Source organism: Hibiscus syriacus, unplaced genomic scaffold, assembly GCF_006381635.1.
Source record: "Hibiscus syriacus cultivar Baekdansim isolate YM2019G1 unplaced genomic scaffold, ASM638163v2 tig00110893_pilon, whole genome shotgun sequence".
NCBI classification, from domain to species: Eukaryota; Viridiplantae; Streptophyta; class Magnoliopsida; order Malvales; family Malvaceae; genus Hibiscus; species Hibiscus syriacus.
In genome coordinates, this window is record NW_024062901.1 from 1,438,623 (window position 1) to 1,510,711 (window position 72,089).

Sequence of the window (72,089 nt, forward strand, 5' to 3'; positions counted from 1 at the left end):
GTCCCAAAGAACCTAGGTAAACTGTCCATATGTTCCTTAGAACATAGGTATACTGTCCATATGTCTCGAAAGACATAGGTAAAACCCTCGACTCTTGGCATGCCAACTATACCTATAGCTCTCGTATCATATACTATGGGCATTTATTTATACATTTCGTATCACTTGTTCTTTCTCTTCTGTCACATACCACATGTATGTGTAACTATATATCTCATATCATACCACATGTATTATATATATATATACATGTATTCATGTAAATCATTTCATGTAATTCATATCACATATATCATATGTGCATATAAGCTTATAGCTTCTTTCACATATACATGTAGTCACATAGCTTTCTTTCATGTAACCATGCATGTCATGTCAAATAACATATATCATATGTTGCATTTTCACTTAAGCATATAATTCATATAACATAGCATCCATCTATTTCTATGTATTAATGCATACATGGTAATCACATAACAATTTAGAAGTTACTTCTTACCATAGTAACTCCATCACTGGCTCATCACAAGCCAATGTTAATTCAATAAAATAAGTACAAAATAAATTGCACTCACCTTAGCTTTGCTTTGATTCGATTCTAATTCCTCAATTGTCCTGAAACGGATCACTTTCTATCTCTACATAACAATACACAGATTCATATCAATATTCCAATTGATATATTCTAAACTGTCACTTCTTAGGCTAAGAGAAAAGCCCATTTCCTCTTTCAATGAAGGTATGCATTCGATGTTTTTATTTTAAAAGGATGCATCGATGCATTAGCTATGCATCGATGCATCAAAGGCATTCGATGTTCTTTCTTTTAAAGGAATGCATCGATGCACTTATGAATGTGCATCGATGCACCTTGTCCAGAAATTGCATTTCAAGCCCGAAATTCATCAATTCTTCATTCAATTCTTCTATTTTAATCCCCTATTATGACTTTAAACTCAACTATTATTATTGAAACCAACTTATGTCCATATAAATCATATTCATCTTCCATATTTCATCAAGATTCTTAAAATTAAGAATCTTACTAAACTTTCAAATTTGTTATAAATCTTTTCTAACTTCATAAATCTCTTATTCTTCTTGATGACAAGTCAAATTCCATCTTAAAAATCTCTTATTAACTCTTTTCCAAAATTTCCTTTAAAAACCCATTTTCTTTAATCTTTCATAACTTCTTTATCTTTCAATCTTAAGATAACCTAAGCTTTCCTTAAGCTTAGTTATTATCTAATGATCAAAACCCAACCATAAATTTAGCAAATAACCAACTAACAAAGAAACTCACCTTTGCAAGCTGGCTCTTCACGTTTGAGAGAAGATGAAGATGAAGAAGATAAGTCTAAAACTTATCTCTTCAATCATACCTCTCATATATTATAATACCCATTTATTAATATTTAATATTATCTTTGTTCAATGACCATTTTGCCCTTCATCTACTTTAATAATTACTAACAACTTTTAGGAATTATTACCAAATAAATCATCAAATTATTCCATTCTTCTACTTAATTCATCAAATTCTTAAACTTTACAATTTACCCACTAACCCCTAGTTTGGGATGTTACAGTCCCGTTAACGGAATAACACTGGGGTGACATAATTAGAGTCAAACATAAACATCAGTACTAAAACTGACAAAATTAAAAGTCATTAACATTTTCGATCCCACACTTAAAGGTCAGTGATATTTGAAGTAGTTTACCCTTTTCTTTAATACTCCAAACTCAACTAATATAATCTCTAAGTTGTGTATAAATTTATCAAAATAGAAATAAATGAGTTAAAATACACGAATGGTTTCTCGAATATAGGATATTATTTTGTTAAGTCTATCAACTATTAAAAGTTATAAAATAGTAATTCGATTATAGGGTATTGGTTTGTTGAGTCTATTAACTATTAAAAGTTTATGAAAAAATGTCACATGACTATTTATATATTCTAAACTCGTCTTTTTCTTTTAAAATTTTGATAGCTGTCTAAGTTGGACATTAACCTACTAACTGTGATATGATAAAATATGATATCAAAATTTTAAATGATCATTATATCCTAGACAACAAATAACGCTTAACTCATATTGGCGTCAACTTTTTAACAAAATGACGAATTTAGAACATATGAATAATTGATGAATTATTTTATAACTTTTAATAATCATAAGGCTCAACAAAGAAATACTCTATAGTCAGAAGCATTTGCGTACTTTACCGAAAAATATTATATTGAAAATCACGACTCAGAACGTCGAAACAAAAATATCTTACCTTCATTTAGTGGCCAAAATATTTCTCTAGTGTACATTATTACTAATGTAATTAAAGTTAACAATGAGAAACCATCCACCCAGAACCCATTCCCTACCATCTTATCTCTTTGGAAAGTTAAGAAACTAGTCAACATTAGTTCCAATTCCCCCTCCTTAATGATAGATTATATCAGTTGAGGTCCAACCCATCACTTCGGTCATTTGTGTCCATGGGAGCTACTAGCTGTTTTTTAGGTTAAAATTTAGGATTTTATTATTTGGTTTTAATTTAAATAATTTAATATTTTTATTTATGTAATTTTATGAGTTGATTATGTCAAATACTTTCGTAAAATTGATAAAATAGAATTGATCTATAATGATGTAAGCACGTGATGTATATCAATTTGAATCGATCAAACTAAATGCTTAAGCTACTGTCATGTTATTACTTTAGTATTAATTACCAACAGTGTTATCAACTTAGACATACTAATAATATTATAAAAATAAAAAATCAAATTACACCAAATTAAAACGAAGAGTTACATTCTAAAATCAACATAGTTGAGGGACTGAAACCATATATAGACCATATTTTTAACAATATAGCGGGTAGTGAAATACGGATTGAACGGCGCGATGCGATGGAGGAAGTTAATTAACATTAACTGACGAATAACATAAAGACCACGTGGCGCGAGACCACCCATTTCAAAAAGAAGGGCAATACCGTAATTACAATTTTCCACAATGCGCGACGCTCCCTTTCCCGATTCGGCTGTCCACGGTGATTCTTCAGGTATAATCTCCGGATTTGACTGTTCCATCAAGTAGCGCAGATCTCCGGTTGGATCTTTTTTTTTCTTTCCATTTTAACCCTTGAATTAAACTCAAATTATCTTTTTTATCCTTCGTTTTCAACTTTATTCGACGCGTAAAGTCATAGCAAATTGGATTACGCTTCAGTTTTTCGCTCAAGTCTGTGGCTCTGTGCCCTTCCTCTCTGATGTTTTTTTATATAAATATTTACTTAAATTTAAATTTAAGATCAAAGAGTAATTTAAATTTAGTTCATTAAGTATTGACAAGTGGATTTTGTTTTTAATTTTCTTGTCATTTTGATATCTGAATTCAGAAATTATCCGTTGGAGATATTTTACTGCTTAATACTGATTACTGCTAACGTTTAGAAATCCATAAATTTTGGATTCTTACGTTAAAATGCGCCTGTTTTATCGTTTTTTTCCCGAATCAGGCTGTTGTTTTTAAATTATTATTAGATTTTATTCGGTTTGGATTTTGCAGAGCTCGAGTTTTAAGGTGGAAGTACGATTAAGGATTCGGATCAGAGCATAATGGAGGGAAAACGACGTTGTTTTGGTACTAAACTTGATACTCGTTAGCTCTTTTAACCGAACCGCCATTTTCGTTCTGAGGCAAAAGAAGAAAAGAAGTAGAAATGAGAAAGTGATTGACAAGAATTTTTATTTGTTTATGATTATAAAGTCGAAGATTTTCTTTGCTTGGCATTTAAGCATAGTTGGTGACCACTGGGGAAAGGTTTCTGCTCCGTCAATAATTAAAAATAAATATTTTTGTTGTTGAAAGATTAGGGTAGGGAATGGAGCTTTTCATCTTAACTACCAGCCTCAGTCGTCGTAGGTTCAGAGCACGGGACTAGAAGCGGGCGAGTCTGGAAGGAGTATGAAAGATGTAGGACAGGATCCGATGCATTCAGCACCAAGCACTCCTCTGCATTGGCCTCTGGAATTTGGGAGGCTGCAGAGAGCAATACTTGAACTTTGGCAAACTTGCAATGTTTCTCTGGTTCACAGAACATACTTCTTCCTTCTCTTCAAAGGTGATCCAACTGATTCCATTTACATGGAGGTAGAGCTTCGGAGACTCACCTTCCTCAAGGAAACATTTTCCGGAGGAAATTAAGCCATAGAAGAGGGTCGCACTCTCACACTGGCTTCAAGGTTCTTTCTCCCTCGCTTGCAACTTTTCTTAGTCGAAACCGGACCTTATATCACATTATTACTACAGCATATATACATACTTATATAATATTTCTCAGTTTCAAAACTCTGATAGAATATTCTTCTCATTTTCAATATCGAATGCTGGATACTGCGCGTTGCATATCCATAAATCATGCTTTAGTGCTGTCTTAGTATTTATTATACTCGAAATGATGGTAATTCGGATTTTGGAGGAACCAACCAACCATTAATGAAAATCTAGGAAAAAATGTTTGTTTCGTGTTACTTTCCTGACATGTTATATGTTATAAAAACTTTTACCAATCTGTTCATATGTCTACACAGTGTGAGAAGACTTCGCCGCGAGAGACAAACCTTGAGCAAGCTGTTGAGTAAAAGATTTACGGAAGACGAGCGAGAGAAACTGTATCGGAAATGGGGCATCGAGTTGAACTCGAAGCAGAGAAGGCTCCAGCTGGTGAATCAGTTGTGGAGCAATAACAAGGATATGAGCCATGTAAAGGACAGTGCCACCATTGTTGCGAAACTGATTAGGTTCGTAGAGCAAGGAAAGGCCCTGAAGGAAATGTTCGGGCTTAGCTTTACTCCTCCCCGCCCAAGGCGAAGAACCTGTGGCTGGAAAAACAGCATGGCATCCCTTTTGTGAAAGCTTTTGTTCATGCATTTATGCCTTCCTTCTATTATAACACAGGTTTAGAGAGGCAATTTCTCGAAAATCATAGGCTACGTAGCATTGTTTTTATGATTGAAATATATTTCGTTCAACAGATTGTGAATTTGTGATGACCTTTCATGTAGTGCTGTAAAATGGGGGTCCGAATATAAACTCTAATTTGACAAAAAAATTCAATTTAAATTTAATATTTTGTGAATTTATATTATTATTATTATATATATACATTTTTGTAGACAAATAATATTTAATTTTTGCACTGTTAATATTAATACCAAGTACCCAATAGTATTAGATTTGATGGTGCTATATGCCTATTAAAAGTGTTGAACTTTTCATTATTAATTTGCTATTGGCATGTTCAGATTATTTCCATGCGCTTTATTATTGAGGGAGGGTTGTCTAGAGCACAAAATTAAAAACAATAGTAGAGTTTAGGAATTTGGGTTAATTTCCTTGAAGTGTTTAGTGCATATTACTGAAAACAAGGGTCATAACCATTTTTTAGGTAAAATAATTAAATATTATTTTAAAAAACAATTATGACTTTAATTTGGAAAATTGGTCTATTTTGGATTTGATTTGGAATAAATTGGATAAAGTTGTCATCGACCTTTGAGTTAGTTAGGTCGAATACCTAAAAGCGTCTTTTTAAAAACAATTTTAAGAAAAATCATTTTTTTAGAAAAAAACTGGTTTATGTTTACCAAAGATTCGATTAAAAATAGGTTCGGGAGTCGATTACGTGTGGGGAAGGGTAAACACCCCCACAACGCCTAAAATTGGTAGTGTGTCGCTTACACATCGCCGTAAATGGTGGAAATTACGAGTCGAATATAAAGTTAAAATGTGATCCATTTATCGAACATTGATTAATTTGCTTCAAATTGACTAATTAGAGAAAATTCTTTAACTCGAAAAGAAATCTCGAAATTAGCAATCCTCCATCGGGAAAGCTAACTCGACTATTTCTTATCTATAAAAAATATTCCCTAGTCATTGATTTTTAAAATGTGAATCGAATATAAATGAAAAAAATGACATTTATATTTAAAAAATAAATTAATTAACTAAAAATAAATCGAATATAAAATGTAGAATTAAGATCAACAATTTGCATGAAATAAAATAAATTATTATTTAGACATTCATTGAAATATTCGAATTAAAGTGCAATGAATTAATAATGAACAAAATACAATTAATTTCTTTCAAGTTTGTATTTGATTCGAATGTCATATTCGATTACATCACTTCGATAAAGTAGTGCTTTCCAACCCCATTCTACAAATACCATTCTCGAAACATATTCGAACAATATTTAAATAAAGAAATATAATGGAAACAAATATAAATAAAATGTGGGAAATAAAATATTTATAACAAATAAAGTTAAACATATTTATTTACATATGATATAAATAAATACATAACATAAAAATATGTGCATACATAAGGGATTGACGTAAACACAAATCAATATTACAATCACCAAATAAAATGATCAAAAAGTAAATATTTATAATTACAAGGACTAACATGGTAATAATAACAATTTAGAGGGCTAAAACAGCACAAAATAGAAACCTAAGGATTAAATTAGTAAAAACAAAATCTTAAAAGGTTAAACAGTAAAAACATGAAATTAAAGGACTAAAATATCAAAAACAGAAACTTGAAGGCCCAAAACAGTAATTACATACACTTAAAGGACTAAAGACTGAAAACAAGAAAATAAGGGACTACAAAAGTAAAAAATAGAAAGTTAAAGGATCAAAATTTAATTACAAATAAAACAAAGCCCATATTGCAAATATTAAACAATATAGGTACTAAAACTAAAAATAACCCATAAATCATGTAAAAGACTAAAATAAAATTACACAAAAACATGGAGGACTAAGTAATAATTAAACCAAATACATAACAGTGACCAAAATGAAAGATCTACAAATGTGGTAACTAATGTCAAACATAAACAAATATGGTAAAATAAACTAGGGACTTAAATATAAATGCTGAAATGTAAGTGCTCGAAATCAAAGATAATTGAACTTCATTAATTAGTTGAAAAGTAAGGTTACAAAGATACAAGGACCTACATAGTAAATTACTCAAATACGAAAACATGCTAGGTGAGTTTACAAAGATATAGGGACAAAGAGTGTGATTATCCCATAACTCAAAAAAAGGAGAACCCCGTTAAACTGTGTCACATTAAAGAGCTTATAAACCCCAAAATAGGGCCAAAATTATCATCTCTCTCATTTCCCCATTTCTCTTCCTCTTTGCCAAACAGAGAACCCAACTCTCTCTCAGACTCCTCACCTCCCTTAGATCCAAACGGCCAAACCAGCTCCGGCCACCGTGGTTTGGTGGCTGAAAATATCAAACCCCTTAATTGAAGACCTCCCCTTAGCCTACTAGAAACCTAAAAGCCCCCCTTTGTTCACTCATAAACCCGTTCGAATAAAAAAAACACAACCCTCACCCCTTTAAAACCTAGATTTACAATGGATAAGGATGTACCTCCAAGAAAGAAGGGTTTTTCTCTGACGAGGTGGATTCTCCGATCTCAAAGGGTAAGAGCCTCCTTCTCATTTCTATTTTCTTTTTTTTTCTTTTGGTTCGAACTGGTATATTTTTCTCTTTTTTTTTAACATTTTCTCTCTTTCTTTTCTGGCTATCACTAAACTCCCTCCAACAGTTTCAAGGGAAACGATCTCAAAGATGGTTGTTTTATTTCAAGGGAAACATACTCAAAGATGATAAATTTTGTTTTCAAAGAAATAAACTCAAAGATTTTTCTCAAAAGAAACTGTCTCAAGAGAGACAAAATTTTGTTTCCAAGGAAACAATCTCAAAGGTTGGTTTTTCATTAGAAACTTTCTCAAGAGAGACAAAATTTGTTTTTAAAGAAATAGACTCACAGATGATTTTGTTAAGAGAAACATACTCAAAGATTTTTTCAAAAGAAACAGACTCAAAGATTTGTTTCGAGAGAAATTGTCTCAAAAGAGACAAAATTCATTTTAAGAGAAAAAGATTCAAAGATTGTCGATGGAAATAATCTCAAAGGTGTTCGTTTTGTTTCAAAGGAAACAATTTCAGGATTTGTGTTTAAAGGGGAAACTATCTCACGCGAGACGAATCGATTTTGAAAATCTCAAGTGAGATTAATTTTGTTTCAAGTAAAATAACTTTGAAATTTGTATTCTTAAGGAAAATGTCTCAAAAGTGACGAAATTTGTTTTGAAATAAACAACAATCTCAAGTGAGATTAATTTTTTTTAAGTGAAACAAATTAGAAATTTATATATTAAAGGTTGTTTCCTCAATTCGGTCATCGTGAAGATCACGACATGCCTCTCCTTCTTGATTTGGCATTTTAATCGGAGGCGAACAAAATGACAAAACTAGTATTGTCAATTGCTAAACTCTTTAGAACACTTTTGTTTCAGTTCTCTGAAATCTTCTATTTGTTCAAGCTTCATAAACTCCTCTAGTCAAGGTTGTGCAGAAATATCGGTCTACAAATGAGATTTTTGAGTGCTCGGATGAAGTTAACTATAATAATATGTGTTCCTCAACTCCCTTAGTCCATATTCACCGAAACTCTTTATTTATTAAATTTGATTTTACTCGCCATTGTTTGGATAGTTGAATTCAGCTTTATTGTACATATATTTTATAAATACCTTTGTTTGACTAGCTGAAGGATTTATGTCGTCACAAAGTCTTCGACTTGACAACCATAGTGGAGCATACACCGGATTGCCAAGTACCCAATCAATTTCATGGTTTGAATGTAATATATTCATAAAGTGAGGGCTTTCGAGTTTCCTCTATAACCAATTGCTTTAGCGGAATAGTTCAGCTTTATTGTATACATATATATATATACATAATATTATAGGTATATGGATTCTATTTCTTAAGCTTGCTGAGGAGAACCTGTTATAGTCCCAGTGTTTGTTGAAAGTCATAAAATCTCATCGTTAGAATTCAATTCCCAATTAACTGACCTAAACTAGATTCGCCTACTTGACCATTCCATCTGAGAATATCATGATCATCATTGAACGTCATCAATAAAAGTAGAAACCAATTAGTTTTGCAATTTCATGTGCTAGTTGCCCCATTTTGTCCACTCATAACATATACCTGAATGCCAAAATGATTGATTGTACATGCGAGGCAAGATTTAGCTTGGTTTCTTCAAGAGATTGGTATGAACTCTGGTGTATATTTATATTAGGATCAAGGGGTCCTTGTTTTGCAGGGGTTCAATCTTGTCATTTGTCAAAGATTTATAACATCAATTATTAAAAAGCTTTTAATTAAAATGATATTCAAAGAATTCAAGATTAAAATTTGCTCATTGTTCATTTCCAAAGAATAAAACATTTTATTGAAAATATTCGAACGTCAAGTGACTTACAAACATTTAAACATTGATAGAAAAACACGTTCAAACAAGATGACATGCATGTGAATGCAATAAAACTCCTGATGGATGCCCCCAGTCGACTCCTGATCAGAATGCCCTACTATTAATTGAAAATCAATGTCTCTGAATCAATCAGATCTTGGATCTTGCGCTTCAATGCCCCACAGTTCTCAGTGGTGTGCCCTGAGCTCCCAATGTGATAGCTGCATATAGCATTTATGTCATGGCCCTCAGGATATGGGGCCTCTCTTGGTCTGGATTGAACTGGAGTCACCAGATTCATCTCAACTAGCGTTGGGAGCAACTCCTCATATATCATTGGAATTGTACTGATGTGAGTCTTTTCACAGAACGCCTTATGAGGTTTGGTTCCCAGACTAGCTAGATAAGATCTCTCATTGTTAATCTCAGCTCTTTCCTCATTGTTGGTATGGCTAGTGCCTCTTATCCGGTCATTCTTGACTGCTCTTTCGATCATTTCTCCATATATGACGATGTAAGAGAAACTCTTGGTGGAAGCTCTTATCATGTAGTTGATATATGGAGATTTCAATGTGTAAATGAATATAGTGATGAAATCTATTTCAGTCATCGGTGGATGTACTTGAGATGCAACATCCCTCCAACGTTGAGCATATTGTCGTAAGCTCTCATCACTCCTCATCTCCATATTCTGCAGCGTTGTTCGATCCGGGGCCATATCAGCCACGTGTTTGTATTGGTCCAGAAAGGCACGAGCCAAATCTTTCCAAGAACGGATCTGAGTACGACTCAGTTGATTATACCACTTAGAAGCGGATCCAATCAAACTATCTTGGAAGCAGTGGATCAACATCTGATCGTTGTTGGTGTATCCAGTCATCATTCGAACAAACATCGTGAGATGTGCATTAGGACAACTGGCTCCATTGCATTTTTCAAACTCGGGCATCTTGAATTTGGGTGGAAACACCAAGTGAGGAACTAAAACTAATTCATTTTTATCCATTCCGTTGTGAGAGCTTTGTCATCTCATTCCTTGGAATGTCTCTCTGCACCACTGTTTCAAATTCTATGGGATCTCATTGTTGGCTCTTTTCGTCTCATCAGAATTTGGAATTTTGTGATTAGTAAAATTGTCCCGAGAATATAACACAATTGCTTGATTTTTAGTGGCAGAGAAGCTTGCTGGGCGGCTTGGAATCTTGTCGGGAAAAATGATTATCAGTGAATTAGCCTGGGCTATAACACATTTAATGGCTTCTTTGGTCGAGGAAATTTCCTCTTTGCCTCTTTCCTGGTTGAGCCCACTAAATGTAACATCCCAAACTACGGGTTAGTGACTAAATTATAAAATTTTAGAATTTGTTGATTAAAGTAGAATAATTGAATAGTTCAATGATTTATGTGGAGATATTTCCTGAAAGTTGTTAGTAATTATCAAAGGAATTAAAGGGCAAAATGGTCATTTGACATGAAAGATATTTTTCTCCTCTTTATTAAGAGATAAACACGTGGGGGAGAGTAAGATGAAAACTTTCTTATTCTTCATTTTCTTTCTTCTTCTCAAACGTGAAGCATCCCAAACAAAGGTGAGTTTTCTTATTTATTGGTTATTTGTTGATTTTAAGTATGAGTTTTGACCCTTAGATGATAATTAAGCTTAAGGAAAGCTTAACTTGTCTTAAAATCAAAAGATGAAGAAGTTATGAAAGATTAAAGAAAATGGGTTTTTAAGAGAATTTCTGGAAAAGAGTTGATAAGTTGAATTTAAAACTAAATTTGACTTGTCATCAAGAGATATAAAGTGATAGAATTGAATTTAAAACATCTTGAAAATTTGGTATGATTATTGATTTTCATATGAAAGATGGAATTTTAAGGTTAAAGGTGTATTGAATAAGTAGAAATTAGTTTAAGTATATGTACTTGAGTTAAGAATAGAAAAGGAAATGAAACATGAAGAATTGAAGTTGAAATAGTGAATTTTCGTGCATTAACAGTGATTTCTGGGCAAAATTTTACAGATTATACAGAGGGTACAGATACCCTATGGGGGGTATCGATTCCCCCTAAAGGAAATATGAAATTTTGGTTCATTAAACTAGCTTAAGTTATTAACATCAAGTTTAAGGTTTAGACTTCTGATAATTGTTTTGAAAATTATATTTATGTAGATATTGAGCCTAAACAAGTTCCGGAACAATCAAAGAATTAGGATTGAATCAAAGCAAGGCTAAGGTGAGTGCAATTTAATTTGTACTTAGTTTACTGAACAAACATTGGCTTGCGATGAGCCAGTGACGAAGTTATTGTGGTAAGAAGTGACTTATAAAATGTTATTCGATTTATGATTGATATGATGCTTATGTGGCATGAGTGTATGTGATATATATTATTGCATGTGTTACATGAATTGTGTGAATACATGTCAGTGTGATAAGCAATGTGAACTGGTATAAATAGTGTATGTGATTACACAAGTTAAATGATATAAACATGTGATATAAGATATAAGCTAAAGAATTATATGATATGAGATAAGACAGACATATGTGGTTATATGAGACATGATATGAAAAATAGGAGAAAAGGAATATGTGATATGTGAAAGTGAATCCTATGAAAATGTGTTACGTGCAAGTGAACCATATGATTAAATGTGATATGTAAAAGTGAACCATATATATATATATATATATATGAATATGATAAATGATATAAGTTATGTGACATGATCTATATGATTACATGAATATGTAATATGTGATACATGTTATATGATATGAGATAGATATTTACACATACATGTGGTATGTGATAGAAGAGAAGAAATATGTGATTACATGAAATGTGATAAAGAGTATGTGAAAGAATGATGTGATATGAATATGTGAATATGTGAACTGTTATAAATGATAATGTCCATTTTATGTGATATGAGAGCTACGGGTATAGTTGGCATGCCAAGAGTCGAGGGTTTACCTATGTTCTTCGGGACATATGAACAATTTACCTATGTCTTTCGAGACATGTGGACAATTTACTTATGTTCTAAGGAACATATGGACATTTTACCTAGGTTCTTCGGGACCAATGGACAGTTACCGAGGTTCTATATGACCTCTAGATAGGTCCTTCGGGACATTTATACGAGCTGTGGTGACAACATAGTGGTGCACAACCTCAATGTACTCACATACATTAAGTTCTCAACAGTGTACATGGGCTAATAAAGAGATTTAATAGGTATACTGAACATTATATGTGTATGTGATTTGTTATATGGAATAGATCACATGATTTATGTAAGGGTGTATTGATTGGTTAGTGTATGAAATGTTATGTATAAGGGTGTTAAGTTATAAAGATTAATGATAATGAATGTGAAATGTTAAACGTGTTGATAAGGATATATGTACATGTGGGTATATGTTACAGAAATGATATATGCTTTTATATGATATGATCGTAATAATTGTTCATGCATTTGATATGAATTATATGATGTTAAGTGCATTTCTTTATGAAATGTTTTATGGTTTTTATTATATGTTTTATATGCCTCTCTAAGTCATCGACTTAGCGTGTGATTGTTTCACACGTAGGTTTGGAAAGCGAAAAGAGAAGTAAAGAGGAATAAGACATGTCAGTTCTCCTTACCAAAGATCAGATCAGAAATGTAGATTGAATTAGATGTATTTTGTTAGAAAGAATTTAGTTGGCATGTAATAAAAAAATATTTGTATTGGATACACTCTGATCGAGTTTTGGAATGTTTTAAACGTATATATGTAAATGGTAAATGTATAATGATGAACGTTTTAAATTTTATGAGTTTTATATATGTTTTACGGAAGTACTGTAGCAGTATTGTAGCAGGGTATCGATTCTGGAAAATTTTAACATTCGAGTACTGTTCCTGATACTGTTTATTACTGTTCATGGTAATGTTAATTATTGTTCATGGTACTGTTCATACCGTATTTTTCTGTTCATGAAAACATATTTTTTCAAATTGGTTTTAAAGAACATGATTCAACAATATATGATCATATTATCTTAATATAAGTCCAATTGATCAGTTATTTTGTAAAAGTAAAGGTTTTGAAATGCCAATGTGATATCTCAGACTCGTATCCGGGTCGTGTACGGATTGGGGTGTTACACTAAGTTTTGCTACCACTTGGTTCACTAGTTTTTTTTTGTCTTTCTGTGCCTGCTCAATTTTCGCTTCCCACTCTGTTTGCATTCTTTGCATACTTTCTTCTAGTTCTTTCTTTAGTTGCTCAAATTTAGCTTTCATTCTCAGTACTGTGTGAATACAGTTTCAGATTTAGAACCACTTCTTCAAATTTCCCCACAAGATATGATTCATGCGTGTAAAAATGCTTAAATGAAAGTCATGCAAAATGCAATGATGCAAATACAAAAATGTTGATCCCAACGATGAATATTGTAGAAAATTTCCACCAGAGATAAAAAACCATTACATTACAAGACAATCCACTTTACAGACATGCCTTCGTTTAGGTGTTGAGTCTAAAGTGGATCAATGTTTCGTCTCAAATCTTCGTCCTCGAAAATGATGCCCCTCAAGCGTTTTGTAGCTTAACTCAGTTAATACCCCTGCGGTGCTGAAATCATTGTATCACTCCTTGATGACTAGCGATGAAATGATTATAAATGAGAATCTAATGTTGGATTACTCTTTGGCTCAATGGATCATCGTTTCAGTCTCGATTGTTGCACGACCTTCGAGCAAGTCTCATTCTTATACTATGAACTTCTTTAAGCCCTCGATGCATGTTTGTTTATGCGATTGCTTGATTGAAATTTTTTATCTCTTCTTTGCGGTGCTGAAATCATTGTATCACTCCTTGATGACTAGCGATGAAATGATTATAAATGAGAATCTAATGCTGGATTACTCTTTGACTCAATGGATCATCGTTTCAGTCTCGATTGTTGCACGACCTTCGAGCAAGTCTCATTCTTGTACTATGAACTTCTTTAAGCCCTCGATGCATGTTTGTTTATGCGATTGCTTGATTGAAATTTTTTATCTCTTCTTGTGAAAATTTTTCTCTCGAATATCCCCTTGCGTATCAATACTTTTCGCATTATGTCATTTGATGAAATACAAAGCAAAGAAGAACGAACAAATGACACAAACAAACAAAATAAACAATTTAATGTACACAAACGAAAAAAAAGAAATTAGTTAGTACATGTAAAATAATTTATACGGATAAAAATGTTATTCAGAGATGAATATAACACCTACCCCGTCATGATATCTACCCGAACATACTTTCAATATATAGCAATCCTACTCTGACATGCTTTCTACCCATAATGATCTATTTGCAAGAAATTGGTTCTAACCGCATGATATCTAGTTCGCATGCTTTTATTCAAAAAGAAAACAAATTCTACGAACTTAAAGCAAAAGATAAGGGTTTAGAAATGCTCCTCCTTTGTGTACACTTAGTTTGGGTACCTACTGACGGACAAAGGTTTAGTATAACTATATCTAGGGTGACCGTTTTACGGTTCACTATATGCATGGCTTCAGCTCTATGTGGAAAGGGTACTCGAATTATCCTTGATGTCGGTGCCCCCTTGGGCTGCCAAACCCTCGATCCTCACCCATTACAGGTTTCAAACAGAACGAGTTCAATTCGAGTGGATTCACTGCCTTATACCCATACGAGGAATAAATCCCTACGAAGGCATAATGTATGTATCCCATGGGTTATTTGCTAAAACTCATACGACGAATAAATTCTTACAAGAGTAAAGCAATCACCCTGACTAATTTGGATCGAAGCTCATGTCTAGAGCTTATGTTATGCAAATGTATTTGATGTGTTTTAGGAGGAACGTACCTACCTTTGACTCAAAAGGAAAAGAGAAAAAAACTCGACAAAAACTTTGACAAATGTGAAAGCAAAAATTCAAATGTTAGTATAACAAAAAAAGAAGCAATTAAAAACTTTAATAAACGGATCATAAGTTAACTAAAGACTCGAACTCATAATTTCCACCACAACAACAATGTGTAAGCGACTTACAGCTTTACTCTCTCAAAAAAAGTCCCCAGCAAAGTCGCCAACCTGTCATAACCATTTTTTTAGGAAAATAATTAAATATATTTTAAAAAACAGTTATGACTTTATTTGGAAAATTGGTCTATTGGATTTGATTTGGAATAAATTGGATAGTCGTCATCGACCTTGGGTTAGGTAGGTCGAATACCTAAAAACGTCTTTTTAAAACAATTTAAGAAAAAAACATTTTTAGACAAAAAACTGGTGTGCGATTACCAAAGATTCGATTAAAAACAAGTTCGGGAGTCGATTACGTGTGGGGAAGGGTAAGCACCCCCACAACGCCCAAAATTGGTATTGTGTCGCTTACACATCGTCGTAAATAGTGGAAATTACGAGTCAAATATAAAGTTAAAATGTTATCCATTTATCGAACATTGATTAATTTACTTCAAATTGACTAATTTGAGAAAAATCTTTAACTCGAAAAGAAATCTTGAAATTAATAATCCTCCATCGGGAAAGCTAACTCGACTATTTCTTATCAATAAAAAATATTCCCTCATCATTGATTTTAAAAATATGAATCGAATATAAATGGGAAAAAACGACGTTTACATTTAAAAAATAAATTAATTAACTAAAAATAAATCGAATATAAAATGTACAATTAAGATCAACAATTTGCATGAAATGAAATAAATTATTATTTAAACATTCATTGCAATATTCAAATTAAAGTGAAATGAATTAATAATGAGCAAAATACAATTAACTTATTTCAAGTTTGTATTTGATTCGAATGTCATATTGGATTACATCACTTCGATAAAGTGGTGCTTTCCACGCCCATTCTACAAATACCATTCTCGAAACATATTCGAACAATATTTAAATAAAGAAATACAATGGAAACAAATATAAATAAAATATGCAAAATAAATATTTATAACAAATAAGTTAAACATATTTATTTACATATAATACAAATAAATACATAACATAAATATGTACATACCTAAGGGATTGACATAAACACAAATCAATATTACAATCAACATGTAAATATTTATAATTACAAGGACTAACATGGTAATAATAACAATTTAAAGGGCTAAAACAGCACAAAATAGAAACCTAAGGACGAAATTAGTAAAAACATAATCTTAAAAGGTTAAACAGTAAAAACTTGAAATTAAAGGACTAAAATATCAAAAATAGAAACTTGAAGGCCCAAAACAGTAATTACATACACTTAAGGACTAAATAGTGAAAATAAAAATAAGGGACTACAAAAGAAAAAATAGAAAATTAAAGGACTAAAAATTAATTACAAATAAAACAAAGCCCAGATTGCAAATATTAAACAATACAGGTACTAAAACTAAAAATAACCCATAAATCATGTAAAAGACTAAAATGAAATTACACAGAGACATGGAGGACTAAGTAATAATTAAACCAAATACATAGCAGTGACCAAAATGAAAGATCTACAAATGTGGTAACTAATGTCAAACATAAACAAATATGGTAAAATAAACTAAGGACTTAAATATAAATGCTAAAATGTAAGTGCTCGAAATCAAAGATGATGGAACTTCATTAATTAGTTTAAAAGTAAGGTTACAAAGATACAAGAACCTACACATTAAATTACCCCAAATACAAAAACATGCTAGGTGAGTTTACAAAGACATAGGGACCAAGAGTGTGATTATCCCATAACTAAAAAAAATGGATAACCCCCGGTAAACGGTGTTGCATTGAAGAGCTTATAAACCCCAAAATAGGGCCAAAGTTATCATCTCTCCCTCATTTCCCTATTTTTCTTCCTCTTTGCCAAACAGAGAACCCAACTTTCTCTCAAACTCCTCACCTCCCTTAGATCCAAACGGCCAAACCAGCTCCGGTTACCGTGGTTTGGTGGCCGAAAATATCAAACCCATTCGTTGAAGACCTCCCCTTAACCCACTAGAAACCTAAAAGCCCCCCTTTGTTCACTCATAAACCCGTTTGAATAAAAACAAAACACAACCTCACTCCTTTAAAACATAGATTTACGATGGATAAGGATGTACCTCCAAGAAAGAAAGGTTTTTCTTTGACGAGGTAGATTCTTCGGTCTCAAAGGGTAAGAGCCTCCTTCTCCTTTCTATTTTCTTTTTTTTCTTTTGGTTCGAACTGGTATCTTTTTCTCTGTTTTTTAACACTTTCTCTCTATTTTTTCTGGTTATCACCGAATCCCCTCCAATGGTTTTCTTTTCTGTTTTTTTCTCTCTACCCCCGAGTCCTCCCTTTCTCTCTTGCATGCCTCCTTTATTTGTTCCCCCGTTTTTTGCTTATTGTTGACAGATTTGATAGATTTGGTGTAGGGTAATAATAATATCCTATATTTTAGGATAAGATTTGAGAGATTTTCTATGTTTTTCATTGTTGTTGATTGATTGGTGCAGTTTCCGGTCATTGTAGATGACATCAGCGGCTCGGGATAGCTTGGCGGCCGCTCATGCGCGCGGGGACACGAGATGTGGAGAGCACGAGCGGCTTCGGAAGCTGTAAAGTCAGAGACGGCGACTGTCTGGTTGGTTGCTGGTCCGATTCGAGTCTTGGGTCAGATTCAGGTCGGTTCGGGTCCCCGGGTCTGTAATTTGCTGGGTATCAATTGGGTCACTGTTGGCTTGAAATCTAGGTCTGGGTACTGGGCCTCGAGTATGGGCTGCTTTGTAATGGCCTGCATACAAAATGTAGTTATTTGTATTAATATAATAATAATAATAATAAATAATAATAAATAATAATTAAATAGTAATATAAAAGATCCGTACAAAAACATGTGTTTGCACAAGGATAGATCCATGTCTATATTGTATTGAGCAAGGACTGCTAATTCAATCTGTAAGGCATTACGGTAAATGCTAGGGGCGCTAGCATTTCAAGGGAGGTGAGGGTAGGCTGTTTGATATTATTAGGTCTGGGTAGAATTTTTTAGGGTAAATTATGCATTAAGCACTTAAACTATTAGTTTTTGTCTATTTTAATAGTTGAAATTTTAATTTTTTCAAAATCATACCTAAAGTTAGATTTTGTTTCATTTTAGTACAACCGTTAAAAATTTTAGTTTTTATTTGACTTTAGTAGCCGTTCAAAATTTAACATTAAATTTAAAATTTTGGAAGGTTAGGTACTAAAACGGGCCAAATCTTATAATTTAGGTATTAAACGAGTTAAGTTTTTAACAACGAGATACTAAAATGAAATAGAAACTAAAATTTGAATATGATTTAAAAAAATAAACGTTTAGGTACTAAAAAAGATCAAAATTGATAGTATAGACACTAAATGTATAGTTTAACCTATTTTTTAAAGACATAATGATCTTTTGATAATCTGAAAATAAATTTTAATTTTTTTTAAATGAGTCTCCTAACAGAAATTTTCTACATAACTAGTACTCGACATTGTTTAAATAATATCAAATTATTTAACACTTCGACTAATCTTTATCGGTAAAAATAAATTTTAAATGATTCTTGTTATATTCCATTATTTTTTTATTTTTTTTTAAATTATCTAATTCAAACTATCTGAAAATAAAAAAGAAAATAGATGGAATCAATATATCAAATCGATTTTTTTTATCACCCGACTCACTCAATGTATACACTACAATAGCCTTAGATCATCGCTTCCATTGCAAACCTGAAGACTGAGTGGGAAGAACCTATCACTGTCAACCTGAGAGAGAAAAGAAAAGGCTACCGAAATGAGTGCAGCCACGACAGCGGCGTATTTAGCTCGTAGAGCAGTGCAAAAGGAGAGGGTTCGGATCCTTTACCGCCGTGCCCTGAAAGACACCCTCAACTGGGCCGTCCATCGCCACCTCTTCTATCAAGATGCAATTATTTCTTCAATCTAATTTTCCTCCCTCTTATTTTCTTTGTTTCATTTAATTGAATCTTCGATTTTAACTTTATTTGATGCATTTTAGGCCTCTGACCTTCGCGAGAAATTCGAGTTTCACAAGCAAGTGGTTTGTTTTCCAGATTTCTCAGTCACATCTCACATTTTTTTCTTTTTTTTATATATAAATAGTGTTTTTTTCCTATGATGATAATTTGAGCTCATTGGCATCCAGCATTGCACTCATTAAGGACTCATGTAAATGGTGATTGCTGTAGTCGTTCACTTTGTATCTTTGGTGATGTTGGATTTGTATAATTTGGTGGGTTTTTTGCAGAAAGATCTTGACACGATTGACAAAATGATAGCTGCAGGTGAAGCAACTTATAACAAGTGGCGGCATCCTGATATCGGTGAGTAGTGTAATGGTTAATACGGTGGTTTTACAAAGAGAGTTTTGGTGAATTAATGGGGATACCAAATCGTTCCATTTTCCTCTGATGCTTAGACTTGTTTAAAAGAGATAGGATATTGACAGTTTATGTCATCTCAATAATTATTTTGTGGAATAAACTTTCAAATGCAGTTTTGGATTCATACGATTCTTTGAACTTTTAAAACAATTGAGAGGAAACTAGTTCAAATTCCTGAAAAATGGGATAAATCCTGAACCCATATTAACTGTGACAACCGTGCAACATGAGAACCAGTGCTTGCAGATGTTGGTTAAGAGAAATGCTACCTAACTATTTCCATCACTTTGCCTCTTATTGCTTGGTGGAATCTATTTTCCACATGCATTCTTGTGTTTTATCACCAATGGTTCGTTATCGATTGGGTCTTGCTCATGTTATGACGTGATTGAATTGTCTGACTATAGGTAGGTCTCTTATGAGGTTCTTATTTTCCAGTTTTAAACCTATTATGCTGTTTGAAGCTCACATATAATATCAATTTGCAGTTCCATGGGCGCCTGGCGGTCCCAAGTTTACTCGGAATCCTGTTCCGCCATCTCGGGTAATTATTGCCATCTCCGGTAGTTTGACCGGTTAGTTTGAGATTGCTCCTCTCACATCCCGTGCTATTCTCACATTTTACTTCTTCATGTCATGCATTCACAATGATTATCGACCCATTATACTGCAGAGCAAAAGAAAAGTAGCAAGAAAAACCTTTTTTGTTTTTCATTCTTCCATGCATTTTTATAATTACTTCTTTCTGCAATTGGGTTTTATCTTAATCTTGATCTACTGACATTATTTATATTGCTCGAGCAAGGTGGGGTGAAGGAAAATGGGAAATCATCTTGCTCTTTAATGTGCTTGCAACCTCCCAATAAATGTGGTGCTGTGTTTTATTTTGTTGCTTAGTTGACCTATATCTTTTGGGTGTTGTCAGCTACTATTACGAATTGTTTTTTATTCATTCTTGATGCAGATTGAGATTGTGTATGATTATGGTCGAGAAGACAATGAGTAAAACATACACCTTTCCTTTCCCAAGAAATAAAGGTTAGTCATATGCTGCTCCCTTTTTTGTTGGGAAGTATGCTTTTGTTAAATATACTTGCATCATCCATTATATAATTCCCGATATTTGTTTGTCTCAAATGAACTGGCTACTGGTTGGCACCAATTTTCTTAAAAGGTTTAGTTGTTAAAATCTCTAGGATTCATGTAGGAAATGCCTATTTATGTCAAAGAGAGTTGTCTCCACCTGTATAGGTTGGAAGTGATAGATGTATTTATGGCATTGTATTTTTACATGTTGGTTCCAATCCTCACCCAACACACAATCACATAGTAGGTAGTAGTGATGAAAAGACTAAAGACTACCCTTGTCCACGCGTTTTATTGCTTTTTTTTTATTTGTTGAACTTGAATTTTTCCGGTTGACGTAGGTCTAGAAGATCCTTTAATGTAACCAAGGATCAAAGGCAACTATACTTTGCATGCGTTAAAAGAGCTGAAGCTAGAATAACATTCATGTTTGTGCGCCTTCGTGGTTACTGCTGTGTGTTATAAGAACATTGCTCAGCTTTATATATTCTTGATTTGTTACATTATAATTTAAATTATTCATATTGATGTTTATTAATTGGTAAATGTGTTATTTTGGTCCAAAAATTATAAAAAAAAATACTCTTTGCCTCCCCTAAATTATCCCTAACGAGGGAGATGGCATTGAAGCCACGCTGCCACTTTTCCATTCACTCCTTGAAATGCGAGTAGTTATAGATGAGACTGGCACAAAACCCAATCTTCGATTGTCAGAGATATGTCATCCATCGGAAAAATGTCATGAGCCTGCGACCATCGTGGCTTCATCTGCTTCCACACATTACCCCCTCAAAGTAGTATAGGTAGGGCTGTAAATGAGACGAGACAGATCGCGAGTTACTCGAGATCGACTCGATCTTGGCTCGATAAATATTCGGATCGAATTGACTCGACTCGAGCTCGAACTCGACTCGAGTTCTTAACGAGCCGAAACGAGCTACTCGATATTCGACTCGAAAAGCTCGTGAGCAGCTCGAAAAAATATTATATTATAATTTTATATTTTTTAAAATTACATTATTAAAAATATATTAAAAATACATTATTGATGAATAAATATTCTTGAATTGAAAATGGTTAAAAATTATTTTTGAATAAATATTCTTATATTTATTTTAAATTGATAAAAAAATTATTTCTCTATTGACAAATATTTAATATATTTCTAATGAAAATATTTGTAATAACTAATTTTTTAAATTGTTGTTATATTTTGAGGTTTTGGGTTCAAATATCATAAATATCAAGGGTTTGAGCATTTAATATCAAGATACTATATTGTACTTACCTCATAATTAATTATGTGATAAGGTGTAGGGTTTAGGATTTAGAGTTTATTTCATAGGATTTAAGGTTTATGTAATAGGATTTAAGGTTTAAAGTTTAGGGTTTAGGGTATATGTGTTAAGGTTTAGGGTTTATGTATTAGGGTTTAAGTTATGCCATGATGTAACATACAAATTATGCAAAATGATGTTATGTGGCTCATAAATAAATTATTCACATACTTATACATAAACATATCAACATGCAAAATAAATATACACAACTAAATAAAGAAAACAATCCTAAACAGAGACTAAATTAAGAAAAATCTAATTGTGAGGACTAATTTAAGCTAAAATTTAAATAATTGAGGGACTGTTTTGTACAAAACGCATAAATTTAGAGAGCCTAAAGCTAATTTACCCCTAAGGATCAAATTCGAGTTTGAGTTCGAGCTTTAATCGAATTCGAGCTTGAATCGAGCTTGTATCGAGCTCAAAATCGAGCTCAAAATCGAGCTTCAATCGAGCTCGAGTCTCGAGCTTCAATCGAGCTCTTGAATTTTTTTTGAGTTCGAGCCTTTTCGAGTTCGAGTCGAGTTTTAATATTATCTTTCGAGTTCGAGTCGAGTTTGAAAATTTTAGGCTCGCTAATTTTCGAGTCGAGTCGAACCTACATTTAAAATTTTCGAGTTCGAGTCGAGCTCGACTCGGCTCATTTACACCCGTAGTATCAGGGGAAGGTGCTTATGTTTCCAAACCAATATCCAGCCCAAAAACGCGACAAATTCTGGATTTCATTCAATCATTACAATCTGCTAACACTTTATTCAACTAAATTTCAGCCACCTCTTGGGGAAGAAGAATAATGGGAATATCATGAAAGTGCGTTTGGTTCATGGAATATGACATTACCCTCAGAATGAGATTATCGGAATGTTACATTATCTGATACATTATTGGAAATGTAACATTACTGTGTTTAGTATGTTTGGCATGAATGTATAATTACAGTGTTTGGTTGAAGGAATATGAGATTACTAGAACATGTATTTTACCAAATTGTCTTTGTTCTATATGTGTTAATAAGTGGAATTCTAAATATTTAAATAAAAATATTTATATAAAAAATTATCAAAAATATATTATTTTATTATTTTAAATTTATATACTTTTTAATAAAATTTATATGTAATTTTTTTATAAAATTTAAAAGATAAATGAGTAGAATAAAAGAGTAAATATATCATGTATTATTTTAATTATAAATAATATTATTTTTTACATTATTTATCTAAAAATATATTAAAATTTTACATCAATATTTAACTAAATAAGTATATAAAATTTTAATAGATGAATTATTTTACTCCTACCAAAATGTAAGATGATGTTTACTTATTTTACTGAATTCTCTGTAAATAAACTTTATTTATCATATTTGTATTAGAAAAATAAACTTGTTGATTCTTATAACATTGACCAAAACAATAACCTTCTAAAATATGAATGCCAACAGGACAAAAAAAATAAAAGAAAAGGCAAAATTCAATTACCTTAGCTTGGTGTAGACATCAGAAACTCCATAATACAAGGCAAACTCTGTTAACAATCATTTCCATGATCCATATAATTATAAATTTCTTTGTTGGAATCGTTGAACCTTCATTGCAACTTCCAAGACAAGGTCATAAGCAATTGTTTCTGCAACATAACCATACTAAAAAAGAATGCAATTAATATCACAAAACCATTGCAGAATTAATTCATTTTTTAGATTAAACAACTAAATGTTAAACAATAGTACCAAATTGAAAGCAAACAAATGGACCAAACCTTCTTTCTTCAAACTATGAGCTACAAACATCAATACAATTAATTAAGGAACTACGATTTAAAAGTTTAAGCTAATCAAGACTAGTTCACCTTGAGATGACTATTATCATCTGAAGTTGAGTAGTGTATATACAGCTGAAGCTTGCCTACAGGTTCATGTTCTGGCTCATGGTAAATAGACCACCAGCGCATCTTGTCTGTCTACATTCAACTTTCATATGAACATTATTAAATAAAATAAAATTACAAATTAAGTAGAACTAATTGTCGGTATTTTGGAACAATACCAAATCTTCAGCAGCAGCAGCCACTTGTACAAGGACACGACCCAAATGCTTCCCCTTGGAGTCTTGAACTTCAACAATTAGTTCATCTCCCAAACTATCTGGGAAGCTACATGAGGTATCGGTTCCTATCTTGTCAGTAACAGCCTTAGAGAAATTTAGAGAAAGCAAGAGAGTTAAGGAATAGTTACATACAAGAGATGTGTTTTGTAACATCTTCCATACCGGGTTAGTGATTAAATTACGAGATTTAAAAATTCAGTGACCAAATTGGATAAATTGGAAAGTTCAAAGAATTGATTGAAATGTTTGGTGTAGGATCAATTAGAAAAGAATGTGGAATTAAAGGGGCAAATGAGTCTTTTGACAAGGAAAACAATTAAATATTAGTTGATGAGATTTTATAACCACGTGGAAGTTAGTAGAGAAGGCAAAAGTTTCCAGATTTTTCTTCTTCTTCTTCACCGTGAAGACAAAACTAAAGGTGAATTTTCTTGTTAATCAAATTTTTGATGAATTTAAGGTTGCTTATTGATCATTAGATGATAACTAAGCTTAAGGAAAGCTTAGGTTATCTTAAAACCATAAGATGATGGGGTTAGGAATGATTAAAGAAAGGAAGTAGAAAAGTAAAATTTTGGATTAGAGTTCATAATAAGAATTAAAGTGGGATTTGACTTGTCATCAAGCTAATTAAAGGATATGAAGTGTCAGAATTCGATTTAAAACATGTTGGAATTTGAGTGAAATTCTTAAATTTTATATGGAGAATTGGATTTCTAAGTTTTAAAGGTATCGAATGGATAATAATTAGTTTAAGTAAGTCCATGCAAGTTAGGGATGTAAAAGGAGGTGAATTATAAAGTGTTGAGAGGATTATAAAGAGATTTTCGTGCTAAAATGACATTTCTGGGCTATGTGCATCGTGCACATTCAATTTGCACCGATGCGTCAAGGATAAATCCCAGAAATTGTTCAAGGTGTATCGATGCACATGAAGTGCATCGATGCACTCCTTTAAAATAAAAACATCGAATATCATTAGTGTATCGATGCACAAGTAGTGCATCGATGCACCCCATTAAATACAAACATCGAATAGGATTTATGTACCGATGCATAGATAGTGCATCGATGCACCCGTCAAGGGATGCATCGATACATGTCGATACATGGTGTAGTGCATCGATGCATACCTCTATTAAAAGATGAAAATGGCTTTTCTTTTAACCCAAAAAATGATAGTTTAGAATATATTAATTAGTATACTGATAAGTATCAATGAATTACTATGTAGATACAGAGACTAAAGAAGTTCCAGAACAATTGCTTAGTAGGATCGATCGAGGAAAAGGCAAAGAAATATAGGTGAGTGCATATGCATAGCATGAATATAGTGGTATATTCAGTTCTAGACTTATGAGAAGTCTAGATTCAATACATTGATGCATGATTCATTTCATATTGTGAAGCATGATATGAATTCATACTATGTGCATTGAGTAACATGTTTTAAATGAATATGTATACAAAGTTATATGAGCCATGTGATGAAGGTAAAAAAATGATATGTCTATGTGATATATTATGTAATTTGGGAAAATCCCATGTTATATAGATGAGAACTATAGGTATAGTTGGCATGCCAACTGAAGACACTAGTTTTTTTATTCCATTTGTTTTATTTATTATTATTTTATTTTAATATTATTATATTTATAATATTATTATTTTTATTACAAACCAGACCGGAGGCCCAATTACAACCCATACTGGCCCAGACCCAACTTGGTCCAGGCCCAGTTACAAATAGAAATCCTAAATTGATTAGGGTTTGTATCACAAGCTCCCAGCCGCCATTGCTCATCACCGTTGGATCTGTCCTTGATCCAACAGTCCCCAGATGCTCCAACAAGAAACCCTAGGGTTATGATACCCTAGGGACCACGTGGCGCCTCTGCCTCCAGCTGCCCCACGTCGACGTCTCAGCCAGCTGCCACGCCTACACGAAGCCACCTTCAACCGAAGCCTCCAGAAGCACCTCGTTTCTGCCCCCACGTTAAAACCCTATGGTGAGTCACCACCATAGTCCGGTGACTCACCTAGGGTCACCATTTGAGACCGATGGCTATAAAAGCCATCGACCACCTACAAAATAAAAAAAAGGAGAGGAGGGCAACGTACAAAGAGAGAGAACCCACTACAAGCAGTGAACCAAAACAGAAAACAAAGAAAGAAGAAAGAAACTTACCCTTGGAGCCTTGACCATCGCCGGAAGCACTAAACATCGCCGGAGAACAGAAAATACCGAAGGTATTTTCATAGATCTACTCCGATTAAGAGTCTTTTAGGGGAAACAAAGGTCGAACTCGACCTTGGGGAAATTAGGGCTGTATTTTAGTGTAAAAAAAATTTTCGGCCACCGAAGGCGATGGCCGGCGGTAGAGTCAGCGGCGGCAGACGACTGTCGACTGGTGGCCGGCCTTCCTCCGGTTGGAGGAATCTAGAGAGACGCGAAAGAGAAATCTCTCTCTCAGTTTAAGAGAGAAATCTCTCTCTCAGTTTAAGAGAGAAAGAAATGAGAAGAAATGAGAGAGCTGGCCCTTCGGGCCAGCCGTTTGGGGTATTTATACCCGATACAAAACGACGTCGTTTCATGATGAAACGGTGCGTTTTGGGAAGAGGGTAAACCCTGTCCGCAGTGCTCCAAGTTTGTAATCATTACAATTTAGTCACTGAAATTGATTTCTGATTATTTTAGTTTAGTCTTCTAATTTTATTTTATTTTAATTTAGTCCTTATCAGCATATATATATTTTTAGGGTAAATATCAAATTTAGTCCCTCATAGTTTAGTAATTATTATTTTAATCCCGTATTATGAATTATGGTTAAATTACACTTTTAATGCCTATCTTTTATATATTTCGAATTAGGACTCTAGTTTTATAATTTTACATTTTAATCATTAAATTTTCATTTTTGACTATTTATTTTTAATATTTTACATTTTAATACTATATTTTTAATTCCTTTTATTTTAATCATTATTTGCAATATTATTATTATTATTGCTTTAATTATTATTTCATTATTATTATTTTTATTATTTATATAAATAAATATATATATATATATATAATATTTGTTTATTTATTCTATTTGTTTTCTATTAAAATCATATATTTCATAAATTACTTTTAATAATCATATTTTAATAATATATATTTATTTTTCAATATTAAGAAAAGGACTGTCTTAAAACACCTAGAAGTTCGTTTTCTGATATTTTTACTAAATATCCTATTTTTATAAATCCTATATTAACTTTTAATAAATGTTTTATTTATTTCTATATCAAAGAAAATAGCTGTCTTAAAGTACCTAGAAGCCCTTTTCTGATATTTCTAAATAAATAAATATCTTATTTATATTAATATATTTTCATAAAATCATAAATTTGAAATAAAAAAATATTATAAGTTAAATATATATTTAAATTTTTAAATTTCTAATAATAGAGACAATTTATAATTAAAAAGTATCAATTTTGGGCGTTGTAGGGGTGCTAATCCTTCCCTAAACGTAATCGACCATGAATCCCTTTTTATTATTAAAAAGAACGAATTTTTGGTTAAAACGCAGATCAGTTTATCTTTTAATTGATGTTTTCTTAAAAACTCTTTTAAAAGGATGATTTTTAGGTATTCGACCTACCTGACCCAAAAGGCCGATGGCGACTCCCAAATTATTTTAAAAACCATTTATTCATATCACTTTTCCCGCCAAGTAAAAAATTCGTGCCCGGACGAAAACCGGTTACGACAGCTTGGCGACTCCGCTGGGGACGATCAAACTTTAAAATCAATTAAAAATTGTCTCTATCAGTTGGAAATTAAAAATTCATATATTTAATTTTTAATTCTTTTCTTTCAAATTTTTTATTACTTATTATTTTTATATTATTTTATTAATATTATTTTATTCAGGTATTAATTATTTTATTTGTCTGTTAGAGGTTTGAACATTTCTCCTCACACACAACACTTGCATTGCATAACATATGCTTTCTAATCAAGTTTATCCCTTTTAAGTGGGAGTGAAAACGACGTCTTCGTGAGAATTTATTCTCCGTGTCAGACCTAGCAAGTAATTTTCAGGGTTCATATGCTCTATGTCTTCGTGAGAATTTATTCTCCGTGTTAGGTATAGAGAAATGTGTCCCCTCGAATTGAACTCGATCCATTTAAGTCTGTAATGGACTAGGATTGAGGGATGACAGCCCAAGGGGGTATCAACAAGGACAGTTCGAGTACCTTTACTCCTAGAACTAAAAACCCTGCATATAATGAACCCTAGAAATTCTCCTGATCTAAGACAGTACTGAACATTTGTCTGTAAGTGTACACAAAGAAGAAATAAGATTTAGCTTTTAATTTATTATTTTCCTCTCTGAATAAATGCATGTGAACTAGAAATCATGCAGTTAGGGTAATTTTTCCAAACAAAGCATGGAACTAGAAAGCATGAGGTTAAGATTTATACCTTGATAGATAGACTTTTCTTTCCATTAGTTGGTACTAACTATTCTATTTTTCTTATTTTTTTTATGCATGTTACATTGCTCTAATCTGTTCATATTGATTTCTTTTGTTTGCATTGCACGATCATGGTATAATCAAAAGGTGTTGACTTGAAAGACTGTTCATCATATTGGAAAGAAATCGTAAATGGACAAAAAGTTTTATGATCAAACAAAATATGATGCGGCCAAGAAAAGACATCCTGAGGGAACTCTGAAGATAGAGGAGAGTTATGCACCCAAAGATCGTATGTCCATTAAGAAGCAAAAGGAGATACGAGAAATAAGAGAGCAAATGACCAGGATGATGGATAGAATATCTGTTTTGGACAAAGGAAAAGAAATTCCTGCATGGAAAGAGAAATAGCTCAATGAACTTAACCCTGCAATGTCAGATACGCAAGGGACTTCGGATCTTAACCAACTTGAAAAATTACAGTCAATCATCATTCGTATTCACAAATCGTATGGAGATACCAAAAAAATAGTGACCACTGTAAAAGCTCCCAGAGATGAGAAGAAATCATGTAATCTGAAATCATCGAAGTTTAGTCTGCTCCCGACCCAAGATAAAAGGTGGTTCTCATTTTGATGCTATCCATATATCATATAAAAAGTTATATGAGAAGTTACCTGAAGCACGAGAAGTAGCCCCATATTACATAAAACCATTCCAACCTCCATATCCGAATTGGTATGACATCAACATTTATTGTGAATATCATGTCGGAGCTCAAGGACATACTATCGAGAATTATCTTTCCTTTAAACGTCGAGTCCAAAGTCTTTTGAATCATGGAACCTTACAATTTATGGTAAATGATCGACCTAGTTTGGTAACCGAAGGTCCTGCTAGATTAATACCAAAAGTCTTCAAAGGTAAGAGTATCAATAGGGGCGCCCAGATGGAAGAAGATTTGCTGAGGTTTGAAGCTCAAATACGTCATTTAAAGATTGAAAACGATAAATTGAGCACCAAAATGGAAACCGTACATGAAGATTTCCAGAAAGTCAGTCAAGCCTTTCAAAATGCTGGCATAGGAAACACCCCAGAAGAGTGGATAACAAGGGTCACCAAACTGAAAAAAGAATTGCAATATAAATGAAGGACGAGCCAAGAAGTTTTCTCATGATTTACAAGTCGCAGAAGAAATACTCAATACAACTGTCATGGAATCGAGAAAATATCAAGTCGACAATCAAAGGTTAAATAGTGCTATGACCAATAGGGAAGCATCATATCAGATCCATCAGCATGAGATTGATACTGAATTAGAAGCCACTATAGACAAGAACAAGACATTGAAGAATTGTTTAGATGATTATGGAGATCTTGTACGAGAACTTTTTGAACACAAAGATTCTCTCACAAGAAAAAATGAACAACATTGTTTACAACTTCGAGAATTGACACAAAGGATGAAGGAAAAAGACAATGTCATGAATGAAGTTGTTGCTCAAGCAAACAATGTGGCTCATAAGCTGGTGGACTTAGCTGGCTTCACGAGAGAATTAAAGCAGATGGATAACTCCACACCTGAGTATGAGTGGAAGTTAGTTTGGCTTTTAAGTGAAATAGAGAAATTAAGAGTGAAAGCTATTCCCTACATGTAAAAGTTTTGTTTGATGTACCGAAACTTTTGTGTTCAATGAAATCTATTCTAAGATAATCACTCTTGAGTAAATACCTTTTCATATATGCATTTTCATTTTGCATCTTTACATTTTTCATTTTGCATTCATACTTTTATGTTTGCCTTTGAATTGCACATTTTGCATTCTTATTTTTCCATTTATGCATTTTCACATTTTTATTTAAGTATTGTTATGTACTTTAATTATAAAAACATGTAAATAATTCATGAAAGGTTTTGTAACAGTAAAAACCAAGATCATTCATACATATTACTTTACCATCATCATAAAAACAATGGAGCAATCTTATAAGGGACTACAAGACCAGTGGCCAGAACAATTGACAGGGTTACCTCAGGATACAAGGAAATAAGCATCAGATTCAGTACCAGATGGATCAAATCAAATTATTCAGGGAATGGCATCTGATAAAGAAGAGATAATTGATAAAGAGCAACCATGCTGTCAGATTGAAGAGTCGAAAATGGTAAAACCCTCTGGGGCATCTCAATTGAACCCAAAGAATAGTCTTGTTCATTATTCACAATATGAGGAAAGATTCAAGAGGATGGATGAAGCAATCAGAAATATTAAAAGTGTTGATGCCTCCCACAAAGAATTAGAAGCAAGAGAGCTCAGCTTGGTTCCACACTTGGTTATTCCCCGTGATTTCAAAATGCCAAATTTTGAAAAATATGATGGAACCAGTTGTCCTTTAATCCATTTGAGAATGTTTTGCAGAAAAAAATGGAAGGATATTTAAGTTCTGATGATATGTTAATTCACTCTTTCCATGATAGCCTCGTTGGCCCAGCAGTAGTATGGTACAATCAGTTGACCCAAGAACAGATCAAGAGATGGGTTGATCTAGCTGATGCATTTTTGGGACAATATCGGTATGTTAAAGGCTTAACACGTATGGATCTTCGAAGAGTAAAAAAGAAAACCAATGAAAGATTTCAAGAATATGCCTTAAGATGGAGAGGAGTGGCAGCACAAGTTCAACCTCCCATGTTAGAAGAAGAGATATCACGTATGTTTCGTGATTCCCTTCCAGCGCCTTTCTTCGAGTTAATGCATGCAAATCCGACAAAGGAATTCAGGAATCTTGTGACAAGTGGAGATTTAATTGAGAATGTAATCAGTGAAGAAAACTCAAAAGTCACATCCAAGAGCCCGACGGATCAAAAAGTGAAAGATGATGATGTAAATGAGTGTCGTATCCAGAGTTCCCTCATTTGCAAAAGAAAAAGAGCAAGTAATTGTTCGGATCGACCAAAGAAAGTCATGCGATCAAGAAAAACTTTGGAAGTGTTCCAAACTTCCATTTCAGACTTGTATCCTCATTTGGTTAAAGGTCAATACATCAGACCAAGACCAATTAAAGTGACATCAAACCCTTCTGCTCATAGCTATGATCAAGATAGTGTTTGTAATTTCCACCTGTGGATAAAGGGGCATTCTACAGGCAATTGTAGGCCACTGTTAAAAGAAATTGAGATGCTTGTTGACAAAAGGGTTTTGACACAAGAAATAATCAAGAAATGCGGGGCGAATGAAGAAAAGATCCCTGATCCTATTACATACCCAACATTATAGGAATAATGAGGCATGATGCATAAACAAGTGGAAGTTGTTATCTACCACTGTAGTACCTTTCTATTTTCAGCATCCTGTTTAAACTTGTTTTTGTTCATCTCTCCACCTTTTGTGCAATAAATAAATTTGTGTTGCTTATTAAGGTTATGAGCAAGGAATCAATTTTTAATCTTGAGATTATTGAGTATCAAGTAGATTAAATATTCTTTTAATTTTTTAAGAATTATATATCTTTGGCAAGTGATAAAATTATACCTTCCATCCAATGCCAATTACTTGATCCTTACAAAACCAAATTTTGACCGTACATTTATCTGAGACTCTGAAGAAATGTCTCTACCTGTTTTTGAGACACCAACTCTAGATGTTTACCTTCTCGGATAGAGTTGGTTGGTTTATGATATTACCCCTTCCACTATATATATGACCTCAAAAGTCACACATTTCTTCCAAATACAATGTCATCATAAAAAAAAAACCTCAAAAGAACCAAACTTTCAGTTATCCGTGAATTTTCCTGCAAGATGAGATGAGATGAGGCATCATGGACCAACTTATCGAAGATGATTTCAAGTGATTGGGACATATTCAAAGAAGAGGTGATTGATTGAAATAAATATATCATGCATTAATTACATTGTTTTCATGTAAATAAAGTTAATCTTGAATATTCATTCCCCCTGGAGATACCTCTTTTTACAAAGGTTCTGTGTATGAGATGATGAACGGCATTGTTTCATTTATCCTTTTATATATATATATATATATATATATATATATAATTTGTTGTCCCCACTTGAGCCTGAATGATTTTTCTTCTGATTCAACCCTAACCAAGGATCACCCTCTATATTGGGGGGTAAAGTGAAGGATATTTGCTCACAAGAATAAAGATTGTCAATACAGTTTTATTACGAAGACAAGTTTCCATGAAGTCAAGAAAGTTTTGAACTACAAGGTATGTCAAATACAGAGTGCTTGAAGATCAATCCAATCAAGAATAATGGAAAATCTCCAAAATGCAAAAGGAAAAGGAGGTGCTCAAAGCAATTGAAGTATTATACTCATCCAGCAAAGAAAGAAGAAGAAAAAAAAAGAAGAAGAAAAAAAAGAAAAATAAAAAAAATAAAAAGGAAAAAAAGAAGAAGGAAAATTGAATCAAGATGGGTGACTTATTGAACCTCAAGTTACAAGGTTGATCAAGTACAAACAAGAAGAGCAAGAAATGCTGGAGATATGAGAAAATGGAAATGAATCCAAAATTTGGCAGTCTAGAGGGATCCAGATGATGGAAAAATCCCCAGCAAGGCATATCCAAGTCAAACAAAACAAGATTGATGGCATCTGAATGAATTGATCCTTGGTTTGATTACCCTTAAACACTTATTTGGGCTTTTTTATCCCTTTCTTTCGTAACCATAAGCCATGGCCTACGTTACGTACCAGAAAAGTCCATTTTAATCATACATGGATTTCTAAGTAAAAGAAAATATCTTTAGAATTCATTCCGCCTCTCAAGATTGATTTTTATTTACAAAAATTGGTTTTTAAAATCTTTAAGGCATGATATGAAAAATGATAAAAAGGGGGTTCAAGATGTAAATTTTTAAATAACATCTTAGAACCAAAGGAGGATTCGAGTTGAAAACCTGAAAAGGTGGCTCGAATATTGAATGGTGCAATAATGACATAAGAGACGATTTTAACCTCTTAATGAAGCACCACACATCCCAAAGATGTTCCTGAGAGTCAGACATAAGAAGTATCTCTACAAGATGAGCATAACAATCATTTCTTCAAGTTAACCCAAAGAGACATATGCTGGACTAACCTGAGAGACCTACTTTACCAAAATCAACCTACACCTCAAATCAATCAATAATTTTGACACTTGCCATAGGACTATGATTTTTGAATGATTTAAAAGTGTAGTTGATTTATTTGATATTCATTAAACTCATTGTTTATGATTCGATTATATTGTGAACCTGAAAGGGGTAATACTTTACAAAATTCTTTCATTCTTCATTAAAGAAATGAGAAAAACATTTTCAAACAGGACAGTCTCAAATGAGGAAGGTCCTTGAAGCAATTGTTTCTTATTCTACCTCTATTGTAGAAAAAGAATGAATGAGGCCAGAATAATGAAGCACTTCACATTTTTGAAGGCAAGTGGTCCAAGAAGCCAAAAAGTCTGGAGATTTGAACTTGTGACACTCTCCTATGACATTATTAGGAGCTCATCAAGAAAGATTATCGTTTATCTCATGCTGAGAGCGATAAGCATCACCAGACAAATTATTTTCCCCAGCCATCAATCCTTGTTCTCTAGAAGATTACATCACAGAGTTATAAGTCCTATTAAGAAGATTACTGAATTTGAATTTGAGGATTTATGGCACAGAACAAGACATTGGAACAGAATCTATCCTTATAGGCCTTTTATATAGGGTAACATTGGTTACAGGATTCCAAAAGTTGAGATAACCAGTTTTACTATCAACTAAACCGTTCCATAATTTGAAAAGAGTGGGATATATTGGAGCAGCAGAAGAGATAGTTGTCGTAGTAGTCATTGCAAGAAATTGCACCAACAAAAATCTTCTATTTCATCCTGATGATGTTTATTTCTTCCAGTAAGGTTGTTACGCTGGATGCCACCGACAACAAGGTCGAATTCGACAAATCTACTCATCAATTGCACCAACCGATCATCATTCAGTTCTTGCACATCTGTTTTCAAAGATATGGCAAGACAGTAGAAGACGACCTCTGCATCACTGATCATAGAGAAAAGAGACAGGACATTGATACTACTAGAGAACATGTCTCTAGCAGCTCCTCGTATATGGTTTTTAGGGAAACCTAGAAGCATTTCCACCTCATCAAGTTCAAGTGGAACAATTTTATTCCTTCTAACCCATACCAGATTCCATTTTCGGCACTCATCAAGAACATACTTCTGGACACTCAAAGGTGGCTCATCGTCATAAACTTCAAGAACCTTACATCTCCTTTCTTTCAATTTGGCACTTCCTGTACATGTTTGTAAACAGTTCAACTTTGTTCTTGGATCCCAGGAAGACCACCATTTCTTTGTCAATAGAAAAACATAATGTATAGTGCGTGGAGAAAACAAGATAAGAGGAAATTTGTTCTCAATTGGCAGATTATGAATATAGCCCCTTTTCAGTGTAGCAGCATGAAAATGCTTCGAATCTACAAATTCTGGCTCTACATCGAATAAGTACTGTGATATTTCAGTCCAAACATTAACTGGAGCAAGTGCCATATTCTCGTAGTAGAAATAAGGAGACCCAATAGCATCTTCTGGAAGTGTTCTTTGAGTTATCTGATCTGGTTTGGTATGAACCCCAAAACCAATCATTAGATTTGAAAGATGAATTTGCTCATAGTAGAAATAAGGAGACCCAATAGCATCTTCTGGAAGTGTTCTTTGAGTTATCTGATCTGGTTTGGTAGGAACCCCAGAACCAATCATTGGAATTGAAAGATGAACTGCATGATCGTCTTCATTAAGAAGCTTCTTTTCAAGCTTCCTATGCTTCTTCCTTTTCAAAAATCATAGCCCAAGTTTCGCCTTTGCTTGTAATTGGGGTCATTGTATAATGAATTTCTATCTTCAACTGAAAGAAATGTGTCAGCAGCCTTAGCCATTTGATCAGCACATATAAAATCTGTCAACTCTGCAATTGATGAATCCGGACCACATCTCTCCATGGTTATTGAAGTCTCAGCCTCTGAGAATCCCATTTTTGTCAAGTATAACAGTTTATTCTCCTCATCAGAATCAGAATTCAAGATTTCATCGATATCAGAAGAACTATCAATATCTGTGAAATCATCCTGAAAGATCACTTCATAATCAGATGAGTTGTTATCAGAATCAACATGTTGCATGGGTGTGGATTTTTCAAGAGCCTGTACCACTGTATATGTAGTCTTGCTATTGCATCCGATTACTGTTTGCATAAATTGGTTTATCTCCCACAGAAAACTATATTTTAGAGATGGCCTTCACTGAAAGATGATAAGCCACTGTGTCAGCCTGGAACGGATTACCAAGCTATTTTTACTACTCTGTCTGATTAAATCTCTCCAGATACAGAAAATGGTCACCTCATTCAGAAGAGGCACATATCTCAGACGTTTCTGTCAAAATGATTGAGTACTTCTTAAGTTTGTAACAACATGAAGAAAATTTCTCCAGTTACTTGACAATACTACTGTTTAGTGACACCAGAATGAGAGTATTCAAGATAAAAAAATTTGGGGCACGAATAAAGCTACAAGTACCTACAACAGTTCATTATCAAAATTGGACCTCGTGGGGATCCTGACATTTTAGTCAAACAGACATTGAGAGTGAATCAGACAAATCTAGAGGGACATCTTGAGGACCTATTTCAATCAGAAATAGAATATTGGGCATTTTGAAGGCTCACAACAATATGAATATTTGGGCATTCTTAGAGGCTCATCTCAACAAGAAGTAATGTTGAGCACACTTTTAACATCTGTATCAGTAAATGTTGGGGCATTTTAAAGGTTCCTTCAGACAGATCCATGTGGGTCATTTTGAAGGCTCAGATTGACAAGAAGCAAATATCAGGGCATGCTGAAAGCCCATTTCAATCAGAATTAGGACTGTTGATGCATTTTTGAACGATCGTATTAGCAAATGCTGGGGCATGCTGAAGGCCCACATCATCATGTGTTAAAAATCATTGACTTGAGCAGATATTTCCAATGAGACATAAAGATATGAAGAATGAAAATGGTGAAACAGTGACAGTCGAGCTGACTATACATAATTGCTTCTTTCATCAGGCAGTTACATTATGATCATGTTGTTGAACAAATATTTATTCAGCAAGTATGGTTTCAAATACCCAATCTTCTTAAACCATGTGTCACATGACAGTGTGTTCTTTGTTAAGCTACATCATGGTTGCATGAATAAAGATGGTCCCTTTGTAGACCATTCGATTCAAGGATCAGTTCCTCGAGACCTGAAATCTGAATTTGGCCTTTTGTGTGTCGGTGATAATTGAAAATATTTCTTTGAGATTCATGTCAGTTAGTTTCAACCATACTGTTGATGTTACGAAGCTGTTTTTCACATCAGTTTTGTTTACTTAATGACATTGAAGAGAGAAGCTCATGTATATTGCTCTTTCCCGATGTTACTGGGGTTATCATTGCCAGCTAGACTGAACCGAGTTTTCATCTATTTGGTTTATCATGTGCGTTTCATCCCCAACATCAAGAATTCTACGGATATCTTTCCATACATGGCTCTTATAGTGGGTGTGTTTCTAATTCCTACAACGCTCATTACAGAAGAAAACGTGATCAATATCACACTTACCCTTGCCTGAGACAATATCAAGATCAATTGGTATCTCTTATTCAATTCATCACTAGCATATCTTGAGAATTTGATTAACTTTTTGGTCACACCAGCATCTCATTTGTATTCCTATTAAGTTTTGTTCTCAAGTAGTCTTGTGACGTCATTCAAAAGCTTTGAACAATAGGCAAAGAGCTTCAATGATTGAGAACATCTGAGCAGAAACCACAGGAAAGGATGAATGTGTTGTCAAATGTTTTACGAACATCTGAGCAGAAGCCACAGGAAAGGATGAATGTGTTGTCAAATGTTTTACGAACATTTGAGCAGAAGCCACAGGAAATGATGAATGCGTTGTTAAATGTTTTACGAACCTGCTATTCTGATGTTGAACCAATGTTGTGATCATATGGTTTCCATTTATTGATCCAAGATGAAGTCTGTCTTCTTCAACCCCAAGATTAGAAGTGAGATATAATGAAGATTTCTTTCCACAAAAGGGAATCAGAAATTTTAACAACAAGAAACTAGTGGAGCCAACTATGGTTGAACGACATGTTGTTGTTAAGCATCTCGATATGATATGGTCCAAGTTGCCGTATTCGAGATTGGATTAGATGTGGAGACATGAAAGGAATTAGGATAAATCCTCCTTGTGATATGTTTCAAGAGTCAAATCAGAACAGACTATACTCTCCTAATTAATCCCTGTTGAGTCAGGCATATCTACATCTACACTCTTCAAAGATGATAGATTCTCTTTTCAAAGATGATATATTCTCTTTTTAAAAAATGATAGATTCTCTTTTTAAAGATGATAATTCTCTTTTCAAAGATGAAAGCTCTATTGGATTTCCAAACAAAGAAAGCCAATGTTACCAAAGACAAAATGGGGCATCAAAGTCATAGTTCTGACTACGACAAGAGTTCCACAAATGAAACAATTCTTCTGAGACTTTCATGAAGCAAAGAAGACATAAAGATACAAGTTGATCAGATGGTTCTTCAGAAATGCAAGCTTGATAGCATAAGTTACTACATTGATATCCAGAGGTGACCCTGACAATAAATGATGATGTGGAGGAAAACCGAGTTCACCATTTTGAAGTCAAATAAAGATTGCATCAACATTCATGCTTCATATTTAGATATTTGCAAAATAGGAGCATTTTCATTCATTTTATCCATGTTGAATATTTGACAGGAATTTCAAAGATTTTAGCAAAGTTCAAATCCATCATTTAATGGATCAACATTTCTGGAAGAGTTCATAATGAGAAGAACTCATCTGAAGAAGGAAGAAGAAGTTCATAATGAGAAGAATTTGTTCAACCTTTTGCTCAAATCCATCACTTGATGGATCAGCTTTTCCAGAGAAAGTTCATAATGAGAAGAACTCATCTGAAGAATGAAGAAGAAGTTCATAATGAGAAGAGCTTGTTCAACCTTTTGCTCAAATCCATCACTTGATGAATCAGCTTTTCCAGAGAAAGTTCATAATGAGAAGAACTCATCTGAAGAAGGAAGAAGAAGTTCATAATGAGAAGAGCTTGTTCAACCTTTTGCTCAAATCCATCACTTGATGGATCAGCTTTTCCAGAAAAAGTTCATAATGAGAAGAACTCATCTGAAGAAGGAAGAAGAAGTTCATAATGAGAAGAGCTTGTTCAACCTTTTGCTCAAATCCATCACTTGATGGATCAGCTTTTCCAGGTCAAGTTCATAATGAGAAGAACTCATCTGAAGAAGGAAGAAGAAGTTCATAATGAGAAGAACTTGTTCAACTTTTCGCTTGAATTCATCATTCGATGGATCAACATTGCCAGGTAGAGTTCATAATGAGAAGAACTCATCTGAAAAATGAAGAAGAAGTTCATAATGAGAAGAACTTGTTCAACTTTTCGCTTGAATTCATCATTCGATGGATCAGCATTGCCAGGTCAAGTTCATAATGAGAAGGACTCATCTGAAGAAGGAAGAAAAAGTTCATAATGAGAAGAACTTGTTCAACTTTTCGCTTGAATTCATCATTCGATGGATCAGCATTGCCAGGTCGAGTTCATAATGAGAAGAACTCATCTGAAGAAGGAATAAGAAGTTCATAATGAGAAGAACTTGTTCAACTTATTTCTCGAATTCATCACTCGATGGATCAACTTTTCCAGAGAGAGTTCATAATGAGAAGAACTCATCTGAAGAAGGAAGAAGAAGTTCATAATGAGAAGAACTTGTTCAATCTTTTGCATGATTCTATCACAGAAGGAGATAGATCAGCATCAACATTTCCAGATTACATCACAGAAAGAGATGAATTGTCATCCCCAGTGAAAGAGTTCATAATGAGAAGAACTTGTTCAACATTGCCATCATAATCAAGTGAAGTCAAATGAAAAAAAAACTTATTGTCTTTTAGTTTTTGCCCTATTCTCGTTAACACAAGAATGAACAAAGAGGGGCAGCTGAAGACACTAGTTTTTTTATTTCATTTGTTTTATTTATTATTATTTTATTTTAATATTATTATTATATTATAATATTATTATTTTTTATTACTACCCCAAATTACAAACCAGACCGGAGGCCCAATTACAACCCATACTGGCCCAGACCCAACAAACCCAACTTGGTCCAGGCCCAATTGCAAATAGAAACCCTAAATTGATTAGGGTTTGTATCACAAGCTCCCAACCGCCATTGCTCATCACCGTTGGATATGTCATTGATCCAACGGTCCCCAGATGCTCCAACAAGAAACCCTAGGGTTATGATACCCTAGGGACCACGCGGCGCCTCTGCCTCCAGCCGCCCCACGTCGACGTCTCAGCCAGCTGCCACGCCTACACGAAGCCACCTTCAACCGAAGCCTCCAGAAGCACCTCGTTTCTGCCCCACGTTGAAACCCTATGGTGAGTCACCACCATAGTCCGGTGACTCACCTAGGGTCACCATTTGAGACCGGTTCGAGAGCTACACCGTCGATGGCTATAAAAGCCATCGACCACCTGCAAAAAAAAAAAGAGGACGGCAACGTACAAAGAGAGAGAACCCACTACAAGCAGTGAACCAAAACAGAAAACAAAGAAAGAAGAAAGAAACTTACCCTTGGAGCCTTGACCATCGCCGGAAGCACTAAACATCGCCGGAGAACAGAAAATACCGAAGGTATTTTCATAGATCTACTCCGATTAGGAGTCTTTTTGGGGAAACAAAGGTCGGACTCGACCTTGGGGAAATTAAGGCTGTATTTTAGTGTAAAAAAAAATTTTCGGCCACCGAAAGCGGTGGCCGGCGGCGGCAGACGACTGTCGACTGGTGGCCGGCCTTCCTCCGGTAGGAGGAATCTAGAGAGAGGCGAGAGAGAAATCTCTCTCTCAGTTTAAGAGAGAGAAGAGAAATGAGAAGAAATGAGAGAGTTGGCCCTTCGGGCCAGCCGTTTGGGGTATTTATACCCGATACAAAACGACGTCGTTTCATGATGAAACAATGCGTTTTGGGAAGAGGGTAAACCCTGTCCGCAATGCTCCAAGTTTGTAATCATTATAATTTAGTCACTGAAATTGATTTCTGATTATTTTTAGTTTAGTCTTCTAATTTTATTTTATTTTAATTTAGTCATTATCAGCATATATATATTTTTAGGGTAAATATCAAATTTAATCCCTCATAGTTTAGTAAATATTATTTTAATCCCGTATTATGAATTATGATTAAATTACACTTTTAATGCCTATCTTTTATATATTTCGAATTAGGACTCTAGTTTTATAATTTTACATTTTAATCATTAAATTTTCATTTTTGACTATTTATTTTTAATATTTTACATTTTAATACTATATTTTTAATTCCTTTTATTTTAATCATTATTTGCAATATTATTATTATTATTGCTTTAATTATTATTTCATTATTATTATTTTTATTATTTATATAAATAAATATATATATATATATATAATAATATTTGTTTATTTATTCTATTTGTTTTCTATTAAAATCCTATATTTCATAAATTACTTTTAATAATCATATTTTAATAATATATATTTATTTTTCAATATTAAGAAAATGACTGTCTTAAAACACCTAGAAGTCCGTTTTCTGATATTTTTACTAAATATCCTATTTTTATAAATCCTATATTAACTTTTAATAAATGTTTTATTTATTTCTATATCAAAGAAAAGAGCTGTCTTAAAGCACCTAGAAGCCCTTTTCTAATATTTCTAAATAAATAAATATCTTATTTATATTAATATATATTTTCATAAAATCATAAATTTGAAATAAAAAAATATTATAAGTTAAATATATATTTGAATTTTTAAATTTCTAATAATAGAGACAATTTATAATTAAAAAGTACCAATTTTGGGCGTTGTAGGGGTGCTAATCCTTCCCTAAACGTAATCGACCACGAATCCCTTTTTATTATTAAAAAGAACGAATTTTTGGTTAAAACGCGGATCAGTTTATCTTTTAATTGATGTTTTCTTAAAAACTCTTTTAAAAGGATGATTTTTAGGTATTTGACCTACCTAACCCAAAAGGCCGATGGCGACTCCCAAATTATTTTAAAAACCATTTATTCATATAACTTTTCTCGCCAAGTAAAAAATGTGTGCCCGGACGAAAACTGGTTACGACACCAAGAGTAGAGGGTCTACGCGGTCCTTCGGGATATATATGTATTCTTTGGAACATGTGTGAGGTCTTTAAGACACATACTTGATCCTTGGCATATGTATATGATTCTTAAGGAATTATCTAAGTGGTCCATAGGGACAATCTTATATGGCACTACGGTGCAATTCTACGCGGCACTTCGGTGTAATTCTACGTGGCACTTCGGTGCATTTATACGAGCTGTGGTAACAGCATAGTGCACAACCTCACAGTACTCACATACCTTAGGTTCTCAGTATGGTATCATGGGCTAGTGAATGGATTCATATGAACTTATGAGTGTTAATGTGATGAGTCTATGTGTAGGAAACATGGTTATGGACATTATACAGATTAAATGCATATTTTATTGCATTTTATTTCATTTTGGCATTCTCATGATATTTCCTTATTATTATTATTATTATATTGCCTCACTAAGTCGATGACTTAGCATGTGAGTGTTTCACATGTAGGATCCGAGAAAGTAGACAAGACAGGTTAAGCAGTTGGGCAACACTACTCCTGCAACTATCAGATCAGAGGCAACTTAATCAGTAGGTCCTTTTGTTATGTAAATAAATGTTGGTATGTAATCAAAGGATCGAGTTGTGTATGCTCTGAGAATTTTGATAAACTTGTATTAACATATGTATATTATTGTATTTTAATAATATAAGTTCAAATGTTTTATCGGTTTTTTTAAGAGTACTGTTTTGTTTAGTCAATGTGACATCCTGGACTCGTATCCGGATCGGGTATGGGTTGAGGGTGTTACACGTTTCACCATATCCGGGCTGCATTCTTATGTTGTTTTCTTCAGTTGAACTTTTCAGCCTCAACATGCAAGCATATATTTCTAATGACATGTATGGACAGAGAGAAAAGGATGTTGGAAAATTAAAGAAAAAATAACAAGTTGGCTAATCCATAACTAAAAAGGAAGATAAACCGGAAGAAACAAATATCCAAGCAATACTACAGAGAAGTACAATAAAAATGTTTTAGTTAAAAACAATTAAATGCAGATGCCCTTAAAGAACCTTCATCTTGCCAACAATTTTCTTAGGTTTTGGGGCAGCTGCCTCATTGGTAAGCTCGGAAGAACGTTTTTCCATTAGTTTCTCTTCTGATTGCAACAGAACTTTTTGTAATCTAAGCAGCACATGAAAATTTTAAGGAAAGCAAGAGAAAAATTAGTGGGAGTAGAACAATAGAGCATACCTTTTTACAAATCTAAACAATTTCAAATCTTCCAAAAATCAGTTAAAAAACCAAATTCAAATTCTTTAGATTGTTTCCTTCTGAGAAATGGATGCATTTTCATCAATGTAAGAGGCGACTATCAAGTGTAGTCATATATGTAAATATTGGACTACTAGACGTTATAAAAACTTTTACTAAACTAATAAAATCAAGATAGTTCATTTGATACCAAAAACCAAAAAGTCCTATTTGTATAAAGATTTCTGTGAACATTTACTGCCTTTACCACTAACTTTCAGATGTCAGTTTTACCTAAAGTCAGAGACAATGAACCAAACTGACTGACATACTGCACATGGAGGTTTAAGCATAACCAAATATAACAGCTACAATAACTACTACAATACCTAGGAGAAGGAATTTTGATATTAACTTAAGAAAAGACAAACCATGGCACGAAAAAAATTAAAACTGAACACACAAAGGGAAACTCAAAACCCATGGCATGGACGACTAAAGAAACCCTAAACAACATACAAAAATCTTACTGGAAAAGAATCTAACACAGGAGAAAATAATCAAACGCAAAATAGGTCCAAAATAGGAATCAAACGCAACATTAGGAAAAGAATCCAGGAGAAATCTTACTGGTAAAACCACGAAATTAAATTCTTAGACAGAAGCAAGGTCATGGGGAGAAAAAGATAAAAGAAAGGAAATTTTAATGGGAGAAAATCTAGAGCGGTGAAGAGTGAGGAAGGAATGAGGGGCTTTGTAAAGGGATTTCAAATTTGAGAATTCCAATTTTGAGAACACAAACCCATAACCAAGTCGAAGAAGAAGAAGATTTCAGCCAGAACGAAGTGGGGGTAGAAGGCTATTTTAGAGAATGAGAACGGGAATAATGAAATACCTAAGGAGATGAGAGGATAAATATTCCCAGGAAAACAGTAAAAAATTACTGTTGGTATTATTTTTTTAGCTGGCACTTGGTAATCTGCCCCCATCCAAACGTGGGTATATTCATATGGGAAAAAAATATTCCTCCCATGAATGAATTATACCTTGAACCAAACGGGGTCTGAATATATATAAAGATTTTATGGCAGGATATGAGGCGTTTTTACCACCCAAAAAACTTTAATAGGAGTTAATTATCTGTTAGGTACCGTTTCAGAAAATTTTATCCATCTAGCATATTTTTTTTTGATAAAGCGTGGATGTGATAGGTGTTAAATCGATAAAAAAATTTTAAATGGTGCCTGACAAAGGTGATTTTTTTTGGGTAAAAACGTCATATTTTTGTGGTGCACAAAACTCAAAGCTAATGAGAAGTGAGTATCAAACAGCTGTTAAAAGTAAGCAGCTCATTGAAACAATCTCAAACAAGTTAATATTTGTCATAAAATGACTACTTACATCTATTTCAATTTACTTTTTTAATTTATTATTTATATAATGGTTTGTTTACATCGATTAATTCGGTTAAATTAATAAAATATTGTAGTTGAAATTCCTTTAAGAAATATTGATATAAATTTAATAAAATGAAGATAATTTTATAATGATTATTAAAATGATTAGTGATTGAAATCGAATTTAACAAAATTATTCGTAGTTACTAGCAACTTTATTTTATTTTATTTTTATATTTTTAGGATCAAACTAAAAAATATTAAAAGCATAATAATTATAATAAAATTATCAAGAAGAGGTGGTCTTGTACTAGACTTCTTCCCTGAGGCTTAAAGAAAACTTATATTAACTTAACGTATCTAAGAGTAACTTTGAAGTTCAATTAAATTTAAAAACGTGTTCAACACAAAAAGATTAGTTAAATAATGAAAAAATCAACAGACGAGTGTGAAAGACACGTGATTTTCATGATTTAATGAAAAAAATATTAAAATATAATTATTTGAAGTAAATGATAAGTGTGAAAGACACGTGATTTTCTTTAGGACTTAAATTTCCAGTGATTGAAAATAAAAATGATTGACTAATCGAATTTTATCTTTTTTGCAACAAACAAAACACATCTATTTCCTTAATAGTCCATGATGTTTTTACCTGAAAATCACTTTGACATAAATTAATTACCTGTTAGACACCGTTTAAGAAAATCTTACCAATCTAGCGTCTTTCTCCTATTATGGCACGGATCATAATTCGTATCTTGTTAGAAATGATGCTAGATCGGTAAAATGTTCTAAAACAACAAGTAATTAATTTATACCAGGGTGATTTTAAGGTAAAACACCATGATATAAACCTAAAAAGATGTATTGTGTATAAAAATGTGAAGTATGAAAATAGATTATCAAAAGACTTAGTTATTTTGTGTATAAAAATTAGAAGTATAAAATTAGATAATCAAAAGAGGTGATTTTCCCGAAAAAAATACCTATTTTTTAATTATTTACGTGTCAGACACCGAAAGAGAAAATATTACGGATCTAACACCTTTTACAGAAAGGAGACGCTGATGTGGCGCCACGTGAGGTAAGGCACGGTCCATACACCCCGCCTTACGCCAGCTGGAGCCACATCAGCGTAAGGCGTGGTGCATGGGTCGTGCCTTTCTGTTGACTGACCAAGCGCCAGAAATGAGCGGTGCATGGGCAGCGCCTTTTATAATTGTATCCGAATTTATCGACTTAAACTTTTCTCTCGACTATAAATGATACGCTCTCAACCCATAAACATTCACACACCAATCCTCTCAATCCGAAAACATCACACAACAATCCTCTCAACCCGTAAACATCACCCGACAATCCTCTTATCTTCGATTCAGAAATTTGTTCAATCTTTCTTTGTAAGGTAATTTTTTTAATATATAATATTTTTTTCAAATATGATTGTTTGAAAAAAAATTGTAGTAATTATTTTCAATTAATTTTTGTGGTTGTAAAATTGGAAAACGGGAGCATATATCGAAATATTTTTTCTGGTATGATAATAATATAAATTATATTATTTAAATTATTTATGTTTATTTGTAAAAATTTTAGTGTATTATATTTTAATTCATATATTATTTATTTAGTTAGGCTTGTTTAAGTTTTTTTTTTGTAGATATAAGACTGTCTCCCTTTCAAACTCTAAGAATGACGTGAATATCAGCTATTATTTATTTGGTAGAGAAATTCGAGAAGATGAAATCGGCGTTGTGTTCATATCAAATCATTCTGTTAAAATATCCTTCAAGAGAAACATAACTCTTGAGGAGCTGATAACGAAGATTTCAAGGAATGCTCGTGTTGGAAGTACTAGAAGACTATCGTCGCTTCAATACAAATTTCCAACATCATTGTTTCTGTTAACTTATACAGCGTTCGAACAATGATGATGTTGAAATGATGGTTGATTCTCAAAATCATTATTCAAACGTCGATACGGAGATGTATGCAAAGTTTGTTGAAGTGCGTGTTATTTGGGGTCTGTCATTAAGCTCCCATTATGGGCTGGCTGAACAAGCTGATCAAGTTGACAACCCAAATAAAGTAATGTGTAATAATTTTAACGCCATAATAGAAAATTCGCATCATGGTGTCATCCTATCAAGTTCAATGGGGAGACATTCATCAGCAACTCCTTACGAACTATACAGGAGGTGTCTGTGCGGCGGCCATCGGTGGTGAGGCTGGACCTGCCAAATAACTAGCAAATGAACCCCAAGTCAGATATGCAAACATAGAACCATAATATTCTTCAGGATGTGTCATATAACTATGTGGTGGTGGCGATATCTGGTATGGAAACGGCGGTGGCGGCATCTGATATGGCTGCGGGGTGTCTATCGTTGCAGACGGTGGTTGCTGTGAAGTTTCTGATGCTGCAACTGACGACGAACCGAAAGCACCTGCTCTCCGTCCACGAGTCGGGGACGATGGGGTTGTGATGGTGCACGTCTATATCGATGTCGATAAATGCTTCGTCCTCGTGCATCCTCGGAAAGCATGAACACTTTTTTGTTACTGTTGAACCACTCGTAATAACCATCTGCAACCGTCAAATGGTCCACATAAATGGGTTCTCTACGGGGAATGCGCCAACGTCGATCCTCCCATATCATAACCCACTCATAATGCTTCAATAGTCAATCCACATCTTTCTTACCACATCGGTCGGTGTTATGTAACTCGTCGAGATTTTGAGGTGCTTTCGGAATTGATTGTACATAACCAAATTGTCGGAGTAAGCGATCAGTGGGGTGCCACTCCACAATCGTATAACAGACCAGAGAGACCACCACCATCGAAACATCTAATGGGCCCCTTAACTTATGCGTGATGCAAATCCTCATATCATCATTACAATAACGAGCTCATTCAAACTAAAACAAATATATATAATTCTTATCAAAAATATAATCTAATTATATAACGATAATACAAAATAGATTTTCAAACATTTAAATATATATCTATGTGGCAACCTTCTGATCAATTAGTAGCCTCATTAATTTCAATTTATCAGGTAGATCCCGATGATTTTTCCAGTCAATAGACCATCTATTCAAGGAAATAATTTTTATTATATATTATATAAAATGATTAATATGCGTAATCAGTATTGTAATTACCTCAATAATAACAGAAATACAAACGGGTTCTTCACAACAAGATATAAAAAGGGCATGCGATATCATGCCCAATACTGCAGCAGAATGAGACATTCACCGATAGCATTTTTCCTGTAGTCATTAGCTCGACACATCTCCCTATACAAGAATGCCAAAACTGTCGAGCCTCAACTCAGTGATTCAGCCAGATGAAAATCGTCGAGATGCCGCAACCACATACAGTGAATTTGGTTACGCGATTTGTCTGGCATCAGCAGCCTTCCTATCAGCTGTAGTCTGCATGCCCGTGCATACTTTTTTACCTAATCCTCCGACGCATCCTCACTCAAATTCTGAAAATTTGCATCAAACCAATTTAACAGAATCTGACCACCATTAAAATTTGGCGGGACACGTACTAGATATTCCTGGCACAACGAATTTCAGTTACCGTGCGCCACCCTTGAAATCACATCTCCATCTACCGGAAGCCCCAGGTGCACGGAAACATCCTCCAGCGTAATCGTGCACTCTCAGCACGGAAGATAGAATATGTGTGTCTCTGGTCTCCACCGCTTAACTAATGCAGAAATCATGTTTGGTTCTATCCTACAGTGGCCTTCATATCTAGCTAGGTAACCGAATTCAGCCTCGACTAAATACGACCAGACAATGGTGGGTATCGCTAATTTAAGGTTGTAGATAAAATAATCTAATATACGGTCACTCTATTAAAATTATTAATAATTACAAAAATTAATATATAAACTAATAATAATAAATAAATAAATAAATGTTTACTAATAATTTAAATTAAAATATAATTTAAAAATATTATTGTATCAGCAAAATATCTTGATATATGATTTTCATTCAAACGAAACAGACCACCTTCCATTTTATAACTGCCAAAAATAATATTAAATAATTAAATAAAATAATAAAATATTAATTTAATGGAATATAATATAATATATTATCTTCTAAATAAAAATTGACCGGAGTTTAGTTTTTGATATGGTTTGAGAGGATTTGGTGTGGTGAAAATAGATGACGTAAGACGCAATGCATGGGTCGCACGTTTTTGCAAAGAGTTTTAGATCGTAATATTTTCTCTAACGGTATCTGACACGTAAATAATTAAAAAATGTGTGATTTTTGGGAAAAATCGCAGAATCAACACCCATTGATATAATATCCCTACTCCAACACTATACTGGTAATATCCAGGACTCTTTGCCGTTGTCTAACGGGGGAGGGCTTAGTATAGCTACAGTAAATACAGAGAAACAAGAGAAGCAGACCACTTATTTAAGGACATTGGGTATCTAACCATTTCCCGCTAGGGCCTTGAATCTGAACCCCCCCCCCCCCCCACAATTGATTTCTGCGTGAAGAATACATTAAAAATCCCACAGCTCAACCCGCATTATTACCACCCTCCCACCTGATCACAATTGAATCCATTGACAGCATCCTTGGGGAGGACCCCACACACACAAGCAAGTTGAAAAACTTTCATGGTAAAATAAAAAATAGAGAAAGCAATAGGAATGAAAGTAATAAAGTTGGCTTAAAAGAAACATGGAGCAGGGTTTAAAACCCGAATCTACAGAAAAAGATGGACTCGATTCCCATCCCTTCTACCAGACACAATGCTAACAAGTTCTGCTTACAAGCCATGGAAATGGAACATTGAAAAGGGAAAATTAATTGAAACAAGGACTGGTAAAACCATGTAATAAGGCAAATAGTAGAGAGCTGCCTCAGGCATAACAATAGGACCAGTGCTCGTCCTCGCTAGCCCCGGAATCGACAGCAGCATTGTAATCTTCCTCATTGGGATAGTAAAAACCATTGTTATTCGTGGCAGTTAACGAACAAGGAGATGCTGCTACGAGATAAGGCATGTTGTGGAAGGAACGAGCAATGGTGCTAACTAAAGCAGCATAGGTGCCTTCATCATCATGGTCCTGTACACAAAATTCTTCCGCACGATGCTTAAGGGTCTCGAACATGAGCTCAGGCTCATGCTGCATCACTCGGAGGACCTCCCCACATGATGGACCGGGAACTGCACGTGTAACCACAAAGCTGTGTGGACCATCACTCTGCAACACACTAACGACACTTGGGCCACTAAAGAGGTTGTGGACTCCACCGAGCGACTCCTGGTAAGCCCCGCCCAAAAACATACCCAAATAGTACCGCCCATTAGCACCACCACCATTGCCCTCCAACTCATGTAAAGGCAAGCTTGTTTCACCTCCGATGAATTTATCGATCATCCCATCACTGTCACAAGTTAAATCAGACAAGACCCCCCTCACATCAGGCCTTTCGTCCAATCGATGAATCGGGACTATAGGAAAAACCTGACCAATGCTCCAAAAATCAGGGATCGAAGTGAAAATGGAGAGATTCACATGGTATGTCCTAGTAGGATCAGATGCATCAACCATATTCGAAACCAAGTCACATAATCCATCAACAGAAGCAAGCTGTTCAATCCCCAAACTCCCTTCTTTAAACCAATCGAGGCATCTTTGCTTCAACAGATCGGCATAAACCGAACAGGTCTCATTCTCATGTCTCACGGCTGCCTGGATCAAGTTCCAGCAATCGGCACGAGCATCCTCGGATATACCATCCAATATAGATGGAAGGTCAACCGGGTTCATTGCAGTAGGAACAGTAGCAGAAATAGCCTCAAATATCAAAATAGAATGATGGGAAACAATAGCTCTCCCACTTTCACTACAAATAATCGGATGCTTGATTGATTTACGGTCACAGACGAATCGAACTGCATTAACAACAGCTGAAGCATATTCATGAAGGCCATAAGAAACAGAGAGATCCGAATTACCAGATTTCGAACCGTCGTAATCGATTCCAAGGCCACCTCCGATGTCGATAACCTTCATGTCAGCGCCAAGACGGACTAACTCAGAATAGATTTGTGCAGCTTCGCCAACACCAGCCTGAAGCAAAACTGTTGAAGGGATTTGGGATCCAATATGGAAGTGTAACAATTGCAGACAATCAAGCATCCCTGAATCCTGAAGCTTTTTAACAACCCTTAAAATCTGGGTGGTTGTTAAGCCGAACTTACCTTTCTCACCCGAAGTTGACCCGAAATGACCCGAGTGTTTGGTTCTCAGCTTGGCTCGGACTCCGATCACGGGTCGAACAGAAAGTTTCTTGCTTATTTCAATAACCAAATTCAGCTCTTCTTCTTCTTCGAGAACAATTACAGTGTTCAACGCGAGTTTCCTTGCTAGCAAGGCAAGGAAAATGTACTCTGCATCCTTGAAACCGTTGCAGATCAACAAGGCCTCTCGGTTTCCCTTGCAAAGGCAGCTCATGGCAAGGAGGAGTTCGGGTTTTGAACCGGCCTCAAGGCCAAACCCGAAGGGCGACCCAAATTTAACTATGTCTTCAACAACGAACCTGTCTTGGTTACATTTGACGGGATATACGCCCTGGTAATGAGACTCATATCCTTGGGCTTGGATGGCAGATTCAAAAGCCGAGTGAAGGGACTCGAGCCGGTTCTTCAGCACATCGGGTACGCGAACAATGAGCGGAAACTGTAAACCGAGTCCGCCCACCGATTTTGGGTCCGAAACTTTCTTGACGACTTTCAACAAATCAATTTCCTGGTGTGGAAGAGTGTCCGTTCCGTACGGACGAACGGTGATATTGCCGGAGTCATTGACGGAAAAATAAGGGGCACCCCAGCCTTCGATACGGTAGAGGGCGGTGGAGTGGGCGGTGGACCAATGAGTTGAGTTGGAATTAACGGTGGAAGCGGCGGTGGAGGAAGAAAAAGGGGACGCCGCTGGAAGGGAGCTATCCCCGGCGAAGAAAGCCGCGTAACCAGGAGGCGCTACGGCAGCAGCATCTACGCAGCAAGCCAGGGCAGGCATCCTACGAATTAATCTGTAAAACTAGCTAAAAATGATTTGAAAAAGGAAAAATTTTAACAAAGAAACATGAGATTTGTGATGTAGCTTTCAAAGGGTGGGAGCTTTAAAGCCCGCCGAGGCCGAGGCCCCGGCTACTCCCTCAAAAGAAGTAGAAGACGGCTCTATTACAACCGGAACAACACCTTCTCTTTACCCAAAACTTCAAAATCCCCACGCCGACCCTTTCAGCAGAATATTTTGAACAGATTTAAAATTAAAAATTTCAACTTTTTTAAGTGAAGGCACACAATTTATTCGGCAGAAAATGAATTCATCATGCAGATCTGGAAATAAAAAAGGAATTTTTTAACAAAAGAAAATTAACTGAGAAAGAAGAACAGGATTTTCCCAGAAAAGAAGGGATAATCAGAGAGAAATGAGTATTATATTCAACAGGAGATGTTAGCAGTGGTTGATTGAGCGAGAATAGCTCGAACGCAGATGGTTCCTTTATATATGCAGTTTTACGGGTCGACGTGGGTCATGGGGTTGGGCCTATGGGTACCGGAAAAATGTTCTCGTGTTTCCTTTTTCAGTTTTAATTGTTTTTTATCTCACTAAATAAATGGAAAAGGCGTTTATCTCGAGTGTTATTTTCTGGGCCGTTGATGCTGAGATTCCTTTTGGTAACGGTTAATCAGCGGCGGGTTGCCGCGTGGACCGACAATTATGGGGTCCATTTCACAAATCTCATGAACTATAAGGATGATGTTTTATTAAAACGTCGTGCGATATCTTGGAATAAATTTTGAGATTTTAGTCCCTCAATTATATTAAATTTTGAGATTTGATTTCTTTATATTCCAATTTATGTAATTCATTTTTCTATTTTCTAGTGTTAGTATGATAGTATCTAGTAATAGGTCTAAATTTAAAACTCGTAACGTCATAAAATGGAGATTCTGTCACTTTAGCAAAAATGAACTTTTAGTTATTTTTTCATATTTAATTAAAAATAATTGATTAGATTAGATTTTCATATTCGTTAATCTATAGTAAAAAAATTACTATCTTATCAATTCAACGACGCTATTAAAGCATAAGTATCAGAATTTATCAAAGTAAAGAATAGAGATTAAATCTTAAAATTCAACATATTTATGGACTAAAACTATAACTGCACCTTCAACGGTTGTGATTTTTTTATTAGTTAAACGGTTAGGATTTGGTCCAATAGAAGCGGAACTTTTGATTTGAAATCTATATAATCACGTGGAGAGCATTAATTTATTGTATGGTTCCTACTTTCTAGTTCGAATGAAATGCAAACATCGATTCTCTTTTCTTTGTTCTGTCACAATCTATTTTAAATTACAACTTGAGACGCTAATGTTGCAAGTGAAGCTGAAAGAATCATTAATGTTAAATCGTGTTATTTATTTTTTTAGATTAAATTTTTTATTATTTCAAATTTAAATAAATTTCTTATTGTCTTTGTATATTTGTAAAAACTTTTAATAAAATGTTTAAAATAATCATTTAGTAATTTCATTTAAAATTGATAAATAGGAATGTATTTTTGGTAGCCCCTTAACAGTTCATCAAGATGGGCAAATGCGTATTTGATTACACATTGAGGCGTTAAGAAAGCATGAGATGGAGAGAAAATGATGGAAGCAAAAAAAAGCATTGAATGAGTGAGCCATGTTTAGGTGACTCGTAAGCAAAAACCTTATCTCCCAGAGAATCTACAACTTTGACGCATTCATAACCCTTTCTTGTTTTCAAAACGTTAAAACTGACGGTAATTTTGCCTCGTTGCCTTGCCCACCCAACGACGGCCGTCTAGTTTAACGCCGCGCACCCAACACGTAAAATATAAAATTCAGATAAGGCTCAATGCACTTTTTGCTCCTTAAAGTATGTTTCTTTTCTCAATTTAGTACCTAATTTTCTTTTTTATTATAATTGTTTAGTAAAAAGACATCAAAGGTCCATGTCTTTTGAAAAAAAAATCAATGTGGCCCTCCAACTCAAAAAATAAACACAATATAGTCTTTTGACCTACATTTTATGTCATTGACCGTTATGATGCAAGCTTGGCACTTCATGGCACTGACATGAAGGTTCACGTTGCTGATGTAACAGTCCATCTATCATGTTTGAGTTACAAATTTAGCTCATCTATCATGTCATTTGTCACTTTATCAATCACAGTGAACTATCACATCAACACCATGGACCGCCATATCAGCACTGTAACGATCAACAACAACAAAAATTAATCAAAATGCTACATTGAATTTATTTTTTTAATTAAAGGATCACATCAAAAAAATAATATAAATGATCGCATAAATTTTTTTAAATTACATGGACCGTTTTCTGCCTAATTGTTTCTAACGTTTAATTATGTTATTTAATTTATCCCAATAAATAATTGCATTAAAAACGATAATAAAAACGTTAAACGTTGCATTTTCACCGGATCAAAACAAATGCTAGTACTATTTAAAAAAATAGTTAAAATATTAGTATTATAAAAAATTAATAACCGTCATTAATAACAACAATGTATATTTCTTTCAATACATAAACTCTAGACTATCATTATAAGATAAATAATAAATAGGGTAAATTATATGTTTAATACCTAAATTATCAGTTTTAGTCTGTTTAATACTTAAACTTTCAATCATTTTAAAACAATGCATAAAGTTTAGCTTTTGTTTCATTTTAGTATCCATGTTCAAAATATAACATTAAGTTTTGGAAAAAAAAATGAAAGTTTAGGTATTAAAACGGGCCAAAACTGATAATTTAAGTACTAAACTCATTAAGTTTTTAACGATAGAATACTAAAATAAAACAAAAAGTAAAAATTAGGTATGGTTTTGAAAATTTTAAAAGTTCAAATATTAAAATTGACCAAAATTGATACTTTATATACTAAATGTGTAGTTTACCCTAATAAATATTATTTCTTTGAAAAATTCTTCAAAAACTATAAAATCTCTGTCAACAAAAACCTTAAGATAATTCTACTCTCTAAGCAGAGCTTACAAAATTCCTTGTAGCCATCACACCATCTCTATAATTAGCATTTGTTAGATCATTTTTTTGAGTTTAGGGATGGATCAAGGGGATATATGGGGCAGTTGCTCCCTGAAAAATTTAAAATTGTCATATATTTTAAATTTTTTCTATGTATTTTCTATTGAAAATATGTTTTCACCCCTCTCCTTTAAATTTAAGTTCACCCCCAACGAAAAATCATGTGTCCGTCCTTACTGGAGTTCATACTCTTCAATCTTTGATGTGATTTTTGATAGAGATAAATTTAATCGTTAATGGTACTATTTGTACAATCTGTCAGCCTACTAGTATATATGGTGACCTTATAATTGACACCATTAACAAATGTTACTATAGATATCTCTGAGTCATAGTCACGACTAAAAATAAAATGAGGATTCTCTTTAATTTCTCTCTTCTTCTGTCTTGTTTTCCCCTCACGCCTTCACCTCTCATATAAAAATATCGATCAACAAAAGTTATTTTATTGGTTGTGACTCTTCACTTAAACCATAAAAGGTGAATCGTTAACTGTCGATGAGACAAATTTGTTTGAGTAACAATAATAATATGTATATTAAATATATTTCATAATTTTATATTAAAATTAACGATCAAATTAATAAAATGATATAATTAATACATATCTACTTTTAAGAATTCAGTTAAATTAGTTTAAAGCTAATTTATATTTTCAAGAGAAAGGTGATATTTGAACCCACAAAAAAAAACTAAGGTAGGTGAGTTTTTGAAGGGAAAATGGGTGAGGGGAAAAAGTAATAGGGTAAATTATGTTTTTAGCACCTAAAATATTAGTTTTAGTTTATTTTTATACCCTAAACTTTCAATATTTTCAAAATTATATATAAAATTTAGTTTTTTGTTTCATTTTAGAGTCCGTTTAAAATTTAATGTTAAGTTTTGAGAAAATGAAAGTTTAGATATTAAAACAAACTAAAATTGATAGTCAATGACAGTGTATTAAAACAAAATAAAATCTTAACATTAAATACGATTTTTAAAATATTTAAATGTTAAATATTAAAACAGACAAAAATTAATAATTAAGAAAATAATTAATATAAAACAAGGTCTTGGATCCTGCGCAGGCACCATCACGACCATGTGCCGAAGACTAGTTGACTAGCTGTACAGCGTCCAACTCGGCATTCAGCTTTTACTCGCACTCACTTTTGACTCAGTCATTCAACGGCAGCTGTTGAAGGTGCAGACGAGATTCCACTCAAACCCAAATCTCCAATTAGATTGATCCGTACCTTTTGTGTTTTTTCTTTGTTTTGTATTCTTTTATAAATAATTAAATAAGTTGACTACTTATATTGTTCTTTTATAAATAATTATTAGCATGTGTTGCTAGCATCCCAGTCCATGTTCTTTTATCCCTACTAATATTTAATTTATTAATTAATCAGAATCAAATACCATATAATATTTAATATGAGAATAATTATCTCAATCTAAATTATTTCATTCACAGTACTATAATTTAAATTTATAACCTCACTTAATATATCTAAAAGAAAGACTAATGAGTGAGACTAATGAGCTTTGAATGTTTTTGTTTGTTTCCGCCGACACGTGAGATCTGCCCATAAATCACTCAATCTATCTACCTAAGCAATTATATCATCATCAAGGCTTCTGTCTTTTTAATCCATTCAAATTCATCAAACTTTCAATGTGTTTGATTTTGGTCATCTAACTATAAAAGATTTCAATTTCATCACCAGACTTTTAATGTGTTTGATTTTGGTCATCTAACTATAAAAATTTTCAATTTCATCTTTAAACTTTCAAATTATGCTTTTTTAGGTACTTTCATCGTGTTTGATTTTGGTCACCTGATAATAAAAATTTTCAATTGTATCACATCTTTTAAAATATGTCTGTTTAGGTCATTCAAATGTTAACTCTTTCAAATTATGCTTTTTAGGTACTTTCATCGTGTTTGATTTTGGTCACCTGATAATAAAATATGTCCTGTTCCTCAACCTGCAATATTGTTCAAATTTGGAAGAAAAATACTTTGACACTGAAGAATCAAACTGAGTTTAAAAATATTGGTTTGAGAGGAAAGTTTTAAGCATTTTTTTTTTTGCAAAAAAAATTATCAAAACATTTAAACGACGTTAAATAATTAACAACCAATGACCTAAACCAGCAAAATTTAAAATTCAACGATAAAAATTAAAAATATATAATCTAATGATCAAAATAAAAATATTGATAACAAAAGAAAATAAATAAAATATGAATAATAATATAACAAAAATAGTAATACATAAATATATATGTATATATATTTTAATAGTTTGAATGATTATAAAGTATCATATGTTTTAAATTTTCTTAATATATTGATAATGTACACACATCATGCAAAAACAATTATGGATGACATACGAATATAATTTCATGAATTTTGCATTGCACCCACTCTACCTGGGGCAGTGATGGATATAAGTTTAGTGGGTAGTGGGTATGTGAGGATGTAAAAATTCATACCCACTATGGGTAGGTGATAGATTTGAGATCTTACGCACCTGCCCTACGTTCGTCCGTCCACTAACTATTCACCATATAAATTTTGAACCATTATGAATTTAGATATAATTTTATAAACTATTCTACAAATCTTAAAATTTTATAGGACATGACTTGTAATTTAGTCAAATGTTAAGATATAAATATTTTTAAAATTGAAAACTTTAATTATTTGTTAGTTAGGGTATACAAATTTTATAAGAGTTGACTTATAATTTAACATAAAGAATAAAAATATTATTTGTTTGTCATTTATGTTTCAAGATTTAATTATATATTTTTATTATGGTGTTTTATGTATTTAGACGTTGATTTTTTTGAAAATATATGTTAATCCCAAACTCACTTAATATTTGATTTAATTTATTATGCTTCTTAATTGACGTGTTTATTTTATGTTTTGTTATGTAATATGTGAGATTGCTACCAGACAAATATGAATGGATATAAATATGTGCGAGATGAGTGATGAGTATCAAGTTAGATAATAAGTGTAGGGTGAATTTGAGAATGTACTTGCGTGATGGGTGTAAATTTAAAATTTATATATGTCTTTTGTGGTGGGTAGGCGGTAGATATGATGAAGAGAAGGTATTTGGAACATATATTAAATTTTTCGTAGATATATAATATGGTACTTTTCAAAAGGTGTATGTGTTCAAACTATTGACACACTGATTGTGGGTGAGTAGGGATGGCAACGGGTCGGATTGGTCTCTGTCCCCGTTTAAAAAATGCGTACCCATCACCGCTTAAAAAACTGCAAAGATTTAAACGGGAATCTCCATCGGGTAATCGGAGAAAACGGGAAAAACCACGGGAAAACGGATATCCCCGTTTAGCATAAACGATTAATTAAACGGGTATCGGGCCGAGTATATATATTTAAATTAAATATATAAATATTATATATATATTTTAATTTAATTTAATTTATTAATAGTATATATATATATATATATATAATAATTATTTTTAATATTTATCGGGGCGGGTAATCGGGGCGAGGATTACTAAACCCGTCCCCGTTTAACATAAATGATTTTTCCCATTTCCGTCCCCGTTTAACATAAATGATTTTTTCTATCCTGTTTAATTCGATTTTATCCATCGAATTCGGGTTTTTTTTGTCATCCTATGGGTGAGAGTGTGGATAATAAAAAGAGGCGAGGATAAATGACGTGGCAGAATATGATTGGAGAAGAAGAATCAAGCGGTTATTCCGGTGATGTGATGATAGAGAATGGGACCAGTAGTTTGACAGAGGATCTGCTCTTTATTTTTGTAATGCGTAACGCCTGCCCATGTGGACCTCCTTTTATTTGGCCTAATCAATCATCTACCCCTAAGCTATATCTATTTATTGACTTGTATCCTCTTTTAAAAAATCTTTAGTCATAAAATTTTATTTTGTTATTATTTCACCTCAAGTCATTAACATCTTTCAGAAATATATATATATATATTTGGTCAATCAGAACTGATAGTTGGTACTTTGGCCTACAGATATATACATGATTTAATGAAAAGGGTAAATGACATTTTAAGTCATTTATACTTATTTATTTTAGTCTCTAAATTTTTTATTTAGTCCTAAATTAACCCATATTTATTTATAAAATTATAATTTAATCTAATATTAATATTTTTATTATTATTTATGATATAATATTATTAAGTTTTTTATAATTTTGTTTGCTTTCATTTCTTTTCGTTAAGTTGTCATGATTCTCTCATATGTTATACTATTATTTAAACTTTTTTTAAGTTACTAATAAAATCAATCGTTACGTTACATAAATAAACTTATAATTATAATTAATATTAATTATTATAATCAATAAATATATTGATATATTAAAAAATATATATAAAATTTTAAATAACTTTAGGCATGACCTATAATGTAAAGTAATTAACAGTGAGGGAGGGTGTGCAAAGGATATTATATTTTGATGAAAGGGCCGGATTTCAAATGTATGTTTAATTTTAATAGTATAGCCGAAAACGAAAGTGAAAGGAAGGGACCTTAAAAAAGATACCCCCAGATCCCGCCTGCTAGCCTCCCCTCGGTTGTCTTTTTTGGAGTGTGACAGACCCGTGATTTTGGAACAGAAGAAAATAGCACGAGAATCTGCCGACTCCCTCTCTCTCCACTTAAGGTTCTAATTTGACTAATTTCTATTCGATTCCAGTCCGTTCCAAACCATATGTTTGTTTACTTTGAATTTAAATTTTATTATAAAAAATAAATAATTGGAACATTGATTTTTATATAAATTAATACATAAATTTGGTTATTTTCTTAAAACTAGTATATGAACTTAGACCAAAATTCTCAAATTAATAATTATACCCACTTCTCAACAACCAATCAAATTATTGAAGACACAGTGACTGTTCAAAATAATATCATAAAGTGTTACACTGTGATTTATCGTTAGAAAATCATATTAACACAATGCATAAATTTGAGGATTCTTTTCAAATATAGATACCAAATTGAGATTTATTTTTCAGATTTAAGTACCAATTTAAGAATTCTTTGCATTTTAGGTGCCAACCTGAGACAAATACCAAATCGAGAAAATTTACCAAATTAAGGTACCAATTTGTGTAATATATTCTAAAGATCTGAAATAACAGCCAACTAATCTGTATATATATAATAATGTAAATCATACACGAGGTTATCGGGAGTAATCTAGGAGTAGGCAAAGGTCTCATCTCCCTTGATTTTTTTAATAGAAATATAATTTAGGTGCCAACATGTAATACACGAAACATGCGATTGTTAACCAAATTCAGAACAAACAATGTGAAAGAGATAAGATTTGGTGGGTTGGGTGGAATCCATGCCATGACAATTTCAAAATCGGTGCCCTATCCATTTCTAACCCCAACCCAAGGTCCAAATTTAATTCAGCTTTCCCTCACCCCCCCTTGTGTATAGTCTCACGTGTAGAGGCTCATGATGTAATTTTCAGTTTCTAAATATATATATATATATATATTAAAGATCGGGAAAAGTAAACGAAAGAACACAAAAATTTTAACGAGGTTCGGCAATGTACTTACGTCCTCGGTGCCTAAGCGGCGCTAGAAATTTTATTCAATGTCTCATAAGTTTATGTTACATCTCTATTTATAATAAAAAACATGGTACATAATTAACCTTGTCTTAGTTTAGAATAGTTTAAAATAATTATAAAATAATATTTATTTATATATTTTTTAATTTTAATATAATGTATACGTATCCTGCAGACACAATTGTTCGAATGCAGGACCTCATAATAACAATATTTTTAATGGGTTCAAATATTTAATATAATTTAAATATGTTTGAACTTTATAATTAAATTTACAATAATAACATTGTCTTAGTCGGTAATTGTACAATACTCGTGTGATGATTGATTCGGTCATTGGCTCGCAGGGGACGATTAGATTACGGCGCTTTGAGGGTAAACTTGAAGCTCAAGCATACATACATAATAAGAATGAATAATGTAAAAAAAGCATGCAAGTAGAACACGTGTACCAAATAATAATCATATTCATATATTATATGATTTATCCATAGCTTTGAACTTTAGATAAAATATTAATTTTATATGTCAATTTTAAATAAAATATCATTTTAATCCTGACATTTTTTTATATAAAACATCAATTTGATTGTTGATTTCGATTAAAGTCTCCCGTCGACAATCTCATCCACTTTTGTTGCCATTCATCGTCAGTAGACATCGATCATTTTCGTCGACGATATCAAACCTCAAAACTTCAAGTTAACTATTTTTAACCTCCTAAATGGGAGCATGTTGTTTGTTTAATCGAAAAATATTCCCAACCCAACAAATCTAACCTATAACCTTTTATCATTCTTTAAAAATCATAATTATGAATTTAATATTAATATTTCAACAATGTTGAACAAATCTTAGTTTTAAGCCCTAAATATTATCTTAACATATGAAAAATAATATATGATACTATAAGGACAACAAATAACCTGTATGACAAACAAAATATACCTGTGAATTATATAATAATAACCGAGTTTGGTTTAGTGGTTGAATATCATCTGTTTTCAGTAACTTAAGTTTAATATCCATATGAAAATTATATTGATATTTTTTAAAATATTAATTAATTATTGGAAAATTCTACAATGGTCGACAAGCAGCAATGAACATCACTAACGATGAGCACTATTAATTTAATTTATAAAAAAATTAAATTCTAAATGACTCAACATATAATTATAAAATAGTTAAAAATTTTAAAATAAATTATTTAAAATAAAGGGCAAACTATAACAGTGATCACATAACTATTGCCTCTTTTCATTTTGACCAATATTTTTGAAATTTTATCAATCAGGTCACTCAACTATTTAAATGCATTCAATTAAGTCACTTGCCGTTAATATTTAACAGAGAAGCTGATGTGACAGTTAAAATATTTGGTATAATTACACATTTGATTATTGTTATTTATATATTCTATCAATTTGGTAATAGTTTTAATAAATTAAAATAAACTTAACCCTCAAATCTTTAATTTTAAAATATTTTAAAAGTTATGACATATTCTATATTTATAAAAAAATAATTTTTTTACTAGAAATTCCATTTATGGTTCTCAGAAGCATCCCGCCAATGGTACCATAATCTCTTTTAATTTTAAGGAAGATATAGTAATTAAAACTAAATTTACATGATAATTATTTATTATTTTGATGGAGATATCAATATGTTGACATCGGATCCAGCAATATCATCTTATTTTTCTATTCTTTTAAAATTTTGGAATATTCTTGACGTTTTGAGTCTCGAAAAGCTCTTTCAAAACAAATTGGGTACATTCAAGAATCCAAAGCCATTATTATAATACATAATCGAAAGTCGTTTGTTCAAAAAGTAATTGAATTTTGTTTATCTTATATTTTCTTTATGATCTCAAAAGAATAAATCACTTGTTTTTTTTAAAAAAAGAAAGACATATACAAAATTACTGCCATGACTTCCTACGTGTACGTCATATTCTCCTAAAAAAATAGAATATACTACACTAACGATCACTTAATTATTGTCAGATTTTATTTTGACCACTTATATTTCAATTTAATCAATTAGATCACTCAATTATTTAAAATTTTCAATCGGGCCACTATCAATCTGATCTTTATTTAATTCTATTAAATAAATTTAATACCCAATTAAACAGTGACACATGTTGCCACAAAATTAAAAAATATTTTATTAATCACAATTAATTTATATCTCACAAAATCAAAGGGTGAGAAAATAAATTGAAATAGCAACAACATTATAAATCAAACTCGAGTCTTAAGGACGAGTGAGGCGCATCTCAATCACTAATGGTGCCTTAAGGGTAGAAATGGCGCACCTTATCTACCAATCCAAAGCATATAATTAGAAATACAATACAATATTATTTATATATCCCTAATTTTTTGTTAACATTTTATATACATCGTTAATCTTTTTGTTAACATGTCATATATATATATTACTAATATTTAATAAATCTAATGAATAGTACATGTACTGATTTTTTTACAATTATCATAATATATATTTAATTAAAAGTTCAAAGATCAAATGTAACATTAATATTCTTTTATTTCAAAAATGGTGTTAAAAGGACTATTATCTATTTTTAAAAATATTAAATAAATAAATAATACGGAATAATTATATAAAATTAAATATATCAAGGATATTAATAATACAAAATAAGTTTCTAAAATACTAAACTCTAAATTTTAAAAATATAAAATTGAAAATTACATAAATGTTAAACAAATGATTCTGATATGATGTTTACGTACTTCTTAACATATAAAGGATATTAGAGAATTTTGTAAAATAAGTGTGTATGTAATTATACAATATTAAGGACATATCGAAATATTATATAATTTTATTAAATATATGCTTGGTGGATAAGGAGTGTCATTTATACCCCAAGGTCCTAGGTTTAATTTCTTTTATAGACTTATTTTCTTCTCTCTCTCTTTTTCCTATCCTTCCTTTAATACTTATGTTAAAATCATAGATATGTTGTTTCCTTAATTTATTTTCTCACTTAATGGGATTGTGATGACACATGTCACCACCTGATTAGATGATGAATAAATTAATAAAATAATATTTAACCATATAATGACATGTGTGATTATTTAATTGGAATTAAATTATGATCAAATTGATAAGATGTATAGATATTGAGGACCAAATATACAATTATAACAAGTTTTTTAACTGCCACATCATCTCCTCCATTAAAAAGTTAACAGCTAGTGGTTTGATTAAAACATTTAAATTGTCGGGTAGTCTGATTGATTAAATTAAAATATCGATAGTCAAACTGAAATATATTAAATAATTAAGTGGTCACTAGTGCAGTTTACGCCAAAAAAAACTCTAACGCCCACTCAACTTTTTTTCAGAGGTAAAGTTGTCATTAAATTATTTTAAATATTTTTAAACATTAAAATTTCAAATTATAAAATAAATATTTTATTTTTTTATAAAATATTTATTGTGTTATTAATTATCGTGAGTTGTTATTAAAAGATAATGTGATATTAAAATTAATGTATAATATCTAATTTAATCTTTCAATTATAATTGAAATATTAATTTAATATTTTTAATCGATAATTCTAAAAAACTCAGTTTTTTAAATATATGAAAATTCATTATTTATTTTTATAATTTTGAAAAAGTAATTTAAAAATCATTATATTTTAATTCTAATAAAACCTTTCATTACAACTCAAAAAGGGATGTACATTTAAACAATATTGTATAATTTGTACTTGGAAATTATAAATTTAATTAATAAAAGAAATGAAAACTCTGGCATGATATTATATAAATTGCTGCCCGAAATGTCTAAAATAATTCACATTCTCTTTAAAATTGTAGTCGGTAACTTCCAAGTATGCTTGGATATTTTCGCAACCGGCTCTTCGAGGAAAAGCTGACTAGTTGCAACGATGAGTTTTGGAAATGATATTATGAAATGTTGGGAGTCATCATCAATTATTTTTTTGGTACGATTGAAACCCCATAAAAATTGGGTAATTTAATAAAAATATATTATTTTTATAAAAAATATCAAGTTTGGGGTCTACGAAAATCTATAAAACAGGTTTGAGAGTCGGTTACACGTGGGGAAGGATTAGGACACTCATAGTGTCAAGAAATTGGTACCTAGTCGATTACTTTATATTCAAGTATTTGGAAAATTTGAGTTCGAGATTCATTTAATTTGGAAATCATTATGGATCCATAGCTTAAAGAGGATAATCTTTTATTAAAGCCAATAATATTCACCTCTTAGCATGAATGCAAAAGATCACTTATTGACCCATAAACGAACATGGCCTCAGGAGTTGAGGAATTATGATACGGTTTTGAAAATGATGTTGACCTACTTCAGGAATTACTAGTAGTCACCTCCTGAGCATAAATGTAACACCACAACCCGTATCCGACTCGAATACGAGTTCAAGATGTCACATCGACTTTTCAAATCATTTTCTTGTATCAAATTGTAACCCCCACAGACCGATAAGGGTAGCCCGATCCGATCCGGGGTGTCACATTAGGGCCACCGGAGCGACCCATTGTAAAAATAGCGAAAAATTTAAAACTTTTTATCAGAACATGTAAACTTATAAAATTAGTTTTCACTATTTAAAAATAAAACAGATTTTCAGACTCGTATATAAATCAAAATACAATTACATGCCCCCTAATCACATGTACCATACTCTGCAACAACGCCGAACGAACTCCCTTACTGAAGTCGATAGATGCACTGATACAATTCTTTTGACCTGAAAAGGTGAGTAATAGAGTGAGCTTCGAAAAGCTCAGTAATACAGAACTACCAGATGATGCTGAAAAACGTGCAGATACAGATAAACATATTTTCCTTATTGGTTCAGATATTTATAGATCTTTATGCTGAGCAGAGATTCTACGGATATTTCAGGTAGTAACAAATAGTATTCATTTCAGATGGAAATATTTCGGATTTCTACATTCAGGAGATCAGAATAGGTTTTCTAGTGTGTTCCCGAAAATCAATAAAAAGATACAGATCTTTTTAAAACATATATATATATATATATATATACCCCCATCCGTTCAAATCATAAATCTTTTATACAAGTTGAAGACAAGGTCGATCGACAGTTGCGGTCTTGGAAGGAAATATACTTACCAGCAAAGCGTTTGGAGGCGAGGAGCTTGATGAAATAGTAAGGGAAGTCGCGGTCGGAGAGTACGGAAAACAATTCTTGGCCAACGGCGCCAGTGACGCATACGACGTCGATGGATGGCCAGACTCTTAAAGATACATTCGAACCTTGGTGGGGTATTTTCAGATTTGGAGTTTAGGTTTTGAGGTTGAAAAACATGACTTTTGAGAGTGTAGCTGAAAGAAGCCATTTTTGAGTTAGAAGCGATGTGAGATACTGAGATGGCAAGGAGTCATAGGCAATGCGATAAAGAATGGGATGGCTGCAGCGGGTGAATTTTAGTCAAAAGTAAAAGCTGGAACCAATGGATTCCATACATTGCCATTATCATTAATTTAATACCATCTCACCCAATTTGTCCTCTTCTACCTACTCCATCATCCTCATTCACGTTTTTCTTTTTAAAAAATAAATTGCCCATTACTATAAAAGATATCTATTATTGAGTGGCCCTTAATAAGTTTAATAAAATAATAATATGCTAAAACAATTATTTACTAATCATACTTTATATCCTTTCACATATTTTAAACTAAAATAAATCTAACCCCATATTGGGGTGTGACAATTCTCCCCTCCTTAAAAGAATTTCGTCCTCGAAATTCATTAATGTCACAGAATTGCAGAAATGAAATTTCCATCAGTTCTTTCATATCTTTCATGTAGCTTTTATAGAAACATAGATCCTTCACTAATACTTAACCAGTTGAGTATACATTCTTATCAGAACTTTTTCTCATTTCAATAAAAGAATCTGAACGAAAATTTTCTCGAGTAATCAATCTCTTTAGAATTCTCCCTCAGTCCAAGTAAATAATCAAAACTACTTTATCCTTGTGAAATCAATTCAGCCTTGGTTACGTAAATAGGCTCGTAGAGCAGCAACATATCTCAATTTTATTTCTCAGATGAATAACTCTCACATGGCTAAGGTACTTTACTGTGTTAAGACAGATGTTACTGGTATTTCTTTTTGTACAAGTATAACCTTAACAGATAGAAACTTTGGTTTACTCGCTACAGATAGGGACCCAGCCCTGGAGTTCCGGCTCAGAGAGGTAAGATTGCAGTATAGGGGCATGTACTGATCAGACATATTTTGACATTCGATCGGCCGGTCTATCTTGAAAAATTTTGACTCAAACCATAGCTCTGATACCACTAAATGTAACCCCCACAGACCGATAAGGGTAGCCCGATCCAATCTGGGGTGTCACATTAGGGCCACCGGAGCGACCCACTGTAAAAATAGCGAAAAAATTTAAAACTTTTTATCAAAACATGTAAACTTATAAAATCAGTTTTCACTTTTTAAAAATAAAACAGATTTTCAGACTCGTATATAAATCAAAATACAATTACATGCCCCCTAATCACATATACCATACTCTGCAACAACGCCGGACGAACTCCCTTACTGAAGTCGATAGATGCACTGGTACAATTCTTTTGACCTGAAAAGGTGAGTAATAGAGTGAGCTTCGAAAAGCTCAGTAATACAGAACTACCAGATGATGCTGAAAAACGTGCAGATACAGATAAACATATTTTTCTTATTGGTTCAGATATTTACAGATCTTTATGCTGAGCAGAGATTCTACGGATATTTCAGGTAGTAACAAATAATATTCATTTCAGATGGAAATATTTCGGATGTCTAGATTCAGGAGATCAGAATAGGTTTTCTAGTGTGTTCTCGAAAATCAATAAAAAGATACAGATCTTTTTAAAACATATATATATATATATACCCCCATCCGTTCACATCATAAATGTGTAGGTTCCCCAGAACCATACACCCAACCGCACACGCCATTTAGACCCTGAGCACAAAGCCGAAGAGTCTGCAGATAATCTTCCTCCAACAATAAACCCCCAGATAAAACATTTCTCCGTCAGTAAACGGAGATATCAGAAATCAAAACATAATTCAGATCAGATATCAGAACAGAATCCAGGTTAGGAATCAGAACAGATTTCAGATCAGATGTCAAAACATAATTCAAATCAGAAATCAGATAAAATATTCATATAAGTAGGGAACACACTAGAGTTTCCAGATATTATTTAGAGGTACAGGATAATCTTATCGGGCAGAGAAACACAAATCTTTAGTTTACCGATATAATGTCAGAAATTAGAAACACTATTAGAAGAGTTTGTTAACTGACAAAATCATCAGTTATTCATAATATACTTATCATGATCATCTTATTCGGACATTTATCGGAACCTCTACGTAATCAGAAGGGTATTCAAAATCCTTTACATATGAGTTACTTATGTTTTCATACATGACCAGAGTGATTTGAGCTGATAAGGAATAACGAAGATTCAGGATTTTTACAATCTATGTCGATTGATCAGATTATCGAACAACTCTTAGATGAATAGTTCCCAGAACTAATGCTTGTCGATGGTTCAATTTATTGTTCTTCCAGGGTATTTACTCTTTAATACCACAAATTCTTGTTCATAGATCATTTTCAGAATCATCGCTGAATAGATCTTCCAATGATCTTTATTTCATTTCCAAGCTTCCACGATATCATGAAATACTGACAGGCTTGATTTGTAGTTCATGTTCCATAAGGACAATACATCTTATAAACTCATCAGAATTTCCAGACTTATCCAATTCACTTACTTAATCCTCAATCATTGAGGTTACTTAGCTTATTTAACAGTCAAATCCATTCCAGTTACTTCGGGGTTTTTCAGAGTAATTTAGACGTTATTGAATTTTAGATACATGTTGTACTTTCATTCCATTCGATTTGGTCTTCATGGTTGATTTGTCGAACAAACATCCAATTCCTAGTACTGAATACCATCTTGAGCTGAGCTGAATACTTCCAAAATTTATCATCGAGCCAAACTTGAGAAGATGAACACATGTTCCAGTAATATCAATGTCATTCAGGTATTGACATAGTTTTAGGGTTGATCTACTCACTTAAATTGTGTTCAAATACTTTTAAAGGTAGGCCAATACCCATGCTTATTTGGATTCCTTAATTAATCCAAGGTATTTACTTAGTATAGGTCATAAGGGTATTTTGGTAATTTTGGTGTTCAGTTTTATTCCATTCATTTCAGAGATTGGGGATATCCAATCATTCCTGAGCTTGGTGATATTCTTGGGTCATTTTAATTACAGGGGTATTTTGGTCATTTTATAGATCTACGGTATTTCAATCATTTCCTTCTATCCAGTCTTATTAATTAATTCAATCTTATCATTTACTTCAGTCCTTTCGAACAATTCTGACAGTAGAATACCCCCGATAAATTACTCTTAAAGTATTTACTCATTATTCGAATATTTTCAGGTCAAGTGTCTTCTCAGACTTTACAAACGGAATATCAGGAATTTTCCTGCACTAAGTCGGGATCTTAACAATTAAATCTGTACTTAATCAAGTTAAGTACGAATCCTCTAAGTATTTTCTCATTCAGAGTCATCTCAGACTATTTTACCTCTTAAGGGCATTTCCGTAATTTCTTAACCAGATAATTTCAATATTAGTTCTTAACGAACATAATATAATTTAGAGATCCTATGATCAATTGCTTTCTTGAACACTCTCTGATCTTGAAACGGTTCTCTTAACAAACTTCTAGTATCCTTTACTAACTCTCCTAGGGTTAAAACCAGTTATCCATAATTTCCAAATAAAACTAACATTTCTTATGCACATCAATATTTTTATCAGATCAATATGTCTGTAAAATCCTCTTATCTAACTTCCATATTCAAATCTTGTATTTTTATAACATAAGGGTATTTTCGTAATTTTATCCTACTGGAGTATTCTCATAATTTCTCATCCAAGTACCTTTAACATTTAACCTTTGATGAAATAAATTATAAGTTGCAAATACAGGGCTGATTTCTTTATCACTAATCACAAACTTGTAATTTAATCTAACAATTCCTCAATCTCTTATATTAGTCATTCGATACGTAATTAGTTACAGAATTTCTACCACATCATATCGAGTGTATAAATTATTCAACTCCACCAAAGTGACCAACATTATCTTGTTCATGCATTTATCAATATAAACATGTTCCATAAAGCATAAAGAGGTAGTAAAGTATTACCTCAATTTTCTGTGCCATATCGATCAACCATTTGAATGCCCTCGTTTTTGAAATAAACTTCCAATATTTTCCTCACTATCCAGACCATCAAAATTTCTAACTCGTATCCAAATAATTTCCCTCACCATAAAAATAACTTGTTAGGATCTAATTAATAATTTGGGGATCCAATTTAATATTTAGCTACTAAGGTAAGGACTAAATTAATCTTACTGAAACTATTAATACATAAACATAACTACATGGAAACTAGAAAACAAGGTTAAGTTCTTACCATTCCTCGAGGACTACCTTGATGAATTCCCCCTTTTTTCCATTATTATTTTTTTCAAACACCCCATGTGCTCTCCTTTTTCCATTCACACCTTTCTTTTCTTCTTTCATGCTCTGCTCAGGAGTTCTTGGTTTATAGTGGACTAGTACCCACAAAGCGCGGCCATACAAGCATGGGCAACTAGTGTGAAATCGGATTGACTTGTTAAATATGCCAAGTCATATTGCACTTTCTCTGCTCCTCTTACTGATCCTAAACCTTATTACGAACCTCAAATAGATGAAATATATAGTTGGGTGGTTCCCACTTTTGGGCCTCACCTATGGTAACTTCCGATGCATAATTTGCAGATCAGTAACAATGAACTTCGAGAGACAGTATTTGCATTTGCTTTGTTGGAAGGTACAACACTACCGTTCTTAAGTTCTGTCAACCAATTCATGTCAGTGTCGCCTGATATCATTTTAAAGCCAGAATCTTTCGGTCAAAGACGAGTCATAAATCTTTTATACAAGTTGAAGACAAGGTCGATCGACATTTGCGGTCTTGGAAGGAAATAGACTTACCAGCAGAGCGTTTGGAGGCGAGGAGCTTGATGAAATAGTAAGGGAAGTCGCGGTCGGAGAGTACGGAAAACAATTCTTGGCCAACGGCGCCAGTGACACATACGACGTCGATGGATGGCCAGACTCTTAAAGATACATGCGAACCTTGGTGGGGTATTTTCAGATTTGGAGTTTAGGTTTTGAGGTTGAAAAACATGACTTTTGAGAGTGTAGCTGAAAGAAGCCATTTTTGAGTTAGAAGCGATGTGAGATACTGAGATGGCAAGGAGTCATAGGCAATGCGATAAAGAATGGGATGGCTGCAGCGGGTGAATTTTAGTCAAAAGTAAAAGCTGGAACCAATGGATTCCATACATTGCCATTATCATTAATTTAATACCATCTCACCCAATTTGTCCTCTTCTACCTACTCCATCATCCTCATTCACGTTTTTCTTTTTAAAAAATAAATTGCCCATTACTATAAAAGATATCTATTATTGAGTGGCCCTTAATAAGTTTAATAAAATAATAACATGCTAAAACAATTATTTACTAATCATACTTTATATCCTTTCACATATTTTAAACTAAAATAAATCTAACCCCATATTGGGGTGTGACACAAATAGAAAAATTCCAACTCAGTATAAACATAATAAACAATTTACATGTAACTACTTAAAACGTTTACAAAATTGTTCAGAGCTTATACAATTTACTCTTTTAAATACATGCCAACTAGATTTTTATATTCAAAAATACATATTATTCATTTCTCTTCTGATCTGACATTCAGTAAGGATAACTAACATGTCTTGCTTCCCTTAACTTTTCTTTTCGATATCCAGGACCAACGTGTGAAACAATCACACGCTAAGTCTATGACATAGTGTGGCATATAACACATATAATCAAAACTCTAAATATTTAACTATGTATGAACATTTCACATTTTAAATATTAACATAATACCCACATCATATAATCGTTCATATTACAACTATATAAATGCACATATATCAACACTGTTTTACTCACATCATTGTCATTATCATTATCATTAATCCCTTTAAAAAATATAAACTTGTATTTAAACTTTGATGACACTTCATACCACACATATCACAAACAAACACATAATATCATGTAAGGTTTCTTTATATTATCTCTTTTATTAGCCCATGTACACATGTGAAAACTCAAGATATGTGAGTACTTTGAGGATGTGCACACATACGTTGTCACCACAGCTCGTAAACAATCCACTGAGTGGCACGTGAAATCTGTGTCCTGAAGGACCTATCCATATGTTCCGAAGAACATAGGTAACCTGTCCATATGTCCCGAAGGACATAGGTAATCCTGTCCATATGTCTCGAATGACAT

The 72,089-nt window shown here is 32.9% G+C and overlaps 2 protein-coding genes, 1 long non-coding RNA gene and 1 pseudogene across 3 annotated transcripts; 3 read left to right on the forward strand and 1 right to left on the reverse strand.

Annotated features, from left to right (window-relative positions):
- The first annotated feature begins 3,980 nt into the window (after positions 1-3,980).
- LOC120145119 lies at positions 3,981-5,010 on the forward strand (annotated as a pseudogene).
- A 14,193-nt stretch (positions 5,011-19,203) lies between these two features.
- Positions 19,204-20,822, forward strand: LOC120145306 (NADH dehydrogenase [ubiquinone] 1 beta subcomplex subunit 9-like). Its single transcript, XM_039159187.1, has 5 exons — positions 19,204-19,338; positions 19,432-19,473; positions 19,681-19,756; positions 20,305-20,360; positions 20,781-20,822. The coding sequence occupies exons 1-5, from the start codon at positions 19,207-19,209 to the stop codon at positions 20,820-20,822; spliced, it is 348 nt and encodes a 115-aa protein (XP_039015118.1). The 5' UTR covers positions 19,204-19,206.
- A 4,517-nt stretch (positions 20,823-25,339) lies between these two features.
- LOC120145259 lies at positions 25,340-49,750 on the forward strand. The gene is made up of 3 exons (XR_005518116.1): positions 25,340-25,350; positions 28,501-28,504; positions 49,618-49,750. It is a non-coding gene; the product is annotated as an uncharacterized LOC120145259 (long non-coding RNA).
- Positions 43,805-51,861, reverse strand: LOC120145258 (arginine decarboxylase-like). The gene is made up of 3 exons (XM_039159145.1): positions 49,655-51,861; positions 48,023-48,031; positions 43,805-43,820 (listed from the first exon to the last, which is right to left on the reverse strand). Exon 1 carries the CDS (start codon positions 51,844-51,846, stop codon positions 49,681-49,683), a length of 2,166 nt encoding a protein of 721 aa, XP_039015076.1. The 5' UTR covers positions 51,847-51,861; the 3' UTR covers positions 43,805-43,820; positions 48,023-48,031; positions 49,655-49,680.
- Positions 51,862-72,089: the final 20,228 nt, after the last annotated feature.

Coding starts and splice junctions, on each gene's coding strand:
- LOC120145306 (XM_039159187.1), top strand. CDS start 19,207: ATGAGTGCAGCCACGACAGCGGCGTATTTAGCTCGTAGAGCAGTGCAA. Junction 19,474..19,680: donor TCGAGTTTCACAAGCAAGTG/GTTTGTTTTCCA, acceptor GGTTTTTTGCAG/AAAGATCTTGACACGATTGA. Junction 19,757..20,304: donor GTGGCGGCATCCTGATATCG/GTGAGTAGTGTA, acceptor ATCAATTTGCAG/TTCCATGGGCGCCTGGCGGT.
- LOC120145258 (XM_039159145.1), bottom strand. CDS start 51,846: ATGCCTGCCCTGGCTTGCTGCGTAGATGCTGCTGCCGTAGCGCCTCCT.